This window comes from Embiotoca jacksoni, unplaced genomic scaffold (genome assembly GCF_022577435.1).
Source record: "Embiotoca jacksoni isolate LCO1_2020_lvr unplaced genomic scaffold, fEmbJac1.0.p SCAF_13, whole genome shotgun sequence".
Taxonomy (NCBI): Eukaryota; Metazoa; Chordata; class Actinopteri; family Embiotocidae; genus Embiotoca; species Embiotoca jacksoni.
This window is the reverse complement of record NW_027185263.1, coordinates 15,166,097-15,219,707: the sequence shown is the minus strand read 5'-3', so window position 1 is coordinate 15,219,707 and position 53,611 is coordinate 15,166,097. Positions and strand designations below refer to the sequence as shown.

Here is a 53,611-nt window from a genome sequence, read left to right as displayed (position 1 = left end):
GGGACGTTGGGTCTTGCAGAGCAAACTGCGAGGTGGTAACATGGAAAATAAAAAAAACAGATATAGTTTGTGTGCCCACGCATGAGAGGTTTAAAGTCATAATCCTTGTCCTACACAGATCTCCTTAACCACAGTATCTACAGCCCATTAACTTTTTTTTTTTCCAACATTAAGTTGCCTGTGTAGGTGTATAATAACAGTGTCTTTATAAGGTCTGTGTGTGTTTGTGTGTCTGTGTGTGCATCTATGACTAAGAGTAAGGTAAGACAAGACAGAGAGGCGAGGAGAAAAGGAAAGGGCACCAGAATGAAACAATGATCGATAGACTCAATAAAACACAAACGAGAGTACAGCCACCCTGCGATGGGTGCAAAAATTTCCCCAAGGTCTGCCAAAGACAGCAAAATCCATTTGTTCATAATGAACTCGGAGAGCTGTTGTGTGATTTCTACCTGTAAACTCAACAAAGAAGCCACCTCCAGAAAGGAAAAGGTTTTTCTCAGCTCCTCAGGGCCTCTACACGGGGGCCCTCACAAATAGTTTTCTATGGTTTAAAATAGGGGGAGCATCAGTAGCCATAAGACACACATCTGCTAAAAGTAGTTCAGGTGCATTACATGCACCTCCTCCCAAAACTTAAAGAGTAAATCACTGTTAAACTGGAAGCACCTCAGAAGCTCTGGGCATCGCTTATAACGTTGGAAAGTCGCTGTCTTGGAAAGCTCCTAAACGATTACGACACACAGGGAATCCCTGCATTTGATCAAAGTTGGAGGGACTAACAGGCGAAAATGAATATTCAACAGCAGCTAGTTCATCATAAATGTTTGAGAATCAAAAGTTTTATTGCACTGTGAAACAAATACCAACATCCAGGGAAATCGTTGGAACAAACCCAGGTTGCATGTGATTCAAAGTGAACCAACAAGGCATTTAATCCCACTAAATGCTGTGTAATAATAATAATAATACAGTGTTATGTTGGAATGCACTCGTGTTTATCTGTGCACTACATGAGACCATACGGAGCTATGCATCTTTTGATTTGTCACATTTTACTAAGTCTGCATGTAGGATTCTGTTATTATTATTGATTTATTATTTAAATCAAGATCAATAATCATCTGCCCTCTTTTGTGAATGATTCAAAAGAACAACTGAACTGCAGCCACTTGTGATTAAAACAGCAGCTCATCCCTGTGCAGAAACAGTTCATTCTTGTGTTATAGTCTCATATGCTGTGGTTGTCTGCAGTCAGTGTCAGTACATCATTGCAAATACTGCAGTACCACTGTGTTCCCATTCAAAATACTCAAATATGTACCATGCAGTTTGTCAAAAGAAAGGCAAAGTCTATGTATAACTAACTAGCACCCTCTAATGGATGTTGTTGGTTGATAAAAGGCGGCACTGTGAATAACGGGGGAAAACTGTTTGGTTTAAAGCTGCAGATTCATTTCATTTACTGCACTGAGATGTTCTAATATTTACATGTTCACACAGAATTTTAAAACCAGTGCTTTACTTGTGATCTCCCACAAGTTATAATGAGATTTGGCTGTTTACATCATCACTCTAATGGGACGACAAAGCGCCCATCCTGGCTTCATATTGTGGTTATGATGCCTCGTTAACTCACAAATAATCACTATGATAGTGTTCTGGAAAAAATAGAACATAAAATTGGATAAACAGAACAATGCATGGCTTTATAAAATAAAGTTACATAAATCCTTTCTCTCGTGCACAACTTAAGTATGATAAAAAAAAAAAAATTAAAAAATAGGGAGTTAATTTTTGGGGCATGTTTGTGACAACTCAATAACTCAAAAAATTTATTATTAATCAGCCCTTAAATTACAGCACAAAATGGATGTGTGCCATGCTCACTGTTTTAAATATTCAGAGTGAGACACTTGAACAGAAGTCAAGCTTTGACTGCAACACGGTTTTTGAATATTCCTAATTAAATGAGCATTCATTTTGAGTGCAGATCGCAGAAGCCATTTATGTTAAACCCGTAGAGTCATTTTTGCCGGAAACTACTTCTGTGAAAGGGAGTGGCGTTGTTGAGGAATGCTAAAAATGTGAAGAATCTCCATACCAGGCAACAAAACATGTCTGGATGGGCTAAATGCAACATGTATGTTGTGTCAATAATACAGTTAGTGTATATCTTGTGTACTATGTCTTTTTTTTTTTCTCTCTCAGAAATGTACTTAAATAATGTGTGTTGATGTTTTTCTATTATTGACTTTCATTTGTTTTATCGTGTCATGTTTCCTTTCTAATGCCTGCCCCTCAGAAGGAGGCACAGTACTTGTTCTTACTTGGTGTGTTTCTGTGTTTGGTCGCCACCGTTATATGAATCCTGGGTGAAGTTCACCCAAACTGAATACCGCCGCGCGCCTGAGTCATGTGTCTGTGAAAGATGTGACGTATTCAAGCAGGAGAATGATTCCTGAAGCTAACTTGTGTCCTATCATACCCACAATGCAAAGACTTTGGTGGTCTCAAGAGTTAATAGTCATGCAAGTCTTCCAGAAAGTTCCCACAATCACTTTCTCCTACTCTTAGAGACTCTTCTCCCTGTCTAACCAATCTCCTTGTCTTCCAAAAAACTGACAGTTAAAAAAAATGTAAAAAAAAAGAAAAGAAAAAAAAAAGCCATAAATAAAAATGGGCCTCAGCACTGATTAGCCACAGAGAGCAGGCCTGACTCCTCAGGCACCTCCTGAGTGTTACCAGGGATTTAGATACATGTTGGACTCCACACAACAGAGCCCAAAGAAGCAGCAGGAACATACCGGCTTTTCTGAACACTCCGAGAAGCAGCAAAGCAGGAACGAAGACCAGCAATATGCAATGAGAACAACCAGCCTGCACTCAAGGAGGGGAAACAAATCCAACAGGCTTACAGCGATCAGGATTTGCAGGCTACAAAGGCAATCAGTGGTCTGCAATAATAACTGCTAATTGTCCAGACTGACATGGGATTTTTTTTTCTCTTTTTTTTGGCAAAGCATGCATTCATCAGTGTTCTTTGGCTCTTTAGGGATGACTCCCTCTCAGTATCTACAGAGACAACAAGCCCTCGATTCACCCTCTCTCCATGTTTGCCATCAGACCTGTGTACATTTCTACAATAACTCCTACATGAATTGAAAGGAGATGTCTTATTGTGGAATATTATTCAATAAAATAACATATATTTGTATGATTGTAAGCACTGCCTTTTGATGTTTAGTCTTCTTTTTCCACTTTCTTTTTAAATCCTTTGAAAATGCATTACTAGTTTCCCTTCAAGGCGCTGCAGAAGGTCATCTGCATTTTGGTCCTCCCTTTTATATCGATAGTCTACTCCATGTATTATTATGAAAACACATATTGAACTAGGGAAAGATAGTTTGGAAAGGTTATTGAAGTTAAAGTTTTAATGAGGAAGTTTATATTTTTAGGAGTATATTTATTGAGTTCCAAAGAGTATCAAGGATAAAAGAGCATAATATAACAATATGTACCCTCTTTTCCAAAACACCCTTGATTGAGAACACATTCTCCACATACAAACACAAAAATATAATTCTTCAACAACAACAAAAATGACAAAAACACCTCAAAACAAACAGAATAGCATGAGGGAAGCTTTATACAAGTGGAAGGGTAATCAAATATACTGATAGGATGATGGCATTAGAGCTGTTGTGATCAGGAAATTTGATTTGACGATTAATTGTCACAAATAATTGTGATTAACGATTTAATTGTCTTGTTCTGCTCATTGTATGCTACTAGTATAAGTCTAACCATAGTTTATAATATACCTCGTGAAAAGGATGAGTCATTCATTGGCATTACATATTGGAACAAAAATGACATTTCTGTTGGCCTTGTATTGGATTTTTCAAGATAAATTGCACAGGGAAGATATGACAAATATCAACTTGTATATAAAAAGCCTAATACTGAAATAGACAGTGATAGTGAGTGTATAGCCAGTTACCACAATGGAAGTGGGGCTGCCGCTGTCTTTCCAAGTGGGGTGATGAATCCTGATTATTGTTTTTTTTTTTGTGGCAAAAGTGCTTTGAACTGCCATCTTTTGCAGCAAATCTCATTTATTGGCCTCTCCTTTTACATTTGGCTTAAAATCTAAATGTTCCCACGGTTTGGTGATTGGCTTGGCAACTAAATTCAAATTAATGTCAATCGATGCTCATTATCATTTAAAGAGCAACATCCAAACCTCAAACGGTGGAAAACAGCGTGGCAATAGTTGATGGAAATGTGATATTTCTGTTCAGTTCGTCCGGCTGATTTCTTACAGACGAATGGAAATGACCAACAATTATGCAAAATGATGGCGGCCCGCTCAAATAATTGCAATCAGAGGATAATGCAATATTTGTGACAGGCCTGGATTGCATATAAAACACGGAGACCTCCACTTGAATATGTACTTTGAGGCTTCAATCCATGCTAGTCTCCAGAGACCACTCAAAGGGCCCTGACCCAATCATCTGCAATACAGTCTAGAAAAGGGGTCCCAAATAGGACAAAAAAACTTTAATGGTTTGTCCTTGAGTCAGAAGCTTATAGCTTCCAAAGGGATAAGTTCCATAACACGCCGAATCCAATGTGAAACCGCAGGGACAGAGTCTGAAACCCACTGAATAAGAACACATCTCCTTGCAGTAAAAGGAAGCACCTAAAGCAGCTTCAGTGCAGCGGAGCTATAAGGTTCAATGCTGCTGATTGTATTCAAAGAATGCAGCAAATACTGGAGGTTCGAGGGCCACTTCTTTCTGCGATACAATTTAAATTTGTTTACATTAATAAGAGGGCATTCAAAATGACACTGGAAATATGAACCTTCAGTAGTTTTACATTTGTTACAGGATTATTTTAAAAGCAAAGAATTTGGTTTTATGTCATCAGAATGATTAGAGGACTGTGTATAACCTTGAATTGATTCCCTGCCTTTGTTGATAAAGAAGCAGCGTGAAGAGCTTGACCAAACACTCCTTATCCAGGATAGATTCTCCAAAATCAGATTCCCAGAGATACCAATTGTGCGTTCATTGTTTCGGAGTGACAGGGCCCCATAAAACCTGGTGATATGTTTTCTGGTATTGGGATTTGGAATAGCTTTCTCCACAGACGAAAAAAAAAAAACAAACATTGAAGTGCAGCTTAATAGCAGAGATGATGAAGCTGTGTAGCCGCAAATATCTGGAAAAAGTTATTGTGAAGAAGATTGAACTTCTCTCTGAGCTGTTCAAAATACATCACAGTGCCCTTCGTCAACAATTCGCCCACGGTCCAATACCTCTTCTAGACCAGAGGAGAAGGCCACCAAACCACAAAGCTAACAGGTTTGAGGGGAGAGATTACACCCTCTTGGTTTTTTGGTTTTTTTTTTTGTCAATCTCGAGACTTTTAAAGTCTTCTACAGGATAAAATTCCTCTTTCCTTTAAGAAAAACCCTTTTTTTTTTTAGACGCACATTATGTTGGGGTAAGACTGGGTATTGTTCAAAAATGTTCAATACCAATACTTTGCCTAAAAAATAGCTTTCTCTACACCAATTTTATGAAAAGAAAATTACACATTGCAGTATATATATATATATATATATATATATATTTAGTTTTCATGCATTTTAGAGGAGGAGAGTGTGACCCTAGTTGTTTTCTGTAGCTAAAATAAGCCTCACATGCAAGTTGTCGCTAAAAGCTATAATTTACATTCTATCAGTAGATGCTATGTTGCCAGTACACAGAGCCACCTGTGACTGCAGTGCAAGTGCAACTCAGACAGATGTTTGGCCAAAAATTTGTTTGAAAAGAGTGAAACAAGGTATACTAATGTAGGAGTTAGGCTCCATACATTTAATTGTATTTACTAGGGAGGGTAGCCCAAATAGAGGCTATGTACGGTACTGCTGTCGTTGACTGAAGTTTACGTTGATGTAGCGTGGGTATGGAAATTTGGAATAAAAAAACAAGGCATTTTCCGATAGGTGCCATAGCAGTATTGAAGTTCTCTACCTAGCACTTGATAGGGGAATAAGGGCCACTGAGGCAGCCTAAAAGGTACGTCAGGTCAATTTAGTACCTATGAGGCGGTTTGGTTATTTGGAGGAACAAGATCATACTCTCAACCCAAGCAACAGCTCTGCAGTTAATTATACTTTTACAAAGTTTATACGCCGTCAAAAAGGGGATAATCCTACTGTGTGTTTATCTTGAGCGCCACATGGGTTGTGGTCATATGTCCTCAGGTGCATTAGAGTATTTATTTTTGGACTATTTCAGCTCTTGTTCTTCCACCAGCAGGGGATGTATTTAACATTCACTCCAAACCGCAACCTCCCGGGCTGAAAAGTTTAGCCAGAGGTGCCAAAAACAGTTGCTTTTATGGCCAACAGAAGCTGGCTCCAAAAGCGAGTTAATCTCCATATACCCCAAATGCCCAACTTTACAGCAGAGCCACGTGAAACTGAGCTGCAAAACTGCCTTTCAGAAAACTGATTGGTGACCTCATGGAGGAAATGCCTATATGGTCAATGGATTACTATGAGCTATTGTCTTGGATTGCCGTAGGTCACAAGTGTACCAATAAGTGGATATTCCCAACTAAAGTAATTTAAAGTTCACCGCATCAGTTACACATATTCAATCAGTCACTTGGAAAACTCAGTAAGTATGTGTACTTATACTGAAAAGAGACATTTCTATTGTTCTAAAAAAAAAAAAAAACTAAAAACACTGGACCCGACTAGGTCACAGTCACTGCTTTCATCACATTTATTAAAATTACAAACTAATCCACAATTTTTTTGAGAGCACACCGATTCTCTCAGAGCTCCTTTCAACAGATTGTGTATTTGATAATCAGTCTAATTGAAATTAGTCCTCTGGATTTACTACACTGACACTTAAACAATTTTTTTTTATTATAATATAATCTCATAAAGCTTTACTGATAATACAGTAAACCCACAATCACCGAGAGGGACCACACACCAAAAATACTGCATCAATAGCCTCTAATTGCGTTTCCAATTGGTTACGTTTTGTGTAATGTAACCCGGACAAAAGTCTGCTTTCACAACTATCGCAGAAACAAACAAACCTTAGCCAATATCTCCAATATTCACTTCAAAAAGTTTGGATTGTGATCAACCACAGATTGCACAGTTGATTTCTTACAAGAAAAATGTGTGTATCAGGCTACACAATATGTTAGATGACTGGATTGTATATAGGCAAAGTATCGCTCATTATTTACGTGTCTCAATTAAGATTTAATCAGTAAAAGATAGAAATAAATATCAGCCGCAGCAGAACATCAAAAGAGATGGAGCAACTGGCTCAAAACACACTGATGAATCAGTACAAATGACTGGTGGAAGAAGTACCAATACAACAATTAAAAAAATACTCCATTACAAGTCCTGCATGAAAAACCCTATATGTAAGCCAAAGTACAGAAGTATTAGCAGCAAATTGTCGTCAAAATATAAAAGTAAAAGTACTGGTTTGGTCCCCTCTGAATAATATATTATAATATGACTTCATTAGATTATTAATAGTGAAGCATCAGTTTGTCGGCAGCATGTTACTGTTGCAGCAGCTGCAGTTTTTTTTCCTTTAATTTTCCTGAATGCTTTTTGGTGAAATATTGGATCTTTTGAACAGTCATTGAAATGCAACCGTGTGAAGAGTTTAGAGTGGGATCAGCTGTTAGCAACTCACATCTGAAATGGGACCCTAACTACACACTGATGTTTGTAAGACACCAGAAGGCAGAAAGGTTGGATACCACTGGTCTACTCTCTACCTCCGGTATCAATGCAGGTTTTGGGGGATAGACTTCAACAAGCTGCCGTATTTACCACTTAAACCAACCACCTCGATCTCACGTCCACCTGCACGTCACGCACAAACCGGCAGGTCTGATCCGCTTCACCTCGAAACATCAGCAAGCAGGAATGTCAGCGAACAGCTGTCTTATCTTAAACCACGCGCAGAAGTATTTTTCATCTTGATAGATCCCAAATTAGCGCTCCAAAAAAGGTGCACTCGCGAAATTGAAGTTAACTGGGTGGTTTCACGGGTCCAGTTTCTCTTCTTTAACGCCATTGTCACGTGCAGGGCGATCTTTATTAAACTACTATCAGCCCCAAAATGTGAGGCCTTGATATATTCACTCCGGCTGCCTTTCAACTTGTATTCAACATTTGTGCTTTCAACTCAACTTCCTCCTCAGTTCTCGGCTCTGTTTGTAGCTGCCTGTTTCCTCCTTTGCGTCTTTCTCGCTTCTCGCATAAAAACATCTAATTTCTGAGATAGTTTTACACCTGTTGATTTCGGGTCGCTCTCCCCCTGAAATCCGACTAATGACATACATACAAGGTGCGGGTCTTGCAGCGCCGCCATGCGGCGGAGGGGGGGAACTACACAGAAATGTGACCTTTGCGGGAGTGTCAGTTGTACACCAAAATAGATCACTTAACCGAAACGACAAATGGATTACATAAAGATATTAGTTTTACACTCAATTGAATGTTTTTTTTAATAGGATACAGGCTATTGACTATTTTGCTTATATGGTTACAAAAAAATGGAAAACTCTCAGCCTGCCTTTCCAGAACTTTCAATGCAGAGATGGCAGATTCTTTTGAGTTATAGTTAATGTCAGCACAATGTCCTGATTCATGTTGATACTAAAATGATTTGCAGTTAGAGGAGTGGATGTAAAAATGATGCATGACAGGAAGGTGCGGTCTCTCTGTGTCAGAACCTCCACTGTGATCACTATAAGGTAAGGGATTGAGAATGCACCTATGATGTCACTTGTCAGTTCTACACATCTTGAACCTGTTGGTTCACTTTCAACGGACAGATCGTCCTTCTTATTCATAGAGAGAAGGCCTCAGGGATGAAGACTAACTTATACCATAGCAAATAATGTAACCTCCATTTTATTGCGTGCCAAAGATGTCTGTAGATTACTGGTGTATGCATAGGATATCTCACTATGGATTAGCCCTACTGCACATGCACAGAAGCCCTTATTTCACTCCGAATGGCTGGCAGCATTGATGCCAATACAGCTGTCACTCTGAAGCAGCACACCTCTTTTCTCTTCCCCCAAAAAGCAGGGAGGTTTGGTGAGATAGACTCATCTGACCCTGATTTTAATTGTTAATCACTGGTAGTCTATGCACAAACCGATGGAAGTGAAGCAGCTCCTCCGTGGTTGTCTGTGGTCCCTCCAGTTGAAAAGAGGCATGTGTTCGTAGGCATGCAGGCAAATATTTCACTCCCATATAAACCGGCTGGACTTTATGACCGTAAGCAGAGTGCTTGAGGAAATGTGTGGGGTGGCAAAAGATAGTCCCTTCCGGTGTGCTACTTGGCAGGTGTTTCAGCTTTCATGTCAGTTTTAATGGAAAAAAATGTAGACCAGCATTTCCTGGTCTCTTAAATCAGGAAATGGGGCATGGACACTATCTGTCATGATTTTACCTTTAGCTGTGGAGGCCCTCACCATCTTTTCGAACAACTTGAACACACAAACTCTGTGTTTTAGGTTGGCTTTCGTGTGTGATATTCTGACACTCTCTGCGCATCCTGCCTATAAGTGGTTCCCCCCTGGGAACTTCAGGTTGGCCAATTTTGGCTTTTTTTTCCTGAAGGTGGTTACTTCATGCTCACCGTTTTGGCATTTTTGCCTTTATTGGACAGCTGAAAGTGTAGAGGCAGACAGGAAATAAAAGGATCAAAATTCCCCAGCTCAGAAAGACCAGATCTGAGAACAGTGCAGTTATGTACATTAACCACACAGCTGTCAGAGTGCATCTGCACCTCGACTCAAAAGTAAGTTCAGAACAGCAGTTGGTTGCATATGTTTGTCCATCTTCAATATTTGCATGTGTATGTGGTGAGAACAAGGCCCTTCTGAAGAGGAAACCAGTTGTTCATATTGAGATGTTTTATACAAGAAGTTGCAAGAACTCTGATATAATCTGATACAATAGAAGCACCTATTCTGAAGGCTACCACCCTGCAGGACTTTAAGTGCTCATCCAGACATGGTGGAAGGGAAAATGATGGGAGTTGACAATCTGTCAGAGGGTTGCATCGGCAGCCATATATCATGTTCATATCATATGGGAAGGAAGGTAATGATGAGAAACATTCCCGTGTCGACGAGCTCAAGATGGCAACTGCCAGTCTGCTTGTGCTGCTGCTTCTCACTCGTTACTGGAGATTCCAGCCTTCTGAATCAATAAGCACCAAGAAAACAAAACAGAAAGACACAGCTACCACCTAGCAGACAAATTGTTTCCGAAAAACACTTATAATATATTCTATAATATAAAAATATAAGGTGATGGTTGTTTTTGCTGCAGCATTTGTGAACTTTTTAGCACCAAATCAGATATATTAGACCTTTCTGAAACATTTGAATTACACAGTAGCAATTATAACTTGGATGTTGACACATATGCGATGTACAAGTGAACTCAAATCTGGCTAATGATGGTTTATAATTGCCATTCCATCTTTCACTCCTCTTTGCTTCCCAGCTGTCAAACAGGGCAGTAAAGCTTGACAATTAGCAATACAAATTGTTGAACGCAAATACAGATAAGTCATCTGCTTAGATAATTCCATGTTCAGCATCATGGAGTGAAAGTAAAAGCAGCAGTTGTACAACTTCCATTTTGCAACATGTGTATGCAGCATATGGCTGTCATGATGTAAGTTAATTTAAAGCTGCAGAACTTAACAAACAAAAAACGTCTTTTGACCCGTCTGGTGTGGGATTAATAAACTAACGTCTGTCTGATCTACTGAGGAGTCATCAGTCTTTTCAAAGAAGCAAAATGTATCAGGAGGATGAATAGCTGCAATTACGTCTCTCGTTCACAACCCAGCAGTCAATTAGACATCACAATCTCTGCATGATAGCAGCTAAATGGATGTCTCACAGACTCTGATAATTAAGCTACAAGTCATACCGAAGAAGAAGCTGAAGTTGAGCAGCATCTGATCTGGCAGATTATTGTGCGCTCTGGGCTGTCACTGGCTCTCACAACGAGTTCCCCTTTGAGACGTGACCTCAGTCAGGGTCGGACAGACCTCTTTCCTCCCCCTGATCCTCCTTGTGCTTTTCTGGGGCATCTCAAATCTCATGGAAGCATGACTCGTGCATTTATATAAGATTATTCTCCGTAAACCCACACAGAGTGGAGCAGTCTGCGCTCCGACTGAATGGAGCTTTATATTTCTTAATGCAGCAAATAAGGATTAAGGCATTAAACCAAATATAGTTCTCACGATAGCTGGAGGAACCAATTACCCTCAGCGTGCGCAGGTTTCCATTATAGGAAGCTACATGCTAAATTTGAACAAATGTGGGAAAACTACAACCTTGTGTTGCATTTAATGATGTTTTTCCGAGCGCTGGATGCTAACGTTCTCCTGGCTGCACCCAATTCAGCTGGTCTTTCATTGGTATTCATATAAGCACCACATGGATGGAAAGCAATCATGGAATGAGTAACAAAGTCACCGGAAGTTGAAGGTAACAGGCAGTATCAATACCTGTTGTTATTAAAAAAAAAAACAGATCAAAGACATAATGAACAAAACCCTGTTGGAATTTCAGCTTGAATTTTCAGCACTAAGGGATTTTACAGGAGGAAATGTTTACCATTAAAAAAAGAACCTTTAACTTGTTATTTGATTTATTGGAATTATAAAAGACTTGAAAATGTTCCATAATGTTAGTGAAACACCAGTCTGTGTTCTTGCAACTGAGCTGCATATATACTTTATGATTTTTATCATCTTTTCAATAATTAATCCACAATTTAAAAAAAAAAAACATTTTGACACATTATTATGCATAAAGCCCCCTTGTTTTGAGAGCACCAGTGAATACAGCTCATAATCCAAAATCATAATATAATATGTGTGTAATCAAGTGTCATTTGGTTTTACAATTACTTTTGAATGGGAAGAATGAGCTCCTGAGCATCCCAGTTTTTTGGTTTTTTTTTTGCTTAGCTATAAGATGAGTGAAGCCCTTCAGCTGCAGCTAAAATAAAGTCATTATACAGAATCTATTTTGATTTTAGTGAAGGAACACTATTATGATCATCATTGATGATGTGCCTGTGTCTTTATGACAGCTGCTTCATTCACCATCAGCTCAAACTTGTGAAATAAAAATGACTGATAAGAGGGAGGCATTTTTTTTTGTTTTTTTGCTCTTTTGTCCCATTAGCAAATACAGGACACACAGGTAATAATGGTTAAGATGGAACAGAAGTCCAGTTAAACTGAAGGAACAACATCCATTTATTTTATTACTGTGTGTGTTGCCGCGTGAGTCCTCGTGTTATTGGGGGACAGAGTTCTTTTTTCTTTTAATCTGGTGTTATTTAACTTTGATCTTACTTACCAAAGTCAGAAAATATAGGTTTAATTAAATGTCTTTTAAACAGTATATACGTATGGTGCTTGAGTAGTAGTGACTGAATAGGGGATAAAATGGCTTACAGCTTTGGTTTATATTCACAGTAACCACCAGATGGCAACATTGCACTTCAGAGCTATATTTGTTTCACGTAGCCTCATGTAACCGTATGTCCTATATTCTGCTCCCTAGTATGATGGCACAACATGGACACTCAGGGTGAGAAGATTACAACGAGTCATTAGGATGAGATGAAAACACCAGTGTCAAATGGTGAGGTTCAATCCCAACTAGAGAACATGTGATCAGAGTGAAAGAAGCAATTAACTACCCAGAATTCATGACTCATATATCAAAGGATTTTTTTTTTTTTGGGGGGGGGAAGCAATTTTCAGACAGGTAATAAATTATATTCTTCCATAAAATTAAAATCAAAAGTTTTGAGGAGAAAACTTGTTAATAGTGTGAATCACTTTATAAACTGGCCACAGATAAACATGATCCAAATTCACCATAGCAAAAAGGCATTATCTACCCTTCGGTTTTCAGAGGTCTAGTCAGTTTTTGTACCATTGACGCAATAAAAAACATTTAAATCAAACTTGAGTTGTCTCAAGCCATATTTATTAATTAGAAAAAGGGTATATGATACAGTGAATCCTAATGTTCACTTATCAAAACTGCATCACACCGTGAAATATGTGAAAGCACAATAAATTAGATGTCGACCTTTTTAGATAACAGACAGCACTGCACTAGAATAAATATTCATCAGGGTACCGACAATTCAAGGGTCCATTTTAGGACCTCTGTAGTTCTGTATCTACATCAGAGATTTGTCAATTTTCTGTACTGATGTCCTGATACTTAATGTTAATGGTAATGCAAACCTGAATGTATTAGCACTGGTTCATATGACAAATGTATTCATTCATGTCATGTAGAATTATCATTTCTAGGCTATGCTGTTATTAATGTATGAATTATCATTGATATGATTACTCATTTGTATGTATTTTACATCTGAATGGATATGGAAATTATACATATAATATGCACGGTCCTTGTTTCAAGAAGAAAAAAAAAGTTGTATTAAACTGCAAATAAACTGTTGAGGAGAACTGAGACAGCTGAGTGAGAGCGGACACGCCCTGTAAGGCAGCGTAAACATATTGACATTGTTCCATTCGCTGTCACCTGTTTCTCCTGAGATGAGTCATTTCATTGGTCAAGTCAAAAATAGTACTTCCTGCATTTTGTCTGCTGTGTATGATGACTCAGAGAGTGACTGTTGGTATCAATCTAAAAAGAAGTCTCAGTGTTGCTCCAGTGTCATACTACTTTTGAAACTCACTCTATACGTTAAGGTGTTATCATGCAACCTAGTAAAAGTGAGAAATCCACACGCCTGTTCTTGTTCCAGTAAGTCCCTTGTGCACTGAGATGATTTTTGGTGGCATATTTAATGTTGTCTAAGAACTGCCGGGATACCAGCGGGTTCCCAATTAAAACCTGTTTGACTGGTGAAGTAACTAAATCAACTTCCACTGTAACTTCGAAGTCAATCACCGTAAACAAACCCTAACACTGTCGTCCAACACAGAATAAAGTCGAAAGGGAAACAGATTCTTTCAAGCGCCATTCATCCAATGATTAACATTTAGATGCTTCACCATGTTACACATTTAAGGAAGATTTAATCTGAAAAGCCAAATCTGAAGCGCAGAGATATCAGAGCACGTCTGTCGTGGAGTCAAAGACTTTATCTCTGACAAGAAATTCTCGGGATTTCCTAATCTTCCCTGTTGTTGAATTGGTCATAGCAAACCGTCACATGGAAACAAGACTGCCTCAGGGCAAACAACTTCCTGGTTACTTCACCTTCTCCTCGTGTCTCAGGGGTGAAGCGTATACTGACGGGATTCTGGACAAATGTTTTGTAGCAGTGGTGGTGGTGTCAATGGTTGTGCACATATACTCATAAATATTAATGAGTAAAGTCAGAATATAAATTAAGGTTAAAAGACTGACTACATCACTGATTGTCGGACATCCAAAATAATTGTTAACATGAAAGACAGAAAAATAAGTTATCTTTCCCCTGTAAACAGCCCAGAAGTCCTAGAAGTGTCTAAAGACACGACTGTCTTCAGACAGTATTGCAAAAACGACGTGATTTTAAATCTTTTTTTGCTTACCAGGCAATTTGTAGAACCACCATTAAGGTGCATGTTTTTGGACGGTGGGAGGAAGCCGGAGTACCCGGAGAGAACCCACGCAGGCACATGGAGAACATGCGAACTCCGCACAGAGAGGCCCAGGACCGAATTCAAACCCAGAATGGTTTCGCCGTGAGGCGACAATGCCAACCACTGCACCCCGCTGCGCCGCCCGCATCATTACATTTATCATTTCAACGATTAAAATATCACATTTATTGTTTGTTTCTTTGTTTCCTTTAATGATTCCAACGTGAAGCGGGACGTTGTTTTGATGTGTATCTAATCTACGACCGTGCGAATGTATCGCTGCCGTCCTGCAGCGCAGCGGTTAGTTTCAGGAAGCGCTTACGTCACGAAACCTCAGGTGTTCACCGACGCTGCCGCCGATGAGTCGAAACTGCACGTCCCCGCCCACCTGCCGCAGAAACCGCCTAAAAAAGCTCGCTCCCGCTGCTCCTTCCCCATTCAAGGTGCGGCAGAGGAACAGGTGCGCGAGGAAGTTACCGAGGGACTTTACACATTTAAATATCACTTGTTTTCAAAAAGCCAAAGGAATACGTACCTAGATAACAAGAGAGGAGCTAACTTTGTCAGCAAACTTTGATAAAGAATTTTATTTTTTTTAAACAACAAGCCTCCGACAGGTGGTGAGGAGAGTGGGACTCGTATCTTCACGGCAGGTGCACGTCGTCTTTTGTCGCTTCGTCGAAGAAGAAGTAGAAAATGGCCAACTCCGGTCTTCAGATCTTGGGATTCGCCCTGGCTCTTCTGGGCTTAATTGGACTGATAATTGGTACCATTTTACCCCAGTGGAAGATGTCCGCGTACGTCGGGGACAACATCATCACGGCGATAGCCATGTACGAGGGTCTGTGGATGTCCTGCGCCTTCCAGAGCACCGGTCAGATCCAGTGCAAGGTGTACGACTCCATCCTGCAGCTGAACGGTAAGCGACACCGAAACGGTGTCTCCATGAAGTTCGTGTGGGGAAAACAAAACAAAACAAAAAAAACTCCAAATGGTTTTAGTCATGTCGCAGATATGGTCATTTTAGCTTGAACGCCCTTGAAAGGGTTTTTATTTCCCACCTTTTTTTGTTTTGTTTGACTGCACAGGTCTGCTTTGTCCCATTTAAAGTTCAGGCGCATATAACTTCTCCTCGGTTGCAAAACTCCTCTCAAAGTGGATTCATTTCCCAGTCTGTGTCGTCTACAAAAAAAAAGTTAGTGTGCGACGGGGAATGCAACTTTACTGATTTACACCTGTTGGATTACAGAAGCTTGGAAAAGCATTTCTGTCCGCCATGTTGTTGGTTTTTTTTGTTTGTTTTTGTACGGTTTTCCTTTCGCTGTTACAAGACTCCTGTTGCCTCGACTAACCGGTTTTAATCACCGGTTAACTCGCCTTTTAATTAATGACAGTTAGTTTGAACCACACTATGAAGCCTCACCTTCTTTGTGCAGCAGCATTAGAGCATTGTTAAATTAAAAAAAAAAAAGGCAAACATTTCAAATTCTTCCACACTTTTCCACTTGATAAGCAGGAATGTGGTACTTTTTACACCTCGGTAATGATTATCCTTGTGCCATTGTCCAGTACAGCTTCCTCCTCCTCCTCCTCCTCCTCCATGTCAGCAAATTTCCAGTGTAGGAGTTGCCTTAGGCAGCATAGATAGTTACAGGTTCAACAACACCTGTATGAGCCACTGTTTCGTCAACATGTCTACATACCAGCTTCACAAGCTCCTGCTTTGTCTAATAGGGCATATCAATTAACACAAACTAATTTATAAAATGAATTCTCACCCTTGACCAGCTCTATATACAGGTTACATTACAGTAGAGGTAGTTAAGGGAAATTAATCATTTCCTCAACAGATGTGGCATGATGAGGAAGCTGGAGCGTTGATTTCAATTCCCTTTCTCTTTTTTTTTTTTTTTTAAATCTAGAAGCATCTGCCGTGACAACGATGTGTTTGCTCTTGTACTGTAACTGTCTTTATGACCTCTTATCTGTTGTCATAAAGCAGCTACGTGGGTCAGTGGTAGCACGGCAGGCGGCACGTTACACGCTTCCAGATTCAACCGATTCGAGGTCGGGCACAAACTGCCTGAATGTCACCGAGGGACGGTTTTGTGTTTCACTGCTTGTTGATCTGATTCACTTACAGCTGCGGGTTACGTGTTGACTTGGTAGACTGTTTTTTTGTGTGTGTGTGTGTGTGTTTGGCTTATGAAAACATTTTAATGAAATATGGACAGCCCAATGTGCCTTTTGGCCTCTTTTTTTTTTTTTTTTTTTTTTTTTTTTTTTTTTTTAAACATGAAGTAAAGAATGGGATCTCCTATTTGGAAATGCCTGCTCAAAATATACAGAAACTGGGGGGGGGGGGGGGGGGGGAGTGTTTTCATTTCTTCAGTTTGCATCTCCGACTACAAGTTATCCACCTGCTGAGAAGCGGGCTGCGAGTACCTGAGATTGGGAGTGTCGCCCTTCATGATGAAACCTGAAACCTGGTTCGACCTGTTTCAGACTTACACACACACACCCACACACACACACACACACACACACACACCCTACCCCCCTACGGTGTTTCTTCAGCCTTCCAGTTAGAGCCAGTTTCTATGGTGCGTTGTTGTTGCTGCAGGGAGTGGCGGTGAGACACAGGCTGCTCTGTTGCTCATGAACAATGTGTGTTTACACTCCCGTTTCCCCCCCCAATAGTGGCTTCTAAAGAAACTCTGCAACACAAAGTTAAATCTTTTTTAAAAAAATGGAAGTGTTACTCCCACAAGTCACCTGAAAATGAGTTGCCTCCAGCTGGTTTGTTTAGTTTTGCTCCAGTAAAGCGTCTCGCCACACCCTTGATCACGTGTTGGACAAGTCTTACAGTTACTGATGGATTAACCCCGCCCCGTCCCGTCCTCTCCTCCAGGTGCCCTCCAGGCAACCCGTGCCCTCATGATTGTGAGCATCATCGTAACGGTGGCTGGCCTGGGCGTGGCCTGCATGGGAATGAAGTGCACGAACTGTGGCGGGGACGACAAAGTGCGCAAGTCCCGCATCGCCATGGCCAGTGGCATTATCATCCTGATCGGAGGTAGGAAGCCATTCGGTCTCGTTTTGTTTGAGGGTTTGTTTTTTTTCCCTCCCTTCTTTTTTGTCTTGGCAGTCTCGGTGATGATGCTCTTTACTCTCCCACAGCTCTGTGTTCGATTGTCGCCTGCTCTTGGTACGCTCACGACATCATCCAAGCCTTCTACAACCCTTTCACCCCCGTCAATACCAAGTAAGTACATCAGAATTTAACCTTAAACTTGATTGTTATATTCTGCTTTTCTCCAATGCAAAGGCACAAGGACACGTTTGAATGAAAATGTACAACTTCTGACGCATTACTTCAAGTGTGCTGGTTCTGCTGCTTTTTATGCTGCACAAGTTCTTTATTATTATTATTATTATTATTATTATTATTAACTGGAGCTCTGTTTGCATGTTTTACCCTTTTGACTGACTAGAACTTCTATTTCTCCAGGTATGAGTTTGGTTCTGCCATCTTCATCGCGTGGGCCGGTGCCTTCCTGGCTGTGATTGGAGGTGCCATGCTGGCAGCATCCTGCCCAAGAAGCAAATCCACTACACCAAAGTATCCCATCTCCCGACCCCCCAGCAGCAAGGAGTACGTTTGAACAGGACCGGACTCGGTTAAAGGCTGAAGGAACACTTTGACTTTTCATTCTGGTCCCAAGAGATTGAAAAGATGTATCCCAGGAGACGATCAGTACCAGTTTTTTTTTTTTTTTTAGTATTTTAGTTTCTACGGAGATACCCTGTGATGTTACGGTTTATATTATTATTTTAAAAAAAACACTTTCAAGTTTTAAATACCATCTGTTTACTTCTAAGAAAGTACTGATTGGCGTTTCCCTGTCTGGAGCTGTAGTCAGTGCGTACTCTAATGTGCGCGATCCACTTCGTTGACACCTTTTTTTTTTAAAGCACTAAGTTAAATGAAGGTGACGCTCCCATGATGTTCAGCTTGATATGTAGAAAATATTTCTCATACGCTGCATTGGACTTAGTGTACATCACATTAGAATGTACAGGTGAACCTGATTTGAATGCACTTAAATGAGACTTGGCAATAGACGACCCTTAAACCCCTAACAGTGCAGGCTGAAGGCATAATATTTGATAATACCCAAGAAGCAGTTCACTGCCATTCATATTCATCTATTTGTGCCTTATTTATATGAATACAGCAAATCGTCCAATAACCACTACAGATGACTTTAGTTTTTAATCAATTCCAGGAGGGAAATTGCAACGATAAATGAAACTCCACTGATTCCTTTTACTCGGATGGCCATTGTTTCTGCTGACATGACATGTTTGTGAACTTGTTCTGTAATGATTGTTTGTGTGAATGGGCTTGGCTTGTGCTTACTGTTTTTATAGTCACCATAACAGTTGCACTTGTCAAATTGTGTTTTTTTTTTTTTACTTTTTAAATTGTGTTGTGCATAAAATAAAAGTAGAAAACTTAGTGTGTGTGGCTTTTGAGTGTACTTTATTTTTGATGGCAACTTTTTTCTTAACAGAAAACATTAAACATTTTAATGTCCAAGTTGGAAAGCTGGTTGAAATTTTTATATATATATATATATATATATATATATATATATAAATTTCAACCATCTTTTTTATATATAGATATATCTATAAAAAAAAGGAAGATGCATCACTGCATATATATGCAGTGATGCATCTTTTTTATATATATATATATATATATATATAGAGAGAGAGATCTAGAGATATCTCTCTCTCTCTCTCTCTATATATATATACATATATATATATAAAAATAAAATAGATATATCTATCTAGAGATATAGCTATATATATAGAGAGAGATATCTATATATAGAGATATCTCTATAGCTATATCTCTATATAGATGTATAGATATATATATATATAAAAGGAAGATGCATCACTGAAGCAAAGAAGTGTTTATAATTTTCCAACTAGATTACATAGAAATCCCTTTTGTTTGAAACACGTCTTCCTGTTTTGAGCTGCATAAATGCACTCCGCAACACAAACAGCTGCTTGCAGCAGTTACGTAATGATAAACACTTTTCTGTTCAACTCGCACGCTGCCTGCTTTCAGAGTCGTTGCTCTGCAGACGTGACGGACTTCGGTTGCAGATTGTTTTCCTCCGAGAGTCTGAACTCGTCGGCCTCGCTGCTCTTCTCTCCCTGGCTGGAAGCCATCTTCCCTCAGGTGGACGCATCCACAGCATCATAATGGCCAACAGAATGAAAGTGGCTTTGCCTTCATTGCCACCTTGTGTTGTACACAGGAAACTACTTTCAGCTCGGGAAGAGCTCCATGGACGAACGCACTCTTCTCTTCATACTACATATTTTTTTTTGAACTATCATCATAAATAATATACATGCTGTTTTCTTCTGCTTTCTGGGTACATATAAAGCTGTTACACTAAATGGGGAACTCACTACAAGCGCAGCATTTCCAGCTGAATCCACCTTCTCCCTGCCGTCTTCATCACACCTCGCCTCACGTGGTCGTGATATCGTCTGAGGTTATGAGTCTTGTCATTTCTAACAACAACAACAACAACAACAACAGTGTCCTGCTCCAGTTCCCCGTCTCGTCTGTTCTCATTCTGCCCGGCCGTCCTCTAATCATTACTCTTTTCCTCCCCTCAGCTCAGATCACTTCACAACGATGAGGATTTCTCTTCCGAGTGGCCGAACCCTCTCGACACCAGTCTGGTCTCTCTCTCCGTGACTTTAAAGGACGGAGGCAAACATTACCACCATTTTTCTTCTATCGTAGATAGGATTTTTACATCTACAAAAGTAAGAAGAAGAAAAAAAATAAAAACCCACAGCGATTGGTCATGAGATATTTATTCCCCTCCCACTCAGATGGAAATACTCCTTTCTGCTTCTTCTGTGCTGTAACTAAAAAAAAAAAAAAAAATACAACTTTTTTACGGGAAAACATTTGCCTCCCAGCATCTTATCTGAACCACAATATAGGTCTGGGCTCCTGTAATCTAATCAGCTGTGCAGGGCTGTTTGTCACTGTGAACATTACAGGAAACATCTCGGAGCTACTGAAGGACGATGATGAATATTTACCTCCCGTCATCCTTTCATCACCCTGAACTGTTCACCACTTTACTGGAGTGATTATTTACTGGATTGTTACAGGAAAAAAAAAAAAAAAGAAGCATAAAAAGCTTCACGGTCTTATTATTGTTAGCGTCTCGTGACCTTTTTTTTTCTATCTTAAGCTTAAGTTGCACACGAGATACATCCAGTGTGCACTCGTCTACGTCACAGAATGGGCCTCCTTACAGGTGAAGCTCTTCCAATTTTTGCAAAGTAATCGGAAATGATTCTTGAGTCATGTTTTTTTTTTAATGTGTAATAATAATATTCATCGGTTTTACTATGGAAACCACGATGAGGGTTTAGTCTCAGTCTAAAAAGAGACAGCAAAGAACAGTTCTCCTGGAGAGTAGCTTCATAACAACAAACATGGCTGACGTACTTCTTTAACACATTTAAAAAGAGCTGTGTACCATTTGTGGAAAAGCCTCAACAAGGATGGTTCTTTTGTCTGGTGACAACGCAGCTATAAAACTAGAAGATCGAGGGTCACGAAATACAAACACAGCTTTCGCACACCTTGTTTGGGCGCCTGCAGTGTGACCTTTACTCGAACCACAACGGTCTTCGGTTGAAGTTCTGAAATAATGCAAAATAAGCAGACAGGTGAAAAGGAAGGCAAGACGGAAGCAAAAGAAAATGACCTCCATACAAATACCGGGAACGATAAATAAGAACGTGAAGCAGATATGCAAGTTCTGTTTCAGGAAATACTGACATGAATAAATACACTGCGTTAGCACTCCTTTCAGCATCCGAATGTGGTCACGATCTTATTTATGAAGAACGGATAAACAGCAGGAATGTAGATTTTGGAGAGATGAAGCAGAACTGCCCTTTAGCTCGCTGCACAACCTGAACAGAACCATCACCTCCACCACGGCGCCACTAATGCTTTACTTGAAGATCCTTCACTGTTAAAAAGGTTAGAAGCAATAAAACCAGAAGAATCGAGACGGCTCAGAACTGTTTGGTTTATTATTGCAAACCGACAAAAGTTAAATAGCATCCACACGGAGTGGGAGCCGATTACTTTTCAATTTGGAAATCACATGTTAAAATGACATCACCGTCTCAGAGAAGTGGGTTGTTTGAGAGATCTCGGACTTTGTCTTTCTTCCAGCATATCAGGAAAAAGATGACGGCAAGTTTTCTGCTCGTAAAACCTTTAACAAGTAGATTGTTGCGCAACGAAAAGAAAAATCTCACGCTTCTTAGAAAGACAAAGACGATGTCGAACAGATCCACATTTATTTTTATTTTAATCAGTTTTCAGAGTCCATTCAAACCCACAGCAGTCATAAAAATGCTTTGACAACATGGAATGGTCTTCTGCATCGACAGGCCTCAAACAACACTTACATTTCCAATAGAACTTGAACTGGTCAGAATTTGTTGCTTCTCTAAACGAGTGCAGGTTGGAATTTCTGAGAAACGGCACAAGATATTTGCAGATTCCTTCAGGCTCAAAGAGTACGCCGCCTTTGGGCCTGTGGGCCATCCGTAGTCATGGCAACACAAAGCAAATGAATCTCCAATAGAGCTGAAATGTCAGCTGCTTCGCTTCACTTCAAGGTTAATACAGCTTGTTGCTAAATACTATAAAGGCTGATTTCCCTTCCGGACGGTAAAATACACAACAAACGAGAAAATGTTGAATTCTGTCACAACGGTTCAAACTCAAATTCTGGCTTGGTGATGTTGGGAATCTCACATTAGCATAAACATTCAGAAAACACCAAGCAAGTTGCGTTTTCAAAAAAAGTGCAAAGTGTTTCTGTTCTTGAGCGGACCAGACAAATTAATATCACTATTGATGATGCCAAAAATGCAAGATGAATTTTTACCGACTGTTGAAAATGGATTTTAAGCTCATGTTTCTTGAGCAGCTACCGGTCTCGTAAGAGCTTTTCAAGTGCTTGTAAATGAGGGGAGGGGTGTATTTTCTTTTGTTTTGGAATGAGGCCAAATCAACCTTTACTGTATATATGCGTATATATAAAAAAAAACAAAAAAACACTTGAAGATTTCCTCTGTGCTCTGGTGCTGACAATCTCACTAGAATTGTATTTACACATTTACAACAAGGCAAATTTGTAAGTGGATTCTACCAGAGTTGATTTCTTTGACCTAATGAGAGGGGTGATGGAGGTGACTGGACGTGACACCATCCATCACCACCGCTCCAGTTTCTTCAGGAGGCTTTGGGACTAGTGATTACATGACGAGTGTGAGGCACTGAGTTTGGCTTCAGAAGGTTTGAGAGTTGCTATGGGCATAAACAAGTCATAAAAATCAATAAAACGGCCGAGTCAGTTATTTAGCATCCTTCAGTGTCTGTCTCCACTTCCACAGGTCCGTAATGATCTGAACACACAAAAAGAAACAGCCGGATGTTAACAAGGCATGTGGCAAGTTCAAAAACATTGGAAAATCAGAAAGCAACAGTAGAACAAAATCGGATCTTTTCAAAGTCATTTCCATGTCAATGGTTTTATTTTTTGTTCCTATACATTAAAAAAAAAAAGCCCCTTAAAAACAACTTCCACTGTGTGTGAGACCTTTGGTGCCCCCTAGTGGTGGCATCAATGCATTGCCTAAAAGCAACAGACTGGATCAGCCGTTTTCCCTCCAATTTCCCTTCTTACACACATGGACATAAAGAATTCTCATATCCTGTCAACTCCACCCTGTTTTCCTAAATGTTTAGATGCAGCAACTCGTCCAATTCCTGAGATGGAAAGGCATCACTTTACAGGACAAGTCGGGTGGTGCAACTCCAGACATGAAACAAAGTATGTGCAAATGGGAAAGTTGGCCACAAATAAAGGCTCTAATTGTTTCAGTAGTTGTCAAATAAAAGTCAGACTGTTGTCAACTGAGAAATTAAAAGCATCAGTAAATGTTGCACTTTTTAGACGCCACAAAGTAAATGAAAGATGTCAGATTTCCCAGATTATTTATGACAGCACGTGATGAATAACTGAAGTTACTGTAGACGTGTACTATACCTTGGTGTCCGCAATTCTATGACCGTGCTTCACAAAGTTCTCAAACTTGGCCTGGACTTTAGGTAATGTTACCCCCTACAAAAGAAACAGAATACAACAGCAACAAATGAGCACACTCGTGTTTTTTTTTTAAAGTCATGTTTCCATTTCAAAATGAGGAAAAGAACAGTTATAACTTGAATAGATTTAAAAGAACTTCAAGTGCACCGACCTTGGTTACCGCTTCCAACATCTTGGCTTTAATCTCAGGAAGTGTTAAGTTGACTTTGGGGGTTTGTGGGAGTTTAGGAGACTTGTCCCCTTTTCCTTTAGGGGTCTTTACCTGCCATGAAACAAAGTCTCATGATCAGCAAAGAAAACTGTAACCACCAACTTTTCAAAATGCTTCCTGCCTTTAACAGAGTTATTGATAAGTCGAGTTTCCATGTGCTACTCGGGAGGACGGAGGAGTTCAGCCGTTACCTGCTTTGCGGCGGGAGTGCCGGGTTTCAAACTCTTGCCGTTCTGAGCCGCAGCCTTTTGTTTGGCTGGCGTTTGTTTGGCCTGTAAACAAGCAGCCAGCTGTTAAGAAAGGTGCTAATTCATTCTGAATTGTGCCAATTCAGCTATGTGGTGCTACAAATTTGTCATATGTACTCGCCTTGACAGGTGATTCTTCTTCCTCGCTCTCGTCCTCCTCCTCGTCCTCCTCATCCTCCTCCTCATCCTCCCTGAAAAAAGGAGAAAACCTCATCAGGGTTAAATAGCACAACAAAAAGACCGAGTGAACAGCATGTTTGTTTGCATTGTTTATTGCAAATTAAGTCATTGTTTGTTGACAAATCTGCTGAGATTAACTACATAATGTGAGCTGTTTTAGTCTTTCACCAAAACTGAACACACTAAATAAATACAGTCCTCTGTGTTGTTATCACCATCAGTGGTGCTTTGTCTTTTATTGATGGCTTGAAATGAACATTCCTGCCGTCTGTAATGATGCCAAACATTTTTATTAAAAGCATGAGATCCAAAGTGTTGTGCTGAAACACCGTCTCGGAGCCACGACTCAAAGATGCACTCAAAGCAAAAATCACGTTTCAAATTGTGCAATGAACTGTGTCCTACTTTCATACACAACATATAAACAGAAAAACCTCGACACATTTGGAAAACACTCGCGTCCCGACATAACAGGCAAATATATCAGCACTTGTTAAAAACCGCTGCTCAATGAACGTAAAACAAAAGCGGAGTCTAATGATTACGTCCATCAGACTGAATCTCACTCGTATGGAGAACTGACAAGATAACGTTCTGATAACAAGCTCAACATAAGACGGCATCATAATATTGAGTTGATCACATTGACAGAGAGACACTATACGACAAAACCAAGGATTCTCATTCACACCAAACACAGACAGGACATCACTTTGTCCCCAAGTCTCCTGCTTCTGTCTTCAGCTTAGCATCAATGATGTACTTCCTGCCTCCTGTCGGCTTCAGGGAAAATGAAGAGAACATGTGGACGTGTTACAATGTGGCCAAACATTTCACTCTGGGCACCACGTGAAAGAGGACATGGAAAATAAAGGTCAAATTCAAGACCTTTTTAAAACCTCAGTGGACACCCTGTAAAGACACACCTGTCAATCAAGCTCGCGTAGAGCCACACCTCCGTCCAAAATACATAAACACCTTAACGAAATGCAACATACTCAGCACGTCCCTGGTAGAAGTACCCAAGACAAATTCAAAACCCCTCAGACCGAATCATCCTGTGAAAAAGAGGACTCTGTCCTGCAGATTCCCGCGGAGCAGTGACAGTCAGCGGCCCTCAAGACTCTTAGAAGGACTGAAGACTTCCTGCTCATCATACGACAGATATGTTTTTAAAATATCATTTTCAGGACAAACTATTTTTGACTTTTAGAACGAGTTCCACGTAGTTTTTCACTCCACTGTGTGTAGGTATGAAAACAATAATGGCGCGTCACCGTGTGAAGTCTGACACTCACTCGTCATCTTCGTCATCGTCATCCTCCTCCACGTCCATTTTCATTTTTTTCTGTAAAGGAGTTCAAAAGTAAGGTTTGTTTCTCTAAAATGTTGAAAAACTACAAGTTGAAATTGAAGAGCATGTCAAACATACCTGACACTTGAGGGCAGGGGAGGAGGCAGGTCTTTTCTTTGTTTTGACATTTTCCTCCTGTTCTTCATCTTCCTCATCATCGCCTTCATCACAAGACTCATCGGCCTCCATCACTAAGAACAATTTAGAAAATGTTAGACGAGGCTCTCCTGCCAAAACAGCTGCTATGCAGAACGAGGATTTTTTTTTTTGCTTACGTTTCTGAAGTTGGATTAATTTCCGTATTCAAATTCGGGTGCGTACATGTTATGTCAAAGATCAAACATCCATACAACAGACTCGGCGACAATTTCCTTCTTCACACTAAAGTTCTTTCAACAAATACTCACTGACGAGGTGCTGTCCACTGATATGGATCGGACCAGAACCGGCCTTCAGACGGAAAACTGCCGGAGGTGTGATTGTGAAACCACCGAGACACACCTGCAACAAACACTCACATTAGCCACCTGCCTTATTGTTGGCTGTTAATATTCAAATGATCTGAGCCAAAGCCGAAGGGATCTTTCAAAGAGCAGAATGAGGATGTCAAGTGACAGCGAAACTAAAGAATCGGCAAGAATAGCATGTTTGTCTGTGCGACTGTAGGAGCTTAAAACTTGACACCGGGAAGACACGTCATGTTATTAGTGTGTTCGTACATGAGAAGAGAAGAGAAGAGGTTTACTTACACTTGGCAGGGTGGAGGGTTTAAGTGAAACCAGCACTGCCTTGATTTTCTGGCCCTCGATGTCCTGACCTTCCACCTCCACCATGTGAAGCTCATCTTTCGTACTGGGGTCCACGCAGGCCTACAGGAGCAAGACAACAATTTGGTTGTTTTCTTGCAAATCATTTTTAGGGTGATTTCACATCTAACCTTTCTTCTGAAATGACAGCTGTCAGTCAAACTCAAGTGCCGTTTGTTTGTGGTGGGGAAACCAAAGCAGATAAAACCCACAGAATCATCTGATAGTTCATTTGGTTTTTACTGGAATTCAGTAAAGCAAACTACTATTAAATCTATCAGATCATTGTCAAATGTCATGAAAGCAATCTGTGTATTAGTATTGGCTCAGTTTGCTTAGAACCTTAGAGGTGATACTGAAATAGTACAAAGTACTAATCATATCTGCTGCCTAATGGAAAACCAGCAAATGAGTAGAAACGAGGCAGAACTAGCATTGGAAATGTGGCTTGTGTAACCCTTGTGTGCCCAATTTCTTCTCTAATATCTGTATACTGTAGGTCAAACATTTCATTTTGATACCGATCAATTCAACAGAAAAGCTGTCGGGAACATTTGAAGGAAACCAGGATCAACAAGAACCATGCATGTCCTGAAATTACAATAAAGGCATGCTGGTAACCTACAACTGGTGGTGAACAAAATTTAAACACCAACTCTGAGGCTTTTAGTAAAGAACAAATTTGAGTATAACTAACAATTAAGAATAAGTAGGTTGAACAAAAAAAGTGATTACCATGTGACACCAGATGCCCATTATCACACTAAACTACCAAATGCAGCTGCTGATTACAATCCATACATATTGCCCAACAAATTGGGGGAAAAAAAAAATACTGTAATAACTGTCAAGTCCTAAGGAATAGAAGCAGCTTAAATTATTATAAACAACATGCGTGATAAGTCCTTTCTTGTACTTACCATCCGCACATCGAGCTGATGCTCCAAGTCATCATCCTCAGGATTGAAGACCACCTCCTTTCCAGCTTCCAGCACGCAACCTGCAAGTTAACAATAGAACAAAACAAAAAATAAAACAAAAATAAAACAAATGACTAACAACAGCAGCTTAAGCAAACGTGGATTTAAAAAATAAAAATAAAAAAATTGTGGAAGGTGAATGCACTAACTCGGCCTTGTGGCCACCTGGGACCAAACTATCAGTTGTTATATCAACATCATGCACAAGGGGGAGACATACAGACTACCGATATGCGTGGTACCACATGGCGCTGGCAGGGATTCCCCTCAAACCAGCCAGAACAGAAAAAGGCCCAAGTTAATTCAACGGAACCATCGACATGTGGTGCAAATAAAACACAGCAATGATAATTCCCATTTAAAAAAATAAAATAAAATAAAAATACTCTCCATCCTGTGTTGTTCGGCGTCGACTGTACATAGTTATGCTTTATACCCTCGTGTTTCTGAAGACATTTAATCAAACTTCTTACCGACTGTTTGGGACATATTAATCTATTCTTTAAAGAGACAAAGAGAGAATATACAGAGGCAATGGCACACGGAGGGAAAGTTTCAGCTTTATTTTATGCGTACAATCACAATGCGTGTTTCGCAGTATTTCCAATCTGCTTTTTTTTGTTTTTGTTTTTTAAACCATCTCGGGTTTCTTCGTCTTCACACACACACACACGGGGTGACACCGGGAGGCACATTCAATGACTTCATAATGATGGTGCGGTTTGAAATTGAATGAAATCGGTTGTCGTATTTATTGGTCCGTTACTCATTATTGTAGTTAGACGAGTTGAATATCCCTGAACACAAAAGATTAAAAAAAAATAATAATAAAAAGGTCAACATGAACAGCTGTGACACGAGGAGGAAGTCGGCGCGGCCCGCGTGTGTTTGAAGCCACGTTGAGACGAGTTTTCCCAGTCGAGCTGAAAACCGGTCAGGGTCCAACTTTTAGCTTTTCAACACGCAGCTCATCGAAACGAGACGTGAATTAAAGCAACATTAAGTCACGGGTCCGACCTCTTGTGCAAAGAAAACGTGGGGAAATATCAACACCGTTTAATAAACCTCGGGCGCCGCCATGTTGATATCAAACACGTGCATGATGCCGAGCTGGTGTGGAAACGCGCTGCGCACGAGGACTCGTTTACAACCTCCTGCTGCAATATCACGACGTCTAGCAATCAACAAAATAGTACTTGTTTTTGTTTTTGTTAAATGCTTTAATGTGGTTACAGGTACATTTACCTTTCATCGTCGAGGGCCACGTGCAGCTACACAGCTAAATTAAACGGTTCTCGTGCTCTGGTAGTGAAACACGAGTACACCTTCACACACACACACACAATGAATACGTTATCTCACCGTAAAGAAAGGTTTGCGGCGCCATTGGCTCCTCGCTGAATCCGTTCATTTTAGAGACAAAGACGGTGACACCTCCTGCCTGTCTACAGTGAAGGAATGACCAAGTACTACTACGAACCACCGACTAACGTGCTGCTTCGTTTCCACGCTTCCTCTCTGTTTAATGTTGCGTAGAAAGCCTCCCCCCAAAAAAGCCTTACCGCCACCTACAGGACGACAATATGGACTGCACACAAAGCACAGTCCATACAGCAGGGGTGTCAAACTCACTTTAGTTAAGGGGCCACACACTGCCCACTTTCATCTCAAGTGGACCAGACCAGTGAAATCGTAGCATAATAACGCATACATAACGACAATATTTCTCTATGTTTAAATCATTGGTGAAGGTTTTTGGATGATAAGCCCTTATTTTAAAGGTCTTTCTACAATAAACTAGAAACATAAAGAGCAAAAACTCAGACATCAGCCCACTGTTTATCTGCCTGGGCTCTCCTCTGCAGATTTAGCGGGTCACAAAGCGAGCAGCAGCTTCTTCCTCCGGAGCAGACATCGCATTTACGCTGTTTCTGAAGCAATTACTGGATCGATTAAAAAAAAAAAAAAAAAAAAAAAAAAAAAAAAAAAAATCACAAAACGTTTGTACTCATAAACCTCCATATTCTCATAGAAATGCAATGCATGTCTTTCTGTAATTTTCACACTTGGCAAAGTCATCTGGCGGGCCGAGCTAGACCCCCCTGGCGGGCCGGATCCGGCCCGCGGGCCGTATGTTTGACACCCCTGCCATACAGCATGAGTGATGAGCATTAACTGAAGGTGATTAGTAGTGGGAAATTGTTTTTTTTTTAATTTTATCTGCGCTTACCAGGATCGTTTAAGAAACTCATAAAATTACATGTAAGTCAGATGTTTTTTTCAGTGCATGAACTTTGTTTCTGTGTCGGTGAAAATCTCATTTTGAAAATTATTTTTTGGACTTTCAGCGTGGGCATAGTTGTATGCATGCTACAATAATAAACAGTGTTGAGGAGTAACTGGTTACATATGATTAAGTTACAACATACAGGTCAATGTAATCAGTTACAGCTACTGAGAAAAATATGAAATTACATTACTGTTATATTCAACATGTTGCTGACCTTAATGTATAATGTGAGGTCTGACTTTCTAATAATTCTATTTTATATTTTATGCAAAGGCTGTGCCATATGATTCACTCTATTTTCCTACTAATTGAACCCTTTAGTGACCTCGTGAGTGTGTTTCCCATTTAATTTATCCCCCTCTGTATGCTAAATGACAGTTAAGTTATACATTTTTGTAACAGCATACACAGTGTAAAGTAAAACACCACTAAGTTTAAGAATTTACATATTTATTCTTATGGCTTAGAATGAATCTTCTGTTTGTGAGACTGAACAACTCTAATCCAAACCAAGATATCAGAGATCAGAGTCTCTGATGCCACACAGATGTACCTCACAGCAAAGAGCTGCTCCACTGACTGCAAAAATAACAGGGATTCATATTTTAAACTACTATAGCCTATTGAGTTTTCTATTATGGTGGTGCTTTCAAATAAACCCTGACTCACAGAAAAACCATCAGCAGGCCGGCAACTGCAGGAGTTACCCAATTCTGTCCATACCGTCTGGGTCAGTGTGATATTGCAGTCTCAGTTTGGATGGAGGAGGCAGTGCCAAACATTTTTGATGGAGCTGTCCTCAGTGTCGTCCAAATATCAGATTCCGACATTCTGACATTCACTGGTATTTCCCTGTAAGATTACTGGAAACTTTCTAATTATAGCAGGATTTCATTACAGCAGCTTTCATCTGATTGTTTCTGGCACAAATTAGCAAGCTAAAGATGGTTTGTGTGTCGTCACGGTTACCATCTGAGTCCCACCTATCACCTGCACGTAAAGATATTCTCTTTATGAGCCTCTTCTTATTCAACATCTTTGTTTTGCTGGCACTTCAGATACAGGATATCCAAACTGTATGCACATTTTTTACAGTATCTTTTTTTTTTTTTTACATTTTCGACAATACACTAATTTGACCACAAGAAGCAAAGCAGCAGGTGAAAATATAAAAGAATGAATCCATTTCTTTCTCAGTTCCAGCAGACACACACAAAAAAAGGACAGACAAACACACATACCATAGTAAGACCCATGAAATGTACTGTTTTAGAGTAATTTCACTTTCCACTGTAAGATTTCCACAGATTTAACAACAGGCATACGACTGACTCAGCACGCAAGCGACAGCCAGGAAAACACAAAAGTACAGGGGTCACTGCATCAGTGAAACCAACACATGACATTGGAAATATCTCAACGTGTCAACCAATAGATGCTTGTCAGGACTATAGATGTCCTTATGGCCAAATTTCCTTAATGTTTTGAGATGAAACAAAAGCTCTTGCGAAAGCATGCAATCATATTTTGGCAAACAAGAATATCTTTTGGCAAAAAATAAATATTTCAACTGGTTGGACACGTTGCTCCTCACTGGTCAGGAGCAGCCTTGTAATGATAGGAGCTTTAGTAGATCAATCTTTGTGACAGGGCTGAGAGTGGTGTGTTACTGTCCAAGTCTGTCCCATCAGTCACTTTGTGTTGTGTAGCACAAAAAAAAAAAGAAGAAAAGCCTCGACAGGAAGGCTGAGAGCGTTCTAGTCCAAATCCCTTCGCTCAAGTCATTGTGAGGGATTCTGGCGGTATCCGGACCACGGCCGGATAAAAACGGAAAAGCGGAGGAGAAGGAGGAGGAGAGACTGGATGTATTGCAACATATGCACGCATACACACACACACACACACACACACACTCACACCAAGCCCTCTCATTTTCCACGTCATCGTCTCGTCTCCACTCGCCCTAAATCACGTTTTCAAACAGCTGCATGGATCTCATCATGGTTTCATCCTGGGGGGGGGGAGAGAGGGAAGATGAGTGATCATGACAGAATGATGCATTTATCTACCAGCTGCACTCTAATACTGTGTATTGTAATGGATAGCCAGTCCTACTAACAGCAGTGTAAAGATTCCCACTTAGGTGAGTACGTGTATCCAAACCTTCACTGTAAATACAAGTCAAGTAAAACTGTAACGATGTGTTTCTTTAGATAATCTTCCCACTTTTACACAAAACAAATGTAAGATAATACACACCTCTTGGCAGGCTATGACAAACTCCTCTAAAGTCACCACTCCATCTTTATTCTTGTCCATTTTCTGTGGAAAAACAGGAACCCAGTAATGTTATTATTATGTTCTGGTGGAAATATGGAAATAGCATTTCATGTTGCATAAAACTTTGCTGGCACAAGCTGCAGAATACTGTACACACTAGAAAACAATACCAAAAATAACATGGTGACAAAGTTGCTATGGACTGCAGGGAGTGAGAACGCTATTGCTATATATCGTAATCCAAAAAAAGTAGTGAATGCAAAGTGTCTCAATAAAAGCAGAGGTTCTTTATTTTTTGGAAATCACAGAGGTATTATATTATAAAAGACATTATCCATCTGATTGTTTTCCCATCATGCTGTGTAAACTCAGTGGGTTTAAAATCACCTGTCACTGTTGACAAAAAGATTGACTTTTGACTCCTATTTATGTTCATCTTATGTATTTTCATTAACTGTCTAAAAAGCCTCCAAAATTCTGCAGCCAGAGCACTGACAGGAAAAGAGATTATATATCTGCCAGATTAGCTTCTATTCATTTGCTTCCTGTAAAATCAAGAATGTAATTTGAAATCGTTCTCCTTACCTAAAAGAACATAATGATCCAGCTCAATCATATCTTAAAGACCTGATAGGACCATATTATCGTAATAGATTCTCTCATTCCCAGAGTGCAGGCTGACTTGTGGTTCTTTGGGTTTCCAAAAATAGACAGAGAGGCAGAGCCTTTAGCTATCAGGCTCATCTCCTGTGGAATTAGCTCCCAATTTGAGTTCGGGAGGCAGGCACCTTCTCTCTTTTAAGATCAGGCTTAAAACTTTTCGATTTGATAAAGCGTATCGTGACGGCTCACTCAGGTGATGCTGCTGTAGGCCTGGCTTCTGCTGGACCTCCCATTTCACTCTGCATGCGTTTACGTACATGCTATTATTGCATGTCATCAACTCTGTTTCTTCTCTGCCCCCTCTCCTCCTGCACGTATCTCCAGCTCTATGTTTCTGATCTGCAGTTACTGGCTTCACCAACCTGCCCAGTGGTTATTATTTGTTGTCTCTCTATGCTGTTCTTTTCTCTCTGTGCTCTCCCCTCACCTCAACCGGTCGAGGCAGATGGCCACCTACCTTTGAGCCTGGTTCTATTTGAAGTTTTTTTTTTTTTTTTTCCTGTTAAAAGGGTTATTTTCCTTCCAGCTGTTGCTCCTGTGGGAATGACTTATGGTGTGCTTTGACTCTGTATGAATAAAATAAAATGTAATTTTTCAAAAATAACCTGAAAAAAGGCATCCACATGCTGCTGTGGGACGTCTCCCTTTAGTGCAGGGTAGGTGTACTTGCCCATCATGTCATAAATGGCCCTCACGATCTCAGTCATCTCCTGCAAGAACAGAAGATTCACAGTGTGCTGAGACCTTGAGGCGACACATGAATCACAGTTCAAACAGCGACAGCGTCGTCTCACTTCTCTGTTTATGAATCCATCTCCGTTGATGTCATAAAGGTGAAACGTCCACTCTAGCTTTTCCCTCAGTGTTCCCCTCAGCAGAGTCGACAAGCCCATAACAAAGTCCTGTCAAGAGTACAGCAGGAGACATAAATTCACTATACCTGCACAAGACAGTAAAGAAATAAATGATACTTCTGCACATTTTATTTTACCTTAAACTTAATGGAGCCGTTGTTTGTGGTGTCAAATGTATTGAAAAGATAATGCGCATACATGCTGGCATCTGTAACACAAGAAATGGACGTGTAAGGTCTCCAAATATTTAAAAAGCTTCGCAGAGCAATGAAAGAGATTTGAAACCAGTGCACTTTACCTCCATGAGGGAAGAACTGTGCATAAATGTGTTTAAATGTCTCCTCATCTACGACTCCACTGGGACATTCCTGTGGGGAAGAAGATTGTTACGCTCAATCTACTCCGTGAAATTTCTTTTTCTCTGTTTGGTGCCGTCTTAGCTGTGTTACCCTTATCATATTCGGCTCTGAATCTTTTAAATACAAGCATATTTTAGCACATTAGCCATTTGTTTCATGACATTATTTTGTGTTCTAAAATGAAATCAGAAAGTGTGTGATTACATTCTTAAAACCACGATACAGGATCTGCAGCTCCTGTTTGGTGAAGTTAGTTTGGGCCTCCAGTTGGTCAAGACCTTCTGGCCTGTGGCACACCGTCGTCATCTCCAGCTCATCATCTGTTTTATCTACAGGGAGGGGAAAAAGAGAGCGAGAGAGAGAGAAAGACAGAGAGACATGTTGAACACTCAAGCCTTCTATAATGCCTGTTTAAAAAAAATCTCCCAGTCATGTGAAAAGTGTAACACAGAGGAAAGAGACAAGTCAGCAAAGCTTGAAAATGTTAAATCGGCAGGAAACGTATCAAAAATCGGACAAGACAGCACAGAGGAACGCTCACGGAGGTAAAAAGTGAAGTGGAAGAAAACTAAGGCAGGAGGAGGTAGAAAGGGAGAAGGAGACGGATTTGAAAAGAATGTACTCCTTGACAAATTAGGTTTCCTAATAGGAGTTGAAGTATTTTATTAATGGCAACATAGTGCGCAGTACTGGGTGGAAATGGATGGCAGTTAATGATGTGAGGAGATGCTTCCTCTGCGGGCAAGTGTTTGTCACTTTGACTGTCTCCAGCTACAAGCCAATACTAACATCCCCAACATCCGGCGGTTGGCACAATCCACACACCAATGAGCTAACAAACACGAACAAATGTCCAAAAGAAAACACCCACTGGCAGCTGCAGTCCCCGAGAGAAAAGTAGGGAAGAAATTAAATCTGAAGCCGTATAGTGGAGCAGCAGGATGGCTTATTTACACCAAGTGGTCTGCAACTTGTACAGTTGCTTTCATATCTACACTGGGCCTGAGATATAACCAACATACTTACTTGTAATATTGGATGCAATATGTTTGAATGAAGAATTTTAAAACAAAAATGTGAACAAAATTCCATAAATCCTCTCTAACACATGAGAGGCTCCCAAACTTTTTAAACCAAATACCATTTAGCAAACTAAATTTTCAAAGCACTACAGATATGAGCCATTTATTTCATAAAATTAAATTCACTTAACCATGCTTTAGAATGATTATTATTTAGCTTTAGAAAAGTTAAATAACAACAACATAAGATTCCTGTTTCAAAATCAAAGAATATATTTACTGTTTCAGTGGCGCTATTCGGCGGCTAAACTGATGACTCATACAACCTGTCAGGTCCAGTGTTGCTACTTGCCTCAACTGTTTTATGGACCCGGCAGCCATAATAAAATAATTTAGATTTTTTTTTTTTGACTTCGGGCAGTTGCAGTGCACTTGTTATAGGCTTTCCAGCAAGGCTGCTGTAGCAGCAGGTGGAGCATTGCGGACCACAGGTGGTACACGCACCACAGCTTGGGAATCTTTGCTTTAATAACTTGACAAATGCACACATGCAAGTTTAGACAAGTTTTGTAATCCTGCCAGAATAATTTGGCTCAGACAGACTCAAAGAAAATGAGATTGAAATGATCCTAAAAGTCTTGCTTTTTTGGATGGCGGTGATGACTCATTCATTTCAACCCATTCATCAGTGGTGTCAAGATTAATCCTCAACACCTGAAACTGTATCCAGTATCATGCATCATCCGCCAGGGGTGATCGTTATTTTAATTTCACATCAAACATCCTGTTGGTCGCCCATTTTTTTAGCACAAACTGTTCTAACAATAAGATCCAATTAGTTTCTTTGTGTGAAACTAATTGCTTCTACTTTCATCTTTGAAACATCTTCAAAAAGGATCCTTTTTGTTATGTATTACTTGCAGCTATATGTATGTTTCCATGGAGTTAAGACTCAAAGCAATAGTGTGGTGTGACTTATTATCTGAAAATACATGTATTACTTCCTCTCAATCTTCCCTCCATCTTCCTCTGAAGCTCCAGCTGCCATCTCACTGACTCTTGTTGTCATGGCGATAGACAGCCATGATAAGTGTTAGCAGGGATGTGCACACTGGATGAACTAATTAAAGGAAAAACAAAAATAAGGAGACAAACACAGTTTGTGGATTTATTTTCCCGGTGACTAAAAGTGTCTCGTTACAAGACAACAAAGCTACAAAGGTGTCACCCATCTGCGTTAATGCTTTGCGTCAGGTTGCTTTGCTTTTCCTGCAGGGTGTGATAAAACGAACAGATGAAGTGACATGAGGCTGCGGAAATGAAACGGGCGTTCCGAGGGTTGATTAGAGGAGGGAGTGAGAGATGAAGAAGGAGGTGGCAGAGTGTGAAGCAAAAAGGTGAGGCGAGAAGAAGAACAAACACACGGCGGGGTGAGAAAAACGACAGGATTTAGTGTATGACAAAGACTATTGATCTCAGAAGCAAGATGAGCAAGGCGGATATATGGGTGAGCTGCTCATCTTTAACCACCCGCTGGTTTAAAACACTTATAAACAACGGATTACCAGATTATACTCGTTACTCTTACAAGATTCTGACTTTCAACCAATATTACCTGTGCTGATTACCAAAGAAGGAGCCCCTACATGGTGCAAAAGCTCCTCTGCACATAAGCAGTATGAGCGTGTACTGAGAGGGAAGTGTCATATGAAAAAATGATGGAGATAATTAGAAGTGTGTATCAACTCTGTCACACTGTTAATGGCAAATGCTGCAGCATGTGCAGCAGTTTGCCTTGTCCCGTTCGAAGGTAAAATGATCAATTTAGTAGCTTCTCTAATGATCTCTGCTGAACAGATTGTATCTTGTTTGTTTAATCCAGCGGTTTTGTCGTGGTGACTAAAGGTCCAGGTCTAAAGGTTCACTGTGCCGGGTCAAGAAAGAGTGCGAACAGTACGCCTTCGTGCCAGCAACAGTCACGGCCGAAGGAATGATCTTTTTCAGGTCGTCCGTCTGTCCATCTGTCCATATGTCCTATTTTTTGTGAACATGTCAGGAACGTGTTGAGGAAATTTCATCTAATCTGACACAAGTGTTCACTTGTACTGGAGGATGACCTGATTGGGTTTTTAGGGTAAAGATTAAGGTCACTGTGACCTCACATCCTGTGCCACTCTTGTGAACGCAATATCGCAGGAGCGCCTAGATTTTGGTGATCAGAGGTCAGATGTCAGAGGTCAAGGTCAGGGTGACCTCACGAAACACATTTGTGGCCATAATTCGAGAATCCATATCAAATAAATTTCGTACAAATATCAATATCTGAAGCGCTGTCTATTGTCATGGTTACAACTTTGTGCTCTCAGCCTGAGCTTCGTTGACACGTGAAGGACTCCTTCACCGTCATTGCTACATTATACAACTACACTACTAGTTGGAGACTATAATTGTAGTTTATATTTAGTTTTCTGTCTGGGTGTAAAAAACAAGATATAACATAAAGAGCCAGAGCATCTGTTTGAAGCTCATTTGTTGCTGGCCGTAGCCTCACATTTACTTCTTGATACAACAGTGGTGTGTCCCTACATTTCAAACTACTATTTTAATTCTAACAACACATTTTTCTCAGAAGTTTGTTCCAGAATAATAGCAGCTATTTTGAATTGATATTTTTTTTTAATCCTGTCTGTTCCTTTAAAATCTTCAGATTATGCTGCAACTCTCTTCTACCGTGCATTTTTTGTTTTTTCAAACTTGTGATTCCTGGCAGACGAGATAGCACAGATGTATCCACCAACTGGGTGATATATAGGATGACTGTACCGGTGGCCAACGACACAAACAGCAGGTCCTTCTTCTTGAAAAAAAAACATTTTCTGGTTTACATGTGTACCATTCATTCACTGTGCGATACCGTGCCCTGTAGTTCTAGTTTGTTCTTTGACTTGCCTATGTGCCCAATTACTGCTGCTGCTCCCTCCTGAGGATCAAGGGTTATCGGCCTCATCATAGCTCGTAAAACTGCACAGCAGGCAGCACAACACACTTTTTAAAAGGACAACTTTCATGGAGCTGAAAAAAAAAAACCTGGGATGTCCTGTTTTGTTGAAATGCTTTTATAAGGCTTTTATCAAAACAAGGATTTAATATCGTTAGCGTACAAAGAAAATAGAAAACATTGCCCTCTTCTTGTGGCGTGTGTTACATCGATGGCAGAGAGTAACTGCTTTGTTCGCAGCTTTCTCGTCATTTTTATTTCGAACGCTGCTATAAATCCATCATTCACCGTGGCGGTGTATGTGCTCACACTCTCCTTTTCATGCCCCCACAACCCAGTCTCCATGACAACGGGTTCTTCAAGCATAAGGCCAGGGAGAGGTATGATATGTGAGCTGCGTGCTAATTCACATGCTCCCGCCTGGACCCTCGTTGTGGCTCTGTGTTTGTGTTTTTCCTTTACTCTCTTTCACACACACACACACACACACACACACACACACACACACACACACACACACACACACACAAACACACACACACACACACACACACACACACACACACACACACACACACACACACACACACACACACACACGATGACAGAGTCAGGGGCAATGATTATGCTCTGTGTTTATTTTCAAGGACATACTAATTCAGGGCATCCTGTCGTCCCTCCATCACCACCACACTACACAGTACCTCACAACTCAACCTTTGGTGGAGGACTTGTAGCACTTTTATCCCTGACAATTATGCAGCCGCTTAATCCTTCAGTGGATATTTTCACTTCAAAATTTCAGTTTTTCCGTATAAATCAACATCAATGCTACCGCTTAATGCACTTTAAATGTACAGTAGAATCCATTTAGTGCTATTTAATTTGATGTATGTATCATTTAGTAAATGCGTTATCCAGCATATTTGAGCTGTTTGAGCTACTTCCTTGTTTAAATCATTTAAATCACTCTGCAGAAACTGGCAAAAAAAAACAAAAAACTTTTTTTTTTTTTACATGTAATAAATGTGCATAGAAAATAAGATTAAAACAAGTGTGTATTATTAATTACAGCTGGTCTAAGTTATTATCTGAATGTGTTATTAGCTGGTCTAGTAAAATGATTTCTCTGTGCTCTCTCCGTCTCAGTTTAGTGTTGCTTTCTGTTGCTCTTTTGTCTCCTTGCCATCTCTTTTTCTGACTAATGTTGACGTACCTCTGGATGGTCTCCTCTGTTTGGTTTGCATGGTCAAAGTGCCCACCACTGCGCCCATTGTTGTCGCCGTGGAAACCAGCCCGGTCAAACAAGCCCAAAGAGTAGTAGTCCTCTATTTGTTCCACGGTCTTGTCAGCCTTGTCGGTCCTGTCTTTATCTCTCCCGCCACAGCTCTGGATCTTATAACCGGGGGGGGAGTTTGTGCCCCTGTTATGTCTTCTCACTGGTTTCAGATCAGTCACTGGTGGTGGTGGTGGGAAGGAGTGTGTGTGGGGGGGATCTCTTTCTTTGAGCTGATCTCTCTTGAATTTCTGATCCCTTTCTCCAAACGCACACACACGCACACAAGCTGCTCCTGCCTTTCTGCGCCACTCCCTCTGTGTGCCTCACTCTTCTCCTCTGTCAGCCTTTCCCCCTTTCTCTCCAGCTCCCTGCCTCCTCATGCCCTCGTGTTTATTGTGGAGCCCTGTGCTCAGTAATAGCACTTATACTGACAAGTGAGTGGTGGCAGGTGGAGAGCATCCATTTCAAGCTGACACATGTATCATTTGTTCCACATTTTATGTACCTATTCTTTTTTTCATTATATATTTTTTCTCTCCACTGTCCTGAACATGAACACACACACTCACGAAGCTCAACGCAGCGGTTAATCATGACTTTCGTTCAATACTACTTCAATTAGCACTCTGCTCCCTGGAGCTTGGTGTGTACCATAATGAGCATGGAGATATATGTTAGCAGTGAAGGCTGGCTGTGTGTGTGTGTGTGTGTGTGTGTGTGTGTGTGTGTGTGTGTGTGTGTGTGTGTGTGTGTGTGTGTGTGTGTGTGTGTGTGTGTCCTTGTAAGCTCACCAGTTTTGTGGGTTGACTTTTCTCTCACATTAAACTACGTTCTAACTGAGAACTAATGATTTCCTTTCTTCCTACAGTGCTATAAGCAAGAACATTCGAGTTTATTGGTGTCTGTGAATTGTTGTTGAACAGACTGTGTGCACTTGGGGAAGGAAAGCAGTGGGAATGAGCAATGCTTGTTTTCCTCCAAACACAGAGCATTAAATGAGACAGAGTTGGAGGATGCAGAAGTCTTTAAAAGTGCTCGTGCTGCTTAGACAATTAAACAGGTCTTATGATGATAGTACTGTATCTCAGGGGTCTCTCACCATTTCTCCACCGAGAGCTCCTGCGATCGACTGGTTGGAGACCCCTGCTGTAGCCTATATTATAATTTGAACTGTTATTTCACAGTGAATTCGTGCTGAGAATTAAAAGAGTTTAAAGACATTTAAAAGTTTTTAGTGTGTGTATGAAGTGCATGTAAAAGCATGGAGTGGAGCACAGGAAGTGTGAATGTCTTTTTAAATATTCCACTGGCTGCAGACCAGAAATGTAATGTCTCTCCCTCCCTCTTTCTTTGTGGGTGTATGTTTGTCTGCATGTGTGTGTGTGTGTGTGTGTGTGTGTGTGTGTGTGTGTGTGTGTGTGTGTGTGGTGTGTGTGTATGTATGTATATATATATATATATATGTGACAGATTCAGAATAAAAACTCTCTTAGTATAAAAAATTAATGGAGTGCCATTTTTTCAATGCCGTTACAGCTCCTTGTTTCTTGAAAGTTGCGTTCTATGTCTTCTGTGCCCAGCAGTAAAAAAGTCATGTGAATGGAGCACAGTGAAAAAAACAAAACAGATCTACAATGTATTACGAGACAATGTAAAAAAAATATGCAGTCATTCATAAACTGAAGATTTATTTCCTCACATGAATAGAAAGCTTTGAAAACTTTGTGTTTGTCTACACTGTGTGCGTGTGTGTGTCATTCCTGTGATTGCTCAGGTGCATGACGCTGAGGTCTGAACTACCCATGCACTGATTAATTAAACATACAGTCATGCATAATTCAGACAAATTTACACTCCTCTCACGCTATAGGTCGTCAACATTTTCCTTACAGCCCTTTTCCTTTTTGCATCCTAATTTCATCCACTCAAATAATAATACTAATTTAAAAAAAAAAAATATCTATATATATATATATTGTGTCATCTTTATCGGCCATTTGACAGTGATGCAATGCATTTTGACTTTGATGCATTCTGTGCCGTGACTTCTTACTTTTACTTCAGAAAGCATAACTAAATGTTTCTAAGTGGTGACACAGATATTTAAACAGGCCTTTATTCACTGCTCCTCCCATTGCAAAGAGAAATAGGCCACCCCCCCTCCCTCCCTAAACACACACACACACACACACACACACACACACACACACACACACACACACACACACACACACACACACACACACACACACACACACACACACACACACACACACACTTGTAGATAGGGAATTAAGTACAAGTAACCCAGTATAATCCCCACGACAGATGTTTGCCATCTGGAACTGTCTCTATGCACCATATCACCCTGCAACGTCACCAGCACCGAGAACCCTGCACTGCAGTCTGGCTTTATAATATGCTCATTATCTTTTTGCCAATTTATGAGCTACACGCACTGGCTCACCACCAAGGGGCTCACTTTAACATTGTACTGTACTTTAAGCTCTTATAAATAAAAAAAAATTAAAAAAATCAGAATAGGTTGGAACAAACACATCTCTTAACATCACATACAAAGTTTCATCTGGTGATGCTCACTTTATTCAGTCTGTAGTAACAAGGCGATTACCATATATGCAATTCACATCATTTATAATGCATGTTTTTTACTGTTTTTTATTTAATGTTTTTTACTGTAATGTTTCCTTCTATTTCTGAAAGTGCTCCACTCTCTCCCTCTGCATCCGTGTACAGTGTCAGAAGAATATACTGTATAACTGAACTCATTCATCATATACAGTATATTCTCTCTCATCTCAATCAGGGTAATGAAACTAAAATACACCTTTTCCAAAGCTGACTAAATGAACTTTGGAAGAAGGGAAGAAGAAAGTCTTTTAATTTGAAGGACAATCATTTTCGCTCCTTTCTGGCCTGAAATGGCCGTTTCAGACTTGATGAAGTGTCTCTCTAGTCTGGTTACACAAGAGCTTGCATCATTAAATAATTTTGTCTCCACTGCTCTCTTCTTCACCTTAACATTGCCCTGTCATTGAGACACTCCATATTGGAGTCAGTCAGGCTTTATAAGATGACTAAAATGTGGGAAAAGAGCTTCAGGACAGCTTTTGAATCTACTATAACCTTTGCATGGAGGAAGAGGACAAGTTTGGAATGATCTGTATATTTTCACTTCATGTAAAATTGTACTTTATGGAACATTTGGACATAATAATCAATTAAGTTACTCATTAAAAACTAACAAAAAAAAAATGTATAAGCTGCTTTTTTCTCTTTTATGTCATTATAAGGTAACCATCAAGCTTTTAATCACTGACTATTGATTGGTCAGACCAAACAAACATTGGACATTTTTAGATAATCAATTAAGCGAGTGACTGAAATAATACCTGTTTGAAATGTCTTTGTACCAATCTTCGGTCAGGTTTCAGTGAGTGGTTTTGCAAAGACAGCAATGATGAGTTTGAGAAATCGGATCCAAAAAAAATACTGAAAATTGCCCAATAAATACTCTATCTACAGCATTCATCTACACCAAAATGATAAACATCCACTAAAATATACCACTGGCTCTATTCGATGAGATACAGCAAGATCAAAAAAGTAGCAAATCAACTTTTCACCTTCTACAACAGTCTGATTGATGCAAGTCAGCACTGTCTCAAAGTAACAAGTAAAGCAAACCAGGAAAGCAAATATTGTCCTCGCAGTGATGGCAGTTGTTTGTGAGCCTGCTCAGACCACACACACACACACACACACACACACACACACACACACACACACACACACACACACACACACACATTTTTTAACTCCCCAAGCAGTCAGGAGGCAGCACTGAGTCCAGTGTTGTAGTGTTCATTATTGAACAACAGGTGGCAGCAGAGTACAGTAACTCCTCAGCCAACAACTAGTGTCACCATTGCAAGCACATTTTGCTCTTAATTAAATACACAAAGAGCAAAAATCGACAGAGTATACCAACATATGAACGTGTAAGCACAAGTAGTACCTCGCTAAACGTTACACATCCATCACCTCTCTGTTCACTGCATCAAATGGATTCCTATCAAAAGAAAAATTCTTCATGTAAATAGTGAAACAATGTTCCTGGACAGAATTAAAGTGCAGAATGAAACACAGAAACACAAGAGAGGAAGCAAGAGCAAGAGATAAAAATAAATCTGGAAGAAGGCGGTTACATAAAAGTATGTAGTGAAGAGATGTAAAAAATTAAAAGCAGAGACACACTCTGTCAGCTCCAATCCACCAGCTTTTACAGTCACAGGAAAAAAAAAAAAAAGAGGGATGAGAGGAGGGAGCTGACAAATAGGTTCTGAGGAGGGCAATGTACCAATAAAGGGTAATACCGAGGTAAATCTGCTGTAGTTTTGCTCAGAATAGATGCTATACATCAGAGGGGCCTTGAGCCACAGATCTGAATCTGTCTCTGCAGAGCGGGGTGATGTGACTCTTGCTGCAAGGTTATGCACTTAGAGGACGTGCGTGAGTGGTAACAGCGAGAGACAGGCGCAGCATGAGGCCGGATGAGAGGCTCTCTGTCGTCACCTGCACTCCTGCTGTTTCCAATCAGAGCCAAGTCGACACAAAACATAGTGTAACTGCAAACACAAGAACGTGCACATGACGGGGGAGAAATATTGTGTTTTCTGCTATATGAACATTATTTGTAATCTGTTTGCCCCGCTGTGTCTCTTGGCCACAGTGTAAATAAAGATGGCAGCCAACTGTAACCCACTGTGCAATATCTATTTGTGAGAACCAAAATAAAAATATATATTGATGTTTCTTTTCGATACGGGTCCATTTAAGATTATGAATAGTTTAGCGTATGAGGGCTGGTAACCAATCACAACCTTTCCTGGTATGTTATTGCTTAATGTCTGTTGGAAGTTAAACAAAACGTTTCGATTGCTGAAATGTTACAGTTGTCAGCGTATCACCTTAAAAACTATCAGCAAACCTTATGGAGAGCCTGATGATTTAGAAAATACTGTTTTTGAATGTTCAGGCCGCTGTTTAAAAAAAAATAAAAAATAAAAAAAAAATTATAATAATTCAACAGCAATGTTCATTTCTTAAATTATAATAAAAGATTGTAAAGACAGATTTTTTTTTAGAAAAACTGATTTGAAGCACCATTCCAGTCAACCTGATAGTGAGCAATAAAGAGGGACAAAGGAAATAAAATGCTCACAGCTGGGGAAAACTTTAAAACTTACTTTTATAATAATTAGTTTTGAATCTAATAGCAATATTCCTGTTTTTAATCCAATATCATGTGACCACATTTTACAGCCATCTAACTACGGCATCTTGGCTCCTGATTCACCGTAGCCCATTTAGTGGCAGCATAATTGATCATCAAAATTTATCTAGGGAGCAATATGGATTAAACAAGTACATCTTGAATAAATGATCTGTTTGCTCTCAGTGTCCCACTATCAACAACCATGTCTTTTCAACCAGAACATCACAAGATGGAGTTTATGTTCTATTTTTCATAATCATCCATTAATAATCATTTCTTTGTTATTGACTAATTGCTCTCTTTAGAATCAGGTTTCAGTATCTGTGTATTTAAAAGTTTGACCCAGTTTTGTCCCCCGTTCAAAGCTGCACTCTGCATGCACGTGTGATGTGATTATGCTGTGCAACATAAACTTTATTTGTGGCAACGACCTGCAGTTGCTTTGTGTTTTTCTTGTATTGAGCAGTTTTTCCATGACGCAGCAAGGACAGACTGTATTTCTGACTACCTGCATTATGCAGCTGCTACTCTTTATCTTGCAGAGGATGGAGTGTTTTTTCACCCAGAGGGTTAGAAGAGTCTTTGACTCATGGACGTACTGTACAGCTTTTAAGTGGCATGAAACTGCGCTCTGTGACCCAAATGTAATGGTAAACATAACAGTTGGTGTGCTTGTTACAACTGATTATGATGATGAATACAGCATTGAATCAAGATGTCATGCTATGATTTAATTCATATTATGGCAGCTGGTGTTTTCAATTAAGATCACTCCTCCCAATTCAAGGACAACATTGCACATAAGGTCTTGCTGCAGGTAGACATTCAACTTTTGACATTAAACATGTCCATGCATGAGCAGTTTCATGTTTAACATTTACTTGTAAACTGATGTTTTTCATATCCTTCATTTTATCTAACCCTTGTTTTCCAACCTACATTTTAAATACATCTCCACACTTATCAGTCAGACACATTATCAGTCACATCCCCAAATGAATCCAGAAGTTATGAGTACTGTCTTGATAGTGTTGTTTAGACATCATAATGAAGGAAAACTTGAGCAGCAGCAGTCAGTTATTCCAAACTTCTTCTGTTTAAAAAAAAAAAAAAAAAAAAAAGAGAATTTCTTTCTCCTGCTTCTTCAGTTTAACACAACAAGACTAGCATTCACATGAAGTTTCCCTTGTTTACAGCTTTATAGTTGATAACCAGACCATTCTTACAAGCAAAAGACGGTGAAACGAGAGTATAAAGTTCAGAGTAAGAACTCGTCGGGGCCTGAGAATAACAGAGTATGGTCAGCTTCAGGCCCGAGGCGCATCACCACCCCTGTTTCCCCAACTCTGGCATTCCCAGTGTGGAACATTTAAAGGTCTGAGATAAATATATACATGCTGCTGAACTTGTGTGTAGAGCATTTTAAAGGTGAACACGCAGGGCTTCATAGCTCATTTCACTATGTATATAAATGTGCGCAGGCAAATGTGCATTAGGCATCAAACCAAGCTTGTGGTGATACGTGTTTGAGTCAAGGGGGCTTACACTTTTCAGTCCAAATGGCATGCTTGCGTGTGTGGAGGCGAATGTACGTGTGTGTGCATATTTTCATGTTTTCTTCCATGCATATGATAACATGCGCTGTTCCTGCGCTGCAATCTGCAGATGGTCCTCTGAGACATGATTAAGAGTAAATTCTGCAGAGAAAGGTATCAAGAGACTTTTTTCTCGCATGCTGCAACCCTGCATAGCACGATCGACTCTTTCCATATGACCACGGAAATTAAATGGAAGGCTAGAGATGTTTATCACTTTGTAAAGACAATTTTTCCAAACATCACCCAGTAACAGGAGTCCTCTGCCCCTTTTTGGTTGGGAACATAGCTTTGTTGACATTTATTGCTGACTCATTCAACCCGTCATCTATCACATCTTCATAACTATCAAATTAGAATCATTGATTCCAGAAGTGCAAATGATTAGAAACTCGTTTGACATCTAGAGTCAAGTGTTTCATCATTCCCAGACCTAAAACGCACTCTAGGACGTTTGGGAAAAAAGCTTGAGGATGCCTATGAGTCTGCAAGGGATACTAAAGAAATGCCCAGATTATTAGATATAAATCATTCCACTTTAAAGAAAATAATCTACAAGTGTTGTGGATTTCAAACGACAGTTGGTCCAGAAAAAACTGCCCGAGCAAAATCAGCCCAAGAGGAGACCAACCATTGCTGAACCAAGTCTGCAAGAGACCCAAGTTTCATCACAGGATCTGCAGGTAACCAACAATTGTTGGAGTCAAAGTGTGTCTACAGCCAGAAAAAGATCACACAAACCTGACCTGCATGGCAGACGTGCCAGGAAAAAGCCACAGCTGTCTAAATAGAACATAAGAGCCAAAGTAGTTTGCCAATGAACACAAAGGCAAAACCCTTTTGGAAAACGTTTCGATGAACGTACGTTTGGCCACAGTAACAGTGGACATGTTCGAATCGCATAACAGCTGTGAAGCATGGTGGTGGAAATGTCATGGTCTGGAGGTGCTTCGCTGCTTCGGTCAGCTGTCTGAAAGTTCTCGCAACAAGAGAGGACAGCAGCAAATCCACCAAGGAATGTCTCAAAAAGAAGGCATGGAGGGGTTTAGAGTCCTAGATTTGAATGCTATTGAAATGTTGTGAGAGGGTTTGAAATTGGCGTGCAATGAAACCCTCAACCATCTTGCAACTGAAGGCATTTGGCTCAGAAGAGTGGTAAAAAGTGTCAGCAAGGTAATGTCAGAGACTAATGGACAATTATGCAAAACCCTTACAAGAAGTTATTCTTACTAAATGGGGAAATATGAGCTTCTGACATGAGGGGTTTACTTTTTCCACAGAAGAATATTAGATCTATTGATTTGTTTTTAAATAAATGATTGGAAATCTTAAGTTTTCCTTGTGATGATGTATCAAAAGTTAAACCCAAAACCTGCAAACTTGTACTATGCACTTAGATTCCCAGATTTTTTTTACTCCATGAACAAACACCAAATGTAAGTCTTTAATTTCCTGATACTGTAAAAAGTTGGTTTATATCAGTAAGGCTATAAACATTGATTTACAATAGGGTGAGAAATGATAATGTTTTTTTTGTTTTTTTTACCATATGTGGTTCAATCAAGTGTTGCTCAAATACACATGCTAAAAAAAAAAATTACATATTAGTCTTTTATTTTTGGACTTTATGACTCTTTAGTTATTAGAAATTAGTTATTTCTGGAATTCTATCATTCATCAACACAATAATATACAGTATTGTACAATACAAAGCAATCTAACAAAAATATACACAAAAACATATTTGTTAAGTTTTAATTTAGTCTTAAAGCAGAACGATATGAATTTAACTATATTTTTGCAGCTCTATAGTTTTGTATGAAATTTCATTGTGTAGTAGTGAAAGTGCTAGTGTGTCCGCCCCTTTTAAAACTGTATTTACAAAGCTCGTGTTTTTTCTGAGCTATCACAACAAGAATATAACATTGCATAATTCACAATTGGAAACAGACATTAAATTATGTGCTGTTGTGCCAAATTTTTTTATTTCTTGACCAAAATTATGGAACTATTGGGTCTGATTTTCGACTATTTCCTAACATACTATTTTCACTAGATGCTCTTAATTAACTCATTTAACATTGAATTAAGGAACTAAACAAAGACACGGCCCCTGAGGAATCCAATGCACGGTCATCTTAACCTTGAGTCAGAAAAGGTCAGGGCCATGTGCTGCAATCAGCAAAGCACAAAAGAACATTTTGGGAGAAGCAGCAAACATGTGCAGAGGAACAACCGCCCGGCACCAAACGCTCAGTAGAATTCACTCTCCATTTCATCGGAGAGAGCAAGACTACAGTATAAAGAGTGACAGAGAAACAGAGATCATCCTGAAAACAGTTTCCCTATTTGTTCTTCTAAATATTAGAATCAGATTACATTTTATGAGTAATTAGTCCAAGCAGTTAAGGATGAGCTCTTTACTATAAAAGTTGATTTGGAATCAGTTTCAGTATTTAGACAATAGTGACGTTTAGTTGCATCGCATGACCTAGATAGTCAACCCATGCAGCCATGAGTAGGCTGTATTGTTCCCAGAATAGCAGAGTAGTTGACTAAGCCACCAGTTTAAAACTCATCTCACTCCCAGCAGACTTCATTGCATTTATTCACTGTTATCTTGTTCCCTTCTTTTAATTACAGATGCAAAAAAAAAAAAAAAAAAGTCTCCACTGCTCTGGTGGACAACCGCATCACAGGTAACGAGGCATAGAGTTTGGTCGGTGGATTTTTATGAAAGTAAAACAGAGTACAAACTGAAATTGGAGGGATTTCTGCTTTATATTGGAAGTAATAATATTGTTGCTCCTGCAAACTATGTATTTACATTTTTATCAGGAAGCTATAAACAACCTGCTGTATTTGTACAAAGCTTGCTACAGTGGAGAATTGATAAAAGTAAAAAAAAAAAATCATTTTTAAACATACCTGCAGGCTTTGCCTTTATGTAAATGGTGCTCCTTTGTTTGCTTTGTCATGTGTGCAAGAAATCAAACCTTGACAATGCGTATGCTTGCAAATAATTTAGAGGCTGGTAGTGAGAGTATCCAAATGGTCAGCATAAACCTGAAATTCACGGCCCGTAGTGACTGTTTAAATGACGCAGTGGCTGCACCTGCACAAATACATGCGTGTAGGCTTAGTTTTAAATTTATACCAGACTACAAGTTTTTTCTGAAAGCGAGGGCAGAGCTGTGTTTATCAGTCGTGACTGATTTACGTCTGCCCTCCGACTCGGTGACTCAGCATTTGGTTTATTCAGCTAAGGTGAAAAGTAACTTTCACCGTTGGGATGATAGAGGTTGTGAAATGGAAGAGTCGGACCTTTTAACACGGAGACAATGAAGAGGACGAGAGGTTTAGATTGCATCATGAGTGTTGCTGATGGGTGTGTGTGTGTGTGTGTGTGTATGTGTGTGTGTGTGTGTGTGTGTGTGTGTGTGTGTGTGTGTGAGGATCATGCTTCCAGGAACTCAACATCCAGCTCATACAGGAAGTCCTGAGGCCTTGTTTCACAAAACCTAGTGAAGTGATTAAGCTGGGATTTTCCAGATATCCTGGCTTAATTAAGCCTTAGCTTGGTTTCACAAAAGCAGTGGCACATAAATTACTATGGAGATTTAGTCTGTGAAACTAACCTGGTCCAGACCAGGCTAATAGCCAGGCCTACTTAATCCTGGTGCCTTCAGTCAATATTTACTCTGATCAAAAAACTATTTCTTACAGTTACTCCCTGTCAAAGGGAAGTTTTTCTATAAAATAAATAATAAAAGAAGTTGACCTTTATGAAGACTACTGTTTATATTATTACTTAATAATGCATCTTGCCTGGTGAATAATACAAGTACCATTTACTTCCTCTGCTCACTTTTAAGGCATTAATGTGTACAACTGATAATTAGAGCCATAAACACAAGTTTTAGTTAAGATCTGTGGTTGGTAAATGTTTATTTTGAAGGAAACAACGCATTCAGTCAGTCCACTATGGTCTGCCACACCTTTTGATGCTCTTTTATTAAAGCAAAAGTGGTTCCTTTATTTACATATTTTGTCCTTTTCCTGTTCATATGCTTCCATTGATAGGTGTTTCTCATTGGGATTTAAGCATATGACACGCCTCTTTTCCATTTCTCCATCAGTGAATCTGTGATCTGCCTCGTGGTCTTTTCAAGACAGCCATGAATGCACATTTATCTGGATTAACTACACCTGGCTTGAACTAGCCGCACTTGATCCGCCAGGCTTGGCAATTGTGAAACAGATTAAACCAGGATGCACTGACTGGGCTAGGTCAAGCCTGGCTTTTCTCTGTTATCCTGGATATCTTAATTCTGCTTTTGTGAAACAGACCCCAGGAGTAATCTTTGCGCCAAAGCCAACGCTACTACAGTAATCTATCATCACATTGCAAACCCAAAGAAACCCTTAACACCCAAATAAACCCTACCAGTCTCCCTTGGTGATAAATATCTGTTTGCACTTGAGAAAGTGAATAGAATTCATTTTTGAGGAAGCTAGAATTGTTAAAATTTGTATTGGTTGTAAAGTAGGTCAAATTTAAACTGAGTCAAGACAAATGCAGCGAGGGCATTGAAACTCATTGCATCTCAATTAAATAATTGCTATTTTTGTTGCAACAGTGCAAAATCATGTGAAAGGGGTGGTCTGCTCTGCAACTTATTTGAGTTGTGACCCCCACACTTACAGAAAAAAAACATGAATTTCACGTGCTAAAACTCATGTGATCACATACATGTAATCATGCACATGTGAAACATTTCATGGTGTAATTTGTGAAGCCCATGTGAAAACATTTCCCCATGTTATCGGAAGGTTTCAACATGTATCATATATGTGATCACGTGTCCCACGTGGAAAACTGTAAGGGCCCTTAAAATGAAGCAAGGTCTTCTTATGTCCTATCAATACTGCAGGAGTTTTGGTGTGGACGTGAACTCTGAAGTTGTAAGCAGTTCAGTGAAAGAATGAGTTTCTTTTCAGGTTGTTTCATTTGAAGACGTTTAAATGCCCAACAGATGCGAGAACATATATTTAACAAATAAAAATTGTGCAACAAAAATATCTCATGACTCCCATCTATCTTAAGGTTTGGGTTTGGAGCCACTAGCCTCCACATTGGGAGCCACAGATCCTCAAACCTTATCCGGCTCATCTGATCGGTCTGTATAGCTGCCACAAACACATCACCACTCAGTACACAAATCAAACACTATTGTGAAAATATTCTCTGATTGGCAGCACAAGCTCCTATATCAAACATTCAGATTGAGAAGTGCTGCATTCTAGCATCAAACTGTGTTCAATTTAAGCCTCATTGAAACAACAAAAAAGAGGTAATATTGTTGATATTCTTGTGAACTTAAGCCCACACAGACTTAGAGTTGTAAAGCAAAGGCTCATGGTTTGGCTCAAGGACACCATGACAGGACACATGGCTGTTGATGAATGAACTCCACTATGGCTGTGGAGGGAACTGTATCTCGCCCTTGACCATATGGCTGCACCGGCTGTATGAAACATGTCACAGCTCAATAGTGGAATACAAATGAAATCTACTTGGAAAAAAGCTTGATAGAATTTGTGAAGTGGGTTTGGAAGTGAAGGAGACTGAAAGACAGGACACCAATTATTTCCACATTATTGCTTGAAACCGTCATCAAATCAAATTGTTACAGATTGTAACATTTTACCCACTTGAACACATCGAATCAAGTTTGCATGAAATATGTGAGTGCATCAGCAAAGAGCCACATTACCTTTCGTGAGGGTTCCTGAGACCAATCTCTGCAGGGACTGGATTAATTTGAGCACCCCCTGCCTGCAGCGGCTGGTACAGCCAGCCATCCTGAGGGAGAGGCAGAGGCAGGTGGGACAGGTGTCCTCCGATATATCTCAGGTGAATGTCTGAGCCTCTTTATTGCGGGATGCGATCCTTATTGCAAAGGAGAATCTGCCTCAGTGGGTTTTGTGATGCGACGTCATAATGTTGATTGATGAAGTCCTTGTGGAGACAAAAAAAAAAAAAAAGACCGAAGATAAATAACAAGTCAAAACAATATATTACAATCACACTCACAATACTCTTCCATGCAGTTACACCCGAGTGCCTGTTAACTTGCCCAAGAGCATTTCACACTCTTATTCATAGAGACTCACTCCAAAGACAGACAGATGGACACCCCCCCCACCCACCCACCCACCCACCCACCCACACACACACACACACACACACACACACACACACACACACACACACACACACACACACGCACACACACACTGTGGTGATGTTCAGATGTAGGTATTAAAACAGACCTATAATTGTCAGAAAGAGACAAACAGGCAAGAAACATTGATTGTAAAGAAAATCCAGATCTCTATGTCAAACTTTTAAAAAAGGAGCAAAGTTGTGTTCCACAGACCAAAATATAAAAGGAGAAGATGAGTTATTGAATTGCCTCCAAAAGTAGAATGTGAAGAGCCTCACCCCCCTGGAAGTTCTATCTATCCATAAAACAGCAGAGAACCTCATCCAGTTCTTCTCACCACTTCTGTCCATTTACTCTTTCCTGGTCCTCCTCTTCTTCGTCTTGCCTTCCGTGCTGAAATCTTGCAAGGCGCCTGCTTCTCCCGTAGTGTATATTTCTGAGTTAGGTTTTCCTCTGAGCTGCAGTGGGAGCCCTGCGGCTGTGGTCTGTGCAGGAGCTCTGCTCTCGGGTGCTCTCAGCAGATCTGTGCTGCAGAGAGTGCCAGCAGCCACCGCTGTGCCCGCCCTCCCTCCTTTTGCCTCCTCACTCTCAGTCTGCCTGATGTTCTTCAGTCTTCCTTTTTTATTTCTAAAACCTACACAGTTGAAGTAACCAGTAAATAACCTTGTAAAGAAGTCAAAAAGGAGGCTGAGGCTGGGTTACGAGGTAAGACCAGAGCCCAAATACTTGTGGTTATAATGAAGAGTTCACTTCTCCACATTGCTATGAAAAAAGTGTTAAATCAATACTTTTAAATAGCACCAACACTTACACAATACTAGAATATACCAAATTTCAAAATATCCTATTACAACCCAATGAGACTTCATGAATCACATCTAGGTATTCCTTATAAACTGAAGATTTAAGGCTATACCATATTATCTGTATGCCACAGTTGCATTGAAATACTTTTACAC

At 40.0% G+C, this 53,611-nt stretch overlaps 3 protein-coding genes across 7 annotated transcripts; 1 reads left to right on the top strand and 2 right to left on the bottom strand.

Moving 5' to 3' along the window:
* The first annotated feature begins 15,324 nt into the window (after positions 1–15,324).
* Positions 15,325–19,269, top strand: LOC138196616 (claudin-7-B-like). The gene is made up of 4 exons (XM_069146855.1): positions 15,325–15,666; positions 17,659–17,823; positions 17,928–18,012; positions 18,259–19,269. The coding sequence occupies exons 1-4, from the start codon at positions 15,444–15,446 to the stop codon at positions 18,410–18,412; spliced, it is 627 nt and encodes a 208-aa protein (XP_069002956.1). The 5' UTR covers positions 15,325–15,443; the 3' UTR covers positions 18,413–19,269.
* A 2,901-nt stretch (positions 19,270–22,170) lies between these two features.
* Positions 22,171–29,327, bottom strand: npm1a (nucleophosmin 1a). The gene is made up of 11 exons (XM_069146848.1): positions 29,146–29,327; positions 27,724–27,803; positions 26,747–26,866; positions 26,405–26,498; positions 26,076–26,188; positions 25,942–25,991; positions 24,585–24,654; positions 24,407–24,487; positions 24,156–24,266; positions 23,945–24,019; positions 22,171–23,300 (listed from the first exon to the last, which is right to left on the bottom strand). Exons 1-11 carry the CDS (start codon positions 29,192–29,194, stop codon positions 23,250–23,252), a joined length of 894 nt encoding a protein of 297 aa, XP_069002949.1. The 5' UTR covers positions 29,195–29,327; the 3' UTR covers positions 22,171–23,249.
* Positions 29,328–30,506: 1,179 nt separating this feature from the next.
* kcnip1b (Kv channel interacting protein 1 b) lies at positions 30,507–53,194 on the bottom strand. Of its 5 annotated transcripts, XM_069146852.1 has the most exons (9): positions 52,931–53,190; positions 52,200–52,444; positions 34,434–34,558; positions 34,169–34,238; positions 34,008–34,078; positions 33,811–33,918; positions 33,622–33,726; positions 32,333–32,395; positions 30,507–32,084 (listed from the first exon to the last, which is right to left on the bottom strand). In XM_069146852.1, exons 2-9 carry the CDS (start codon positions 52,285–52,287, stop codon positions 32,037–32,039), a joined length of 678 nt encoding a protein of 225 aa, XP_069002953.1. In that variant the 5' UTR covers positions 52,288–52,444; positions 52,931–53,190; the 3' UTR covers positions 30,507–32,036. The 5 variants fall into 5 exon arrangements, with proteins under 5 accessions (XP_069002953.1, XP_069002950.1, XP_069002951.1 ...); XM_069146849.1 differs by having other exon boundaries at positions 34,008–34,238; positions 52,931–53,194; XM_069146850.1 differs by having other exon boundaries at positions 34,008–34,238; positions 52,990–53,194.
* Positions 53,195–53,611: the final 417 nt, after the last annotated feature.

Coding starts and splice junctions, on each gene's coding strand:
- kcnip1b (XM_069146849.1), bottom strand. CDS start 52,287: ATGGCTGGCTGTACCAGCCGCTGCAGGCAGGGGGTGCTCAAATTAATC. Junction 34,239..34,433: donor TGTATCGTGGTTTTAAGAAT/GTAATCACACAC, acceptor TCTTCCCCACAG/GAATGTCCCAGTGGAGTCGT. Junction 33,727..33,810: donor ATGGATTCATAAACAGAGAA/GTGAGACGACGC, acceptor CTGTTCTTGCAG/GAGATGACTGAGATCGTGAG.
- LOC138196616 (XM_069146855.1), top strand. CDS start 15,444: ATGGCCAACTCCGGTCTTCAGATCTTGGGATTCGCCCTGGCTCTTCTG. Junction 15,667..17,658: donor CTCCATCCTGCAGCTGAACG/GTAAGCGACACC, acceptor CCTCTCCTCCAG/GTGCCCTCCAGGCAACCCGT. Junction 18,013..18,258: donor TTCACCCCCGTCAATACCAA/GTAAGTACATCA, acceptor CTATTTCTCCAG/GTATGAGTTTGGTTCTGCCA.
- npm1a (XM_069146848.1), bottom strand. CDS start 29,194: ATGAACGGATTCAGCGAGGAGCCAATGGCGCCGCAAACCTTTCTTTAC. Junction 26,189..26,404: donor CAGTGGACAGCACCTCGTCA/GTGAGTATTTGT, acceptor AATTGTTCTTAG/TGATGGAGGCCGATGAGTCT. Junction 24,488..24,584: donor AAGAAGAATCACCTGTCAAG/GCGAGTACATAT, acceptor GCTTGTTTACAG/GCCAAACAAACGCCAGCCAA.